Source organism: Pelophylax lessonae (assembly GCF_965119305.1).
Source record: "Pelophylax lessonae genome assembly, chromosome: 2".
Classification (NCBI taxonomy): domain Eukaryota; kingdom Metazoa; phylum Chordata; class Amphibia; order Anura; family Ranidae; genus Pelophylax; species Pelophylax lessonae.
In genome coordinates, this window is record NC_138769.1 from 728070079 (window position 1) to 728142167 (window position 72089).

The following is a 72089-nucleotide window of genomic DNA, read 5'->3' on the forward strand; positions in this document are numbered from 1 at the left end:
GGGGTTCTAGTAATTTTCTAGCAAAAAATTCAGATTTTAACTTGTAAACAACACATGTCAGCAATAGACCTTGTAGGTAATTATTGAATGGACAGGAGAGTTTTACAGAGGAGGATTACAGAGGCCATCTTGCAGATGCAAAAAGCAATGTGATTATGGTAAATCCCCAAATCCTTTTCAATAAAATAAAATAGTTCAGAGATATTGGGGAATGTGTAAGTTATACAAAATCGGTATCGGAGAACATGAACAGACCTTTTTTTTTTCTTTTTTAGCTTAGCTGTGAGTAAAGCATTGCACGATGAGTTTCTTCATAGAATGTTTTACATCTTGGTTCCTTAGGCTGTAAATAAAAGCATTTAACATAGGTGTAATGATGGTGTAGGCCGTGCTAACTATGCGATCATACTGGGAGGAATAGTTTGATGATGGGCGGATGTAAATGAATATTATGGTGCCATAGAACAAGGATATGACCATGAGATGAGAAGAACAGGAGGAAAAGGCTTTGCTTCGGCTACCGCTGGTCCTTATTTTCACTATAGTCCATGCAATTGGCACATAGGAAATAATTACCAAAAAGAACGGAATAGTAATAACCATAGAACCTTCAGTGTATATTAGGAGCTCGGCTAATGTAGTACTGGAGCAGGACAGTTTGATGAGTGATGTCACATCACAGAAGAAGTGGGGGATCAGTCTGTCCTCGCAGTATTTTAATTGTGACAGAGCACAGGTGTGCAATAATGAATGTAGAGATGATGCCATCCAGCAACTGATGTTCATCATAAGCATAACCTTATCATTCATCAATGATACGTAGTGTAAGGGAATACAAATAGCCAAATATCGATCAAATGCCATGACTGACAGGAGAAAACACTCAGTGGTGCCCAGAAGCACAAAGAAGTACATCTGCAGGAAACAGCCAGGGAAGGAGATGGAGGTTTCGCCTCGAAGAATGCAGGACAGAAGCTTGGGAACGGTCACTGTAGAGAAAGAGATGTCCACTGCGGACAGGTTCCCTAAGAAAAAGTACATCGGTGTGTGCAACTGTGAAGAAAGTATAATAGAACTTATTAAAAGTACGTTAGCAGTCCATGTGAGGGTATATATGACCAGAAAGGTGGAGAAGAGAGCAGCATGGTTGTAGTGAAGGTCTGAGAAGGCCAGAAGAATAAAGCTGGAGGTAAGATTTACTGTTTCCATCACTTATGATCTAAAAAAGGTTCTTTGTGATGATACCAAATTCACATAATCCAATATTACTTGTTGATGTATTTGCAGATTTCTCTGTTATGCCATTCCTAACAATGAACATTGGGTACAGTATTTTATATGACTTTTTTTATTTTATTTTACTCCTTAAAAATGCAATAAACACTTTTGAAACAATCTGTCTTATCAGCAAGATGCAGTTTTTATTTGAAAAATGTGCCCACATGTTTATCTACATTTTTACATAACTTCATCTTTGTGCCTTATGCAGTGACATTAAAGGGAACGTGTGCCCCAAAAACAAAGAGTGCACTTCAAGTCATCCAAACTCAAGGTACTTCCAAGTTCTGAAGTCCAAGAAAGTGCCTGGGGACACCTGAACTCCAAGAAGTTCTGTAATGTAACCAGCGCCTGATTCTGTGGTCATTGGCAGTGACCTCCCCCCTTCTGTCTTATTCTTAGATAGCAGTGGCAGCTGGTGCTCCATGGGCGGGGGGGCGGCAGATGGACCCCACCATACCCCCTGGACCACACCAGCTCCAGTCCACACACCATAATCCCCCCCCCCGTCGCCGGCTCACTCACCCTGGACTGACGTGGAGGGCAGGCAGCGGCGGCTTCCTCCGGCAGCGGCGGCTTTCCCTGCGTCTCCCACCTCCTTGGCCAACAGCATGGCTTCTTCTTTTGGCCTATTGGCAAATGGGTCTCAGGACCCACTTCATGATTGGCTGGAAGGAGAATCAGTGTGATAATAGCGAATATTCATTCGCTATTGTCACACAACTGGGTGGGCTCAGGACGCAGTGCTTTGCGCCCCGAGCCCGCCCTTTTGAGAAGCCTAGTAGAGCCTCTGGCTCTAATCACATGCTTAAAAAAAAAAAACATTGGAATCCATGCGTCAGGTGTCCTGTATGTAGATTAGGGGGCCAGACGCGTGGATGGGGGGGCGGCGCCCCTGCTCCCCCAAATGGATGGGCCGCCACTGTTAGATAGTGAGGCCACTAGACACAGTGCATTAGACTTGAGACAATGACCACATAAGCTGGCCTCTGGTTGCATTATAGAGGGACTATAGAGAGTCCCTTTGCCTTGACAGTTGTAAACCCTCACATATACCCAGTGAAGTGGCCAGCCACAGGTGATACACAGAGATGAATCAAATCCTTCTACATAAGTTGTACCTGTTTATCTCCAACCCTCTCTCTTCTACAGCCATTTAAAGGACAGAATTTAGACAGAATTTCTGAACTCCAGAAGGCAGAGATCTGATGTCTCACACTGCACAGCATAGAGCTGGGAGCTGAGTGTAATCTGAAACCTAAGTAGAAGGAATGCCCCCGCCCCCATTCACAGTTTAGCATGGAAACATGCACAGCTGAGGCAGTCAGTTGCCTGCTGTGTGCTGGAGTGGGAGTGGGGCCATCCCCTGGGATTGGTTGCTCTCTGCATAGACTGTCAGAAGTGACTAATGCAGAGGAATTAGCGAGGAGGCAGAAATCACACCAGGAGCTTTGGAAAGAGGCAAGCACACAGTATAGAAGGATATAATTTGTTCATTTTTCATTTCAGAAGTTTGCAAGCACTGAGTGGCAGTTTCATTTTTGTTTTAGGGCCACAGGTTTTACAACTAATGCTATCTCATTCCCTTCTCAAATGCAGTCTTCATGAGTAAGGTGTGGAATATGAAGCTGTACTAATGCTTTGCTTAGGGGAAAATTATTTTTCTTGAACTCATGTGTTTTTTTTTCCCCCGCAATAGATTATCTTGTTAGCTTTTGAAGTTGCAGGTTTGCATTCATAGGTGTGTGCAGCCTATTGCATTATGGCGTGCACCCCAAAGCTCAAACACACACACGCCTTTCTCTGCAGCCTCAGCTGCACAGGACAGTGAATGAATAGGAAGTGCTCTGTGCTGAGCAGCTTCCTGTTCATTCACAAACCGAAGCATAGTTAACAAATTTTACTATGCTTCAGTTATGAATGACCACAAGCAGGGCTGGTACAAGGGGTGGGCAGGAGGGGAGGTTGCCCTGGGCGCAATGGTTTACTGAGTATAGGACCCTCTAAAATTGCAGATCATGAATGGGGAAAGGGGGTGCTGTTTGGCATCTTTGCCCTGGGCGCTGGAGGATCTTGTCCCGGCACTGACCACAAGGATTGAGTGTGTTCACTGTGTTCATTTAGAAAAGGAAGGTGCTGGTAAATGATATACAAATTACTTACTAGCCCCTTTCTCCCGAGCAGCAGCTGGGGGGGAGAGGAGGGAAGCCAGCAGTACTGCGGGGCAGGGGGGCCAACACGGGGGAAGCCCAGGCAGTAGGGGGATTAAGCACCGCACGTAGAGATTAGGGTGTGCCCAGGTACACCTGGCACACCCCCTGCGCACACCTACAGTATGCTTGCATTGAAAACTGTCATTAGGTCGTCCTGCAAATTTTGAATGTCCAGTGTATACAGTATAAATTTACATTCACTCACAGTGAGCACAATTTGCTTTTTTTGTCCCAGTCCGAGCCTGCATAAGTGTACAATTATACTAATCTTAATTACAATCAGCGCAATTATATGTGATTCTCCCCAAAAACAAAAACCTTTTTATATATATATATATATATATATATCAAACTGCCAGCTAAAGCACTCAATAGTGATTCAACAACACTTACCAATATCAATTATAACACAATAGTGCAGCGTAACACTTAGCTGCTAAAATCACCAATCCAACTCAAAAATTGTAATCCCTAAAAATTTTTTAGAAAAATTACATATACTTGAAATAAAACTTTATATAGTGAAATTAATCCAATGTTCCAATGTTCATAAACGTAAAGAAAAAAAAACACCAAGTGATTTCACTACTTCTTCATGCTTCTGTGCGCCTCCACCACCTGGTGAAAAAAAAAACGCTCAACTTAATAAGATAGACAACACGCTTCTCTCGTAATTCTCAATGATGTTGTTCCTCAGAAAACCCCTCTTCGTCCTCCACAGTACGCATACCAGTACAGTAAGCACACCATCCACTCTCCAGTGTGATCACAGAACCCCCATAAACGCATGACATGAAATGTAAAGGCATGGATATAGTGTATTCCACTTTCAAAAATGTATTAAAATCCCCCGCTTAAAATACCATTACAATATTCATATAGCACAGTGCGTTAAAAAAACATCAACTGTCATAAGCTAACTCACTACCGTATGTCAGTTCAATGGTGGCGAGACGTCACATGCTCGGCCCCTCCCTTCCTAGACGCGTTGCGCCCTGTGATGTGGTCTTCTCTGTATTTTTACGTTGGATTGGTGTTATTAGTAGTTAAGTGGTGTGTTATAGATAAGTGTACAATTAGCTAGCAGCGGGACAATTTTAATCAAGGATAATAGGTCTAACTAGTGTATGAACATTTTTTTAAATCCCCCGCCCTAAATACACTTACAAAATTCATATAACACAGTGCATTAAAAACATCAACTGTCATTAGCCAGCTCACTACTGTATGTCAGTTCAATGGTGGCGAGACGTCACAGGCTCGGCCCCTCCCTTCCTAGACGTGTTGCGCCCTGTGATTGGGCTTCCTCAGTATTTTTTAGTTGGATTTGTGTTATTAGTAGTTAGGTGTTGTGCTTATATAGATAAGTGTACAAGTAGCTAGCATCAGGACCATTGTAATCAAAAGATAATAGGCCTAACTGGTGTGTGCCTACCTTTTATTTTACATATGGGGATAGGGAGGTGAGGGAAATGTGAGTGATATAACGAGACATGGTTTAGGTTCACACTGTACTTGCACTTAGTTTTTTCTTTTCAACTGATGCAGCAAATGCTGCAAACAAAAGGCAAGTTCAAGAACGCATGGTCAGTGATAAGTGAATGGGCTTTTTGAGGCACGCCTAAAAAAGCCCTATTAACATAAAATAAAAAAAGGACTCAAAATAAATGAAAGCACTAAAATACCACCTCTGAAAAAAAAGTTATTTTTTAAATCGAAAAACTTGCAGTAAAAAAAAAAAACAGCCCAACGTAAAATAAATCATGCTGTCTAATCAGAAACTTGATATGTCACACCTGTGAGGTGGATGGATTATCTCAGCAAAGAACAAGTGCTCACTAACACAGATTTACACAGATTTGTGAACAATATTTGAGAGAAATAGGCATTGTGTGTACATAGAAAAAGTCTTAGATCTTTAAGTTCAGCTCATGAAAAATGGGGGCAAAATTAAAAGTGTTGCATTTATAATTTTGTTCAGTGTAGATTGACCAGACAAAGGCAGGACAGTAATATTTGTCAGCCATGTATCTCGAGAAATATGTGAGGACTATTCCTGTTTGATTCCGAACATGTTCATTGAAAGCACTAATCACATTGGCTTCTGTTCCATGTCCTTCAATGTCAGAGACAGGCTTTCCCTATTGTTTGCGTATTGAGATAATGTGTATTGTATTGCAGGAGTTCGACGACGGAAAGTCTGCTAGTTAATTGGCTCAGGTTGATTAAATCATTGTCCTCTGTTAGTTGCTGAGTGAAAATAGTATACTGTTTGTGTTGGTTGTTCATTAGATATGTTAATTATATTTCTGTATACCATTTCATCTGCATATGATAATGTAATTAGGCAACCCCTGACCTGTGTGTGGTAATATGATCAGGAGGGGGGGGGGGGTCCATGCTGTATATAAATTCTGTGTGACTGTTCAATATAGAGAGATTCCAGTACAAGCTAAGTTGTTGGCTAGCTTTGTATGGGGGCGGCTAGGATTTGATAGCTATGTTCATGACTGCAAGGAAGCCGTATACTGACGGAAGACCACAAGTACAGTGTTTGTTGAGGTTCCATTACACTTTCTTTCAGGGAACTGCATGTCACCAGGAAATGTTGCTTTTTTCAATTAATTATGTTTTCAGAATTCTCTTGCGTTTTTCTTTTTACCAAGAAAGATGTCGTAAATACTAAAAATGGAAAAATAAAATGAAATATCTGATTTACATATAATATAGTCTAACTTTTATATGATTTACCCGCACTGGGTGCAATTCGAAATAAATGTAATCATGTAATAAATGTAATGAATTTTATTAAGTACATAACTTCCTTAACTGCAATTTTTTTTTTTTTCTTTTACTTGCCTTTCGTTAAGTTGTGACAATCTCACATTGAATAATTTTATTTCCAAAATGGTTTTAAATATCTCAATGTATTACATTTCAAAATGCCAATTATTTCATTTTTTTTGTGTTGCTTGTCTTATATTTTTATGTTCAATTTCTGTCTTTAAATTTACACCATAGAGGTTTTATTGTTAAGCTGGCTATACGCTGCTAAATTTTTCTTCAAAATGTTTCTTTTTAAGAACCTTCCCTTTCCCTTTTCTAATTGATAATGGTGGTAAATCAACCTCTATTTTTGACCACAGTGAGGACAAAATTTGAAGGAGCAGGATGGAATTTTTTTCTTGAACTAATTAACTTCTAACAGCGAATGTGGTTTTTGTTTGGGAAATTACATTCATTCCAAAACTGAATGTTAAAAGCAAACAAAATTTTGAAGTACTTCGTACATTCGGAAACCCATTGAATGCACTGAGAATTTTCATACGAATGTTCATTAGAAAATCTACTAAAGGTTTTTATGAATGGTGCCAGTCACATATATCTAAAGCACCGACATCCCTATATATTAGTATAAAGAACAACGGAAGACAGTGGGACTTTTAAGGTGCTTAAATAAAAATACCAAGTACAAAATTCAAACTTCATATATTAAATACGTATAAATGTATTTGTTGACAAAAATGTAAAAACATTTCATTAAAAGATCTATATGCAGTATCTGCAGAAAATCTACTAGTGTATATCCAGCTTCAGTCTCATGTTTGTTGCCCATCTGAATAAATTGCGTAATGTGTTTTTGATATTTACCTGCTCTATGTGCAACCTTCAGCACTGACAAATTGGATCTCTTAAAGTAGTTTTGTCTTGTTCGCTTTTTTTAATTTCGTATTTTGACAAAACAATCCTGTAATTGCAGCAGACTCTGACCCAACAGAGCATTATTTCATGTCTGGACTTCCATAATTGTGGCATAAAATTGTCCTTCTCTATTTTTATAAATGTTATCAAATTTCGTCCTCTTGGCATATTCTCAGTGCCATTCTACGAGTCTTTTTCGGGAAAGCTCCCATTATACCTACCCAGTTTTTAAACTCATAATAAATTCTCTGTGTCTCCAACCAGATCCTGAAGCAATAGATTACTAGACAAATGTAGATCTCCATTTATACTGTATGTCTTCTTTTCTTTGAGAGAGCTGGGTGTCACCAGAGAATGTTTATTTCCCTAGTTAATGTTTTAAGAATTCTCTTGTGTTTTTGCTTCAGTGTTTACCAAGGACTGTTGGAAATCATGAAAAAATACAGATCTAATTTCGATATAGTATATTGATTGATTTACTGATACAGGATTACTTCAAATTTCCTCACCATTCTTTCTCTATTGTTATTCAGTAATATGGGTAAAAAAGGAAAGTCACGGTCCCTGCCCCCAATCAACAATCCCACTTCATCTGGAATATAGAAGAGCACCCTCCTAGTATCCTAGTATAGGATGATAGTTAAATTTGATTTTTGGCTTGCTCTGTAATCATTGGAGCTGTGATCGGTTGCCATAGGCAGGGCAGAAAATTCAAATACCAGTCTAAATATTTATTATGCCCTGGGGATGAGTGGCTGTGCCTAGAAGGGGGTCTGGGAGGTGGTATATACAGTAGCCTGAAAGAGGAGATTGCCTTTTCCCCCATCAGGGATGGATCTGTGAGCTTCAGGGGGCTTCTTTCTCCTAAAGCACCTCTGGACTTAATGCTGGAATTCTCTATCAAGGGATCAAGTCTGAGGAGCTGGTTGCTTTTGGACTTGTGAGTAGAGAACTTGACTAATGCCCCAGCAGAGACATATCTCACGGTCCCCAGCTATGAGGTTCTAACTATTCTGGAGCTATCTCATGGTTCCCAGCTATGAGACTATAAAGGAGAAGTATAGCCAAAATTAGTTATGCACTCCTGTAACCTGTATTCTGGCGTTATCTCACGGTCCCCAACTATGACCCTAAACTATTCCGGACCTATCATATGGTCCTCAGCTACACAAATCATTGTACATTGTATCTCTTGACAACTGTTGAGATAAGATATCAGCCACACAGGGAGTGAATTGTTTTCAGTGAGTTGGCTGATTCATTAGGGTTGATTTACCAAAGGCAAATAGGCACTTTGCAAGAGAATTGCCCTAGAGCTTAATGAATGTGGTAACGTTTCATTTTGAAAATAATTCCCAAACACATGAAGGGAAAATAAATGAACAGCATTTTTTTTTGCACATTCTTGGATGATGGAAGTCATTCATTGATGGAAATCCTGATTAGAAGATGGAATGAGCTCCACTAAGCTCCGGGACAAATTCTTTTGTAAACAGCCTATTTGCCTTTGGTAAATCAACGCAATAGACTCATATTGCAGGGATGAGTGATAAAGCGCAACCATTGGATAGCAATTCAATGTTGGAAGCAGGGCCTGTGTATGTAATGAATATACACATACTAATAATATTATATTGAATAGGATGATCTTTCTCACATGTTTATTTCCAAAAAAAAGGAAAAGACTATACATTTCTTTTAAATCACTTTCTAAGCCAGAAAATAAATGCCTATTCCAGGCAAAAAAAATAGTGTCTATAGAAAGAGGCCCCATCCCACTAAAACTCACCTTACCCACCCCAATTTCCAGCATTGACTGGGTCAGAAGCTAGGGGACGTGGTGATGCCACATCCTTACTCATGTTACAATGCTCAGGCCTAACAATTGGCTTCCAAAACAAGGCTGTCAAATGAGAGGAGGTTACATCTTCCCCTATACCCAGAAGCGTTAGGTATTTTTACAACTGCAGTGAAGAAAGCAGTTGTTGGGGGGTGCTGGCAAGTGACATCAGTGGTTCTGGAGAGCTCTTTGCAAAGACACTATCATGTTTCCCTGAAGACCTTTCTGTAGATCCAGTGTATCTTCCAGATTGTCTTCAATCGTACTCATTTGCTCTATAGCCATCTTCTGTTTCTTCTGTATACACCACTGTCCATAGTGTGCACCAAGTAAGATCTGGCAGCTCGTCATTTAGGACATAGCTGACTTATGAGTCATGTTCTTAATAATCTTTCCCTTATAACTTGATCATTCGCAGAGTCAACTCCCACAGCCAAAGTGGTGCTTTTCACAGTCTCCATAGATATAATAAAAGTCAGAGTGGGATCAAACCTGTGTTTTATAGAAAAGCTTGGTTGTCTGAGATGAAGGATATCTTGATGGGAAATTTGAGGAAAGATGTCTGAGTCAAATCTAAGATGTCCATTGTGGTTTGAGAACTTTGGTTGGAGATATACATCTGCCTTGGTAGTGTTGTGGAATTTTTCCTCAGGTACAAAATACCTGTTACCTGTTAGTCAGTGATACCAAATCAGACAATATATAGCTATATATATAATGAGATCAGACAAGACTCAAGATGGCTGAATCATAGTGACCTGATTTATTACAACATTGCTGGAGTTTATATATACTCAAATATGGGTTTGTCATTACAATCTGACGTACAGAAATGGGTTGTTATTAACATCTTTTATCCAATCAAAGTTAACAACTAATTATAGTAAGCATTATGTCAATCTAGATCGTGATTCTCTGTCATAAAGGGAAATTTCTTGGTGACACACAATAAAAGTTCCAAAGGGGCTTTTAGAAGATATTATTGGCTTTGTGGTCAGCTGTCCAGATAGAGTTGATATTCTGAGAGATAGGGAATTTCCACTGTTTCGTTCATCTGATATATTCTTAGCCTTTGCAAGCTCAGTGACACATGTAAAGAAATCAAAGTAAAATGAGATTAACTCGAAAGATATTTTGTTTAAGATAACCATTCTAAATGCCAGTCAAGGCATCCTGTAAAGGCCAATAAGGTATCCAGAAAATGCGAGATAGGTATGCCACGACATCTCCCCCCTCTTGAGAATTTATTGATCAGGCTAACTAACTACCTATTCCGCTTATCAGATTCATCCAAGGGAGCAGCCCCTTACGCTTGGAACACTGGCCCAGAGGGCAAACCTCAGTGGGGGGTGTCCGAGTCTTGGTAAGGTTCTGAGGCGGAGATTACTTCATACATGGGGGTTTGAGGTGACAGATTTCTCATTACAGCATACTCAGCATCATCAATCCCTTCTTATTTCCGTATAGAGTTGAAATAGGTTGTCTTCTTGGCCTTGGTAACCTTATCAACCAAACACATAATTATTTTAATTCAACAGATAACTAGAGATCATAATTATCATAAACATCAATATAAATACACCACTTTCATTATTTTAGGAGATAAAGCAAAACCTCCAAAAGACTGTGTTCATTAAGATGGGCAGACACTATTGGAAATAAAGAGGTTGTAGTACCTGTTCCTGTGACAACTGAGAAAGTCAACTATGGGCCTTATTGCCACAGACACAATAGATTCCCAACCCTGAATGTGACCACCCTGGGGTGAAAATGGGTATTAATAACTTTTCTGCATAATACCCCAGTTTCTGTCTGAACAACAGAAACCTGAGGGCTTCCCCTAGGTGAGAAATGTCCATATTGTCATTCAATATGGCTCATATTTTGTTTAACAGTTTCATTTCTGTAATGCATGCATGTTTCATTTCATGGGCTGTTCACAGTCAGCTGTGGGCAGGATATGTTTATCAGTGCTTGTGAACAGTCCACCCTCCCTACATCAGTTTTTTCCATAGAACTCTATACACACTGTAGGATTCTTGAAACCTGCGACTTTTGGGGGAATTAACATGTCCTTTTGTGCACTGGTAATGTTTCTATAGGATTTTGAAAACTCTGTCTGATTTAGATCCTCTAATGCAAGTGGGTTTACTAGCACAGGTATAGTCTGGGACTCTGGGGGTAATTGTGGACATATCTAGCACCCTGAGTACCCTGACTTCCTGGCTACCTGGTATTTAAACTTAACAGTACATTGGGCCTTAGGTTGTCTGTCTCTTTTATTGTCCTGCCCCTTCATTATACCCAACATTTCCATACATATCAAAAATTTAAAGAAAAATCATTGTACCACCTTTTTTCAATGACTGAATCCATGTATCCCTTACTTTATGACTTAGTATCCTCATTTGGATCTGGTAGGGATGAAAACACACTATTATGCATTTTTGTCAATTGCTTTTAAAGCGCTGCAACACATCTAGTGAGATCTGAGTGTGCAGCTTGCAATTTCTGTGGTAAATAGAGACCTGCTTCAGGTACCCACACCTCTCTTGGGAGTGTTCCTGACAAAGGAAAAAACGTAAAACAATCTACTTGTTTCTGCTATTTTACTCAACTTGTTTTTTTTTTTTTTTTTTACCATACAACCTTTTGTACCTTTCCGCTACTCTGTGAATGATATGGAGTGTAAAAGGCTTTCTCAATATTTAGTGCGGATAGGATCTCTTGTAGAACCCTTCCTGTAAAGTGAGTACCCCTGTCACTTTCCATAGGTTCTGGGATTCTATACCTGCACTTTACCTGGGGCAAAGGCCTTTTTCCTGTGGTTTGTACTTTACCCCTAGAGACTGGCCAGGCCTTAGGCCATCCTGAAAAATGTCTATACAAACTAAAACATGTGAATAGGGACCAGACTGTGGGAAATCAATGTAATCTATTGGAACTCCTTGGAAAGGACAGTCTGACTTAGGCGGTGCTTTTATGGGGTGCTTACAGCTCTACCAACATTGTACCTAGCACAGGTAAGACAAGAAGCAGTATATTTTGCAGCTACTCCAGGAAAACCTGGTGCTAACCAGTGTTGTATTACCAAGGTGGTCATTAGAGTCTTTGAGATATGACACGATCCGTGAGCTGCGGCTGCCACCCTCGGGTATAGGGCCTGAGATCAGACAGAAATGCTCCTCCATCCTCCAGCAATCAGTTACATCCTGTGTTGCACTGTTCTTCCTCCACTCCTCACGCTCCTGTGAGGGGGCTTTTTCTGCAATGATATCAAGATTGCCATACTTACAGGAGTTGGTTGCTTTCCTAGGAGTGTCAGTACCCGGATAGGGACCTGTTCCAGTGCAGCCTTCTTCGCTGCTCTGTCGGCCCTTGCGTTTCCTGCAGCTTCTTCTGTGTCCTCTCTTGCATGTGCCTTGGTTTTTTAATAAATGGCCACCTTGGTGAAACACTGGAAGACTAAGAACAGTCTCTATTATATCTGCATGCTTTTTCTTGGCTTATCAGCTAAGGTCAAAAAGCTACAGGCTTTCAAAAATATGACCAAAATCATGTCAATGTGAATGTTAACTCTTTAAAATTCACAGGCCTTTGCCAAAACCATCAGCTGCTTGTGCTTAGAACTTTAGATTTAATGCCTCTGCATTCCTTTTGTTTATTTATTGCTGTTACTACTGCATACCCAGTTACAGGCTTACCCTCCTCTGTTTATAAACATGATCCATCTACATAAAGGGTCTCATCAGGGCTCCAGTGAGGAGCCTTTTTGGCAGGGCTCAACAATTCAGATTCTGCCATCATCAGCTCAAAAACAGTCATGGGGGATATTTAACAAACATTTTTTTCCCCTCCCCCTCTAATGCCTGCTCCTGTACTGGAAGTAAACTGGCTTAAAAACATTGCACCTGTTTTATCCAGAAGCGCTTTTGCAGGCTGTGGCCCGCACACAGCTGAGGATCCTTTTATCACTGGGTCAAGCTGGCAAGAGACATATGCTACATACTGGATTAATGGGCACTTCATCTGAAACTGAACACTGAAATTTTAACTCAACACAAACATTACTTTTTTTTTTTTTTTTAAATGACTTCCCCTTTTCCTTTGAAGCCAGGCAGGAAACCGCTCTCACCCCTGTTACTGTTATTCAGCAAACCTTTGGGACTGCTTCTGATGGGACATGCGGACACAGGTTAGCTGTATACCTTATTTCCTGTCTATCTTCTGGGGGAGAGGGGTTGGTTGCAATTCTTTGCTCTAATGTCCTGTCTTTACACTATTTGTAGTAGGTCACTTTTTATACACCCATAATGACAGGAAGTAATGTACTTTTATCTTTCAAACAAAAAAACCTCTAAGAACTTTGTCCCGAATTTCAAAAAAAATCTTATCAGAGGTTCCTCTTTGGTTACGGAGGGTGCCCCTGAAATACCACTTAATATACCATAATAATATAAAACGTTATTCTATTTTAAAACTTTTGGCTCAGTGCCAATAGGGTTCAATGGTCATGTTAATTGCGGTAACCCTTAATGTCTAAACAAAGATTCCTGGTTTAAAGGGCAACCTATTATTTTTCATCTTAGTTTAATTTAATACAAAATAACCCCAAAAATATCATATGCCGTTCATTTATCATATAAAGAAACAATCTTTTCTCCGTGCTACAAACTCCCAGCTTATAAACTACTTCCCCTTTTTATATCAAAGACACAGAGCCTGTTTTTTTTCCCCCTGTCTTAAAAGTAGCCACGACAGGCTTATGAATTAAAGGGCAATGAGCATCCTTACTTTTTTTCTTATGAATACATGTGTTTTCTCATGAAACAATTCAACACACACCAACTCATTTATAATATATCAATACTCATTCAACTTCATACTCTCCTGCTTCCATATTTCTGCAACTGATTTTAAGTTTGTTCTTGCCAAATCTGTTTCATACACTTTACAAAAATCTGTCATATCCTATCTTATCTTATCCTACAACTAGGATTATTAGCTGTCCAACTACAGAACACTTTAATTGGCTGTGTAGCCCAAAGACTATGCTCCCAGAGCATTTAATCTTCGAATGCAAACTCCCTGGTCTGCCCCATTTATCTGGTAACCCTGTTACCCATACACTATAAGGCCATGGTCCTAATGACCTTTCTCATCGACCCCTGGTCGGTATCTACGGAAACCCAGTTTCCCATTTCACTGTTATCCAAGAAATAGAATAACTACCTATAACTCCCAAGTACCCTGACCTGGACTTCGGCCCTCATAGCCGATACACAATGTCAGATTAACTTCTAACTACCCTGACCTGGACTTCGGCCCTTATAGCCGATACACAATGTCAGGTTAACTCCTTAGTACCCTGACCTGGACTTCGGCCCTCATAGCCGATACACAATGTCAGATTAACTTCTAACTACCCTGACCTGGACTTCGGCCCTCATAGCCGATACACAATGTCAGATTAACTTCTAACTACCCTGACCTGGACTTCGGCCCTCATAGCCGATACACAATGTCAGGATAACTTCTAACTTAAAATCAGCCTATTACCATATGCATATGTTTACATATATACTATAACATAGAGATAGAAACCTTTACATGTATATGAAATGTCAGGCTAAAACAGTCATATACATTCAATGCTTGCTACGTCTCAAATGGACACTCCGAAATGAGACCGCTTTACCAGAACACAACTGGGGGTCACGTTCCTGCGTGTCCAAGACACCCACAGCGGTGAGGGTTGACCCAACCTCACCTTTCGCAACAATATATACACCGACTAAGGGTTTAGGTTCTTTAAGAGGGTATTACGTCAAAAATAAAACAGAGTTACCTGGACGTCATTGGATGGACTGAAAAACATTGTAAGCAGACAATGGGCTTACCTGGCCAGATATTTTCAGTGTATCCAATGCTGTCCAGATGTCTCACTCCGTCCGCAGATGACGTCACCTCTCCTGGGCTCAAGCTCGCCAAATTGTTGTGGAATTTTTCCTCAGGTACAAAATACCTGTTACCTGTTAGTCAGTGATACCAAATCAGACAATATATAGCTATATATATAATGAGATCAGACAAGACTCAAGATGGCTGAATCATAGTGACCTGATTTATTACAACATTGCTGGAGTTTATATATACTCAAATATGGGTTTGTCATTACAATCTGACGTACAGAAATGGGTTGTTATTAACATCTTTTATCCAATCAAAGTTAACAACTAATTATAGTAAGCATTATGTCAATCTAGATCGTGATTCTCTGTCATAAAGGGAAATTTCTTGGTGACACACAATAAAAGTTCCAAAGGGGCTTTTAGAAGATATTATTGGCTTTGTGGTCAGCTGTCCAGACAGAGTTGATATTCTGAGAGATAGGGAATTTCCACTGTTTCGTTCATCTGATATATTCTTAGCCTTTGCAAGCTCAGTGACACATGTAAAGAAATCAAAGTAAAATGAGATTAACTCGAAAGACATTTTGTTTAAGATAACCATTCTAAATGCCAGTCAAGGCATCCTGTAAAGGCCAATAAGGTATCCAGAAAATGCGAGATAGGTATGCCACGACAGTAGCAAATCTAAGATATACACTGTGTAGTGTATTATGATGTTCAGCGATTTGTTGAGATGCTTTGGTCTAGATAATACCTCTAAAATGCTTATTCCAGATCATGTTGTGACGGGAGAATTTTGGTTTGAGGTAGATGTCCAGTTGACAAGTCTTAAACATACATGGTCCAACATTATGTGCAGGGAGAATTTTAACTGCTTGTCCCCCAGGCCACAGTATATTTACTGTTGCAGGGTGACATGGGCAGGCATGATCATGTACATGTACATCATCTTGACTCTCCTGGGTTAGGGGCACCTAGCGCGCCGGGCCGCTTCCGCTACCGCTGTGTCCAGTGGGGATTGGGGATCCCAGTACCTGGTCACTTTGAGTAGCTGGGCGATCATGTGATTGTTATGCGATCACATGATCACATCATCAACAAAGCTGTTATGAATTAATTTCATTTATAACAGCTGTGATTCTTATAGTGATGATGTGATTGGCCCACAGCTATCACATAGTACATGGGCAATTCACAGCACCCTGTACCATGTGATAGCAGTTGGCCAATCACAGAACACATTAGTAAATCACAGCTGTGAAAAATGTAACCCATTTATGAGAGTTCAAAACATTGCTGTTACAGTGATCATCACTGTAGCAGCAATCAAAGTGTAAAAAAAAAAAAAATCCCTGATACCCGCCCAAAGTAGTTCAGTGTCACTATAGTGACTCTGAACTGCTCTGATGAAAATATGTAGAAAAAAAATTGTAAAAAAAAAAGAAATGTTTAAAAAAATGAATATAAATGATTTTATATATTTATTTAACATACTTTCACCAGTCAGTATCCCTAATCACCATCACACTAGTCATATGATGACATTGTACTGCACTGGTAACAGTATGTAAAAAAGATTGTAAGCAAAAAATATTATTTAATTTTTTGTGTTTCCCCAAGAAAATGTGACAAAAAATTATGACTTCTAAAAACTTGCCAACCCTCTTACTAAATGCCTCAGATGGGGGAGTAGTCTGACGGGGGACGTAAGGGTAATTTGGTGGGTACTTGTACCAGTGGCAGAACTACCAGGGTCGCACTTGCTCTCAGGTCCTGGCATTCTGCCACTGTGAGGGGGGGCCCAAGACAGCAGGAACATGTGAAAAGCACACCATGGAACGGCTGTTTAGCGGGAATCGGCAGTGGGACCTCAGTGTGCATGTGGGGGACTTTTAATGCAGCCAGAGGTGCCTCACAAGGAGACGGTAAGCTACAATATTTCAGTGCCTTTTTGCTTGCTATCTGCTACACTTGAGCAAGAATTAGGCAATACTGAACTGTTTTGGATGAGCTTTGAGCTTCAATCAGCCTACTCATGTAAACCAAAGCATGATGAAGAGGGAGTGCAACAACCCATGCCTATTGTTGGTATGATCTTCCAAGACATGAAGCTTGAATATATGTGGCGCCTCCCCTCCTCCATTAGTGGAAAATGCCAATCCACCTGGACAAGCCTTGTAAATGAATTACCTTACCAGATCCTGGTGCCAAAGAGTGACTGTTGTCCCAAACTGTGGTGCTTATGATAAGGGAACCTTGGAGCCCAGCGATATATCCCGCATGCCTCATTGCTGCTTCACTTTAGCTATACCTTCTATCACACAATTTTGAATGAATGTTCCTCAACTTTTTCAGGCCCAACTTTTCAGGCCTGCAAGCTGTAGATTACAATCAATTTTCTACTTTAATTTGCAATGCCTTTCTATTATCCAGTATATTTTGATTTATAAGAGCAGTCATTAAAATGTATCAGGATATAATAAATATTGAGATATCAGGTTATTTATAGAAAAATAAGAAAATTCCTGGACAGCGGGGGATTTTAGACGTCCATCTTTAACACTTAATACAAGCGATTGCTCATGTGACATCTGGTAAGAGTCCATTTACATTTCTTGCACTGGGTGAAGGATTTTGGTCTGAAGATTCCTTGCTGTATCCCATGGGTTCATGACATCTTTCATGCATGCTCAAACTGTCAGTTGGTAAGGGTACCTCTTCCTTCTTCATATTTTGGTGATATGAGAGATCTGTGTATTCAGCATCTGGGCCTTGGTTTATGAGAACTTCAACACTAAGAATATTTATCTGCACCAGTTTTTGGGACTTTATTTGGGAGTCTTGCATTTGCCACTCTCCCTTTTTCACAAGAGACGTTTTATTTATGTCATTGTACATGTCACATCTGGTTATTTATTTGTGTTTATTTTTGTGGATATTTACACATCTTTAGAGTGTACTTTAGTTAGTACACGCTTCATATCAAGCGCACCTTATTCTTTTTCCATTTCACATCACTCCACCCAGGTTGGAGTTTCGGTAGCAGCTGATAACCCCATCGTTTTTGTTTGCGCACCTTTTTCACAATTTAATTTGGTAGTGTGCTACAAATTTTCTGTCCGGACGTTGTTTTTAAGATTGACAACTTGTCACTTTTAAGGTGAAGGGTGGAGGTATTATATGTGGTTATATATATATATATATTGTGACAGGAAGTCAGGTAAATCTGGGAATGTAGTCACTGAGAGGAGACACATTCCCACCTGCTTAGAAAGTCCATTAATTAATTTAGGGTGTTGGCTACAGAGCTAGCCAGCAGGAAGTTGAAAGGCCTTCACCTGTTCAGAATGAGGGAGTTAAGGCTCTATAATTTGTTCAGAGAAAGTCCTATTGTTTGCTGCCTCCAGAAGCTGTGTCCTGAAGCCATGTGGGCTGGGAGCAGGAGGACAGTCAGCGTGTGCCTCCCGACAGGATGTGTGGGCCTGGGAGAAGACCCCCCGGAGTGATGTGTGCCCGGGACGGTAACCAAGGGTGAATACGTCTCAAAGGTGAGAAGACGAAGTGTTTCTGTGTGAAAGAAACAAAAGGACTGTGTTGCCCTGTGAAACTATTATAAAAGGACTATTGAGTGTCCACTGTAGGACAAGGAAGTCTGCCCGACGGTAGGTTGGAGACAGACACTTAGGCAGGTTCCAGTTGTGAGAAGGTAGCCGCCCACAGAGGCAAGGATTTATTTTCTGTTTTATTTTATTTTGGATGTTTTGCTGCATACAGCCTGGTGAAGAAAACACCCTTTAATAAACCACACTGTTTGTTTGCAAGCACTTGTCGGCTACCTCTCTGGGAAAACGCACCCCCCAAGGGGTCATCCACACCCGCCACCGAGCTAATCCCTCACATATGGTGGAGGATGCTGGCATAAGCAGAGATCCCTGCAATGGAGTGCATATGTTTGATGAACTTTGTCTGGTGCATGAGATTGCACAATCTATGTGTGCAGGAGAGAAGATCCTGACAGAAAAAAAAAAAAAAAAGTGTTTTAAAGAGACAGGGGTCTCAAAATTTTTTGATGAACTTTGTTGTGTCTGGTGCAAGTGACTGCACAAACTGTGTGCGCAGGAAAAGAGATCCTGCAAGAGAGAGAAAAACTACATGTGTTGAAGAGACAGTGGTCTGAAAATTGTTTGCTGGACTGTGAAAAATTTGTTTGTGGAGTTATTGAAGATGGGGCGATCCAAACGCCTGAAAAATGCAAAGATAGATGAAATGAGAGACCGGATTCTATGGATGGAGGGGATGTTACCGTCTGAACCAACCCCATCCATGCCTAAAGAGAGTCTACTAAAGAGGAAGGTTGTTGTCCCTAGCAACACTGATGAAACTGCTATGGAGACGCAGTGTGCTCAGATGAAAAGTAAACCCAAAATGGGGGAGATGCTGAAACAACGGAGCTTTGCAGCTCAACAAAAGGCTCATCAAGAGAGCATGGCAGGCTGGAAACAGAGACGCCAGCAGCCAATGGAGGCCATCGGTTTGGAGGAAACCGAGTATGTGTGCAGGGCTGAGTTGGATGCCTTGCAACGGAAAATGGAAGAAAAGGAACAAGCCTTGGAATTGCTTAAAATGGAGCATAGAAACTTGCAGGAAATGAATGAACTACTCAAGTCTCATGTGTCACAGTGGGAAGAATCCACTGCTCTTCTTTTGGTCGAGTTGCAAAAACGCAGAGAGACTATAATGGAGAAAGATACCATCCTCATGGAAAAGGAAAGTGAAATTCAGACTTTGCAGAAGCAAAGTATGGCTGATATGTTGGAGTTGAGTAATCAGCTGGAAAAAAGTCTTCAGTGTTTGGGAGTTACAAAAATAGACCTGCAGGAGTCGCAGGAACAGAATGTCGCTCTGAAAACGACATTGTCTCTCAGCGACAATGAGAAAAGTGAAAGAGAGGCTAAATTACTGAGTACTGTGTATGAGCTCACCACTTTGAGCAATGTGGTAGATGAATTACGTGCAGACTGTGAAAGTTGGAAAGGTGAAGCCCAACGTTTCCAGCAGCAGTTAAAGGAGAAAGAAGCCTGTGTGGCAGAATTACAGTCTCATTCCCAGAAGCTAGCCAATGAGGTGAAAGCTCTTATGCAGGGAAAAGGAGATTGTGAACATAAGAGGGAAAAAGTAGAGGCACGGCTTCTGGAATCGCAAGTCAAGGTGTCAGAAGGTGACCGATTGTGTGCTAAGCTGTCAGAGAAGGCAAACCGACTGCAGGTTGAGTTGGACAATGTTACAAATCAGCTTTCTCAAGCAGACAGCAAATCTAGAGAAATTGCGGAAGATTTTTCTATCTTGGAATCGCAGCTGCAAGACACGCAGGAACTCTTACAGGAAGAGAGGTGTCAAAGGCTGAGTTTTAGCACAAAGCTCAAACAAATGGAAGATGAGAAAAATGGCTTCCTGGAACAATTAAAAGAGGAGGCGGAAGCAAAGAAAAACCTATCAGAGCAAGTCGCAACATTGCAAGCTCAGATAGCGGATATGAAAAAACGCATGGAAGAAAGCGTTGGTTCATTACAGTGTGTTGAAGATGTGAAAAAGAAGTTTGATCAGATGCTTGGTGAAGAGAAGACTGTGTCTGCAAAATATGCAGAAGAACGCGACCGCGCAGAAGCGGAGGCGCGTGATAACGAGAGCAAAGCCCTGTTCTTGGCTCGCTCCTTGGAGGAAGCTCTAGAGTGTAAAGTTGAACTAGAAAGAGTTAACCAACAGCTGTGTACAGAAATGGAAGATTTGGTCCGCTCCAAGGATGATGTTGTGAAAAGCGTTCAGGAGCTAGAAAAGTCTAAGCGAGTCTTAGAACAGCAAGTAGAAGAGATGAAGATTCCGTTGCAGGAACTGGAAGAGGAATTACAGGCAACAGAGGATCTGTCCCAAAGAGGGGATAGTGTGCCTGATGCAGTTTTTAAAAGGATCAGTGTTTTGGGGTCTGTCCTGAGTGAGCCTCAGAAATGTGATGACATGTGGCTTGAATCACCCCTGTGGAATAAACCGTTCCTTCAAAAACTTCAGCAAACAAAGGAGCTGTGTAAGAAATGTGATGTTTTCTCAGTTCAGGCTGAAAACCTAGTGGAGAAAACTAAAGCGGAGAAAACTAAAGCAAGTGATATAAATCTGGGAGAAAAAAGCAAACGCCACCTAGTGGAGAAAACTAAGGCTGTTGATGAAAACGTGAAGCAAATTAAGTTCAAGTGCCTTTCAGGGAATATTTCCAAAATGGAACTGGTGAAAGACAGGTGGCAGAAATTTGATCGTGATCTTGAGATACATTCCATGTGGAATTCAGATAGAGAAAAGGAACTAGGTGACCTTGAGCGGTCAAATAGTTCAGCAGAAAGTGCATTGAAGAAACCTGTAAAAGAATGTGTTGCAGTTCCATGCTTCTTCACTGATGCAGAGAGGAGGTCTATAATGGATACCACCCAGATCGCTGGGTTCAACTGTGTTGTTGCCTTTAACCCCTATGTTGGTGGAAGGAAAGTTGATGATGTTCTGGTTGGCTACTTCTGTGAAGAGTTTGGCAAGAAATATAAACTGAATATCAAATCAAATAGTAGGCCTTTACTGCGACTCGCTCAGGAGGGCGAAAAGTTTAAGAAGTTGATGAGTGCAAATGCTTCAGATCTGCCTATGAATATGAAATGTTTGAATGATATTGATATCTCTGGGAAAAGGAACAGGGGTCACTTTGAAGAAATGTGTGACAGCCTGTTGTCTCAATTGGAAAATCCTCTGCACAGCATCTTAGAGCAAGCAAAGCTCAAGAAGGAAGATCATTCCCTTTTACAACAAAAAGTCAATGATTGTGTACAGCTGTATGGAGAGGCAACTCAAGTCACAGAGGGATGTCAAGAGTCCCTACTTGGAACAAAGCTTAGTGAAGCAAAGGTTCTCAAAGTTTTGTGGAAAACATTTATGGATTGCAGAGAGAGGCGTCTTAAGAATGTTGAAGACCTTAAGACTAGCCCAATTGAGTTGCCTATGGATCACGGTCCTCCATGGTGGATTGGACAGACGGTTATGAGGGACAAGCTGTCTGACATTTATGAGAAAGCTGTCAATGAAGATGACAGAAACGAGAAGGAGCAAAATGATGCCAAAAATGCAGTTGAAGAATGTGTATATGAGATGAGAGACAAACTGTGTGGCATTTATGAGAAATCCGTCAATGAAGATGACAAAACAGTTTCATCCGGAAGCTTGAGGATAATAGGAGGCTTATCAGTGAGTCAGCAGTGCCTGACACATGCGTGCCTGGAAATATGTGTCCCAACCCTAGGGTTGAAACAAGAGGGGGGGGTATGTGACAGGAAGTCAGGTAAATCTGGGAATGTAGTCACTGAGAGGAGACACATTCCCACCTGCTTAGAAAGTCCATTAATTAATTTAGGGTGTTGGCTACAGAGCTAGCCAGCAGGAAGTTGAAAGGCCTTCACCTGTTCAGAATGAGGGAGTTAAGGCTCTATAATTTGTTCAGAGAAAGTCCTATTGTTTGCTGCCTCCAGAAGCTGTGTCCTGAAGCCATGTGGGCTGGGAGCAGGAGGACAGTCAGCGTGTGCCTCCCGACAGGATGTGTGGGCCTGGGAGAAGACCCCCCGGAGTGATGTGTGCCCGGGACGGTAACCAAGGGTGAATACGTCTCAAAGGTGAGAAGACGAAGTGTTTCTGTGTGAAAGAAACAAAAGGACTGTGTTGCCCTGTGAAACTATTATAAAAGGACTATTGAGTGTCCACTGTAGGACAAGGAAGTCTGCCCGACGGTAGGTTGGAGACAGACACTTAGGCAGGTTCCAGTTGTGAGAAGGTAGCCGCCCACAGAGGCAAGGATTTATTTTCTGTTTTATTTTATTTTGGATGTTTTGCTGCATACAGCCTGGTGAAGAAAACACCCTTTAATAAACCACACTGTTTGTTTGCAAGCACTTGTCGGCTACCTCTCTGGGAAAACGCACCCCCCAAGGGGTCATCCACACCCGCCACCGAGCTAATCCCTCACAATATATATATATATATATAATATTGCCATTTGTCATAGTTTTGTAACTTTTTTAATTTTTGTATTATGAATTAATTATGAGAGTATAGAGTCACACTAATTTGGATCTTAGAGAGTACCTACTTTCTCCAACAGTTCTATTCTTGAGTATATTTCTTAACATATGAAAGGGTCTCTAACAATGGGCCCCCAAGACTGGAGTAAAATGCCCTGGTATCAGTGGGAAGGGCTCCGGGACCATAGGGAAGGGCCCCAGTTTTGGAAGGAAGGGAGGAAATTTATCTAAATCATGCTTTTTTTGAAGGGGTCTGGAGGGGAGGGGCCTTATCATTTTTCGCACTAGAGTCCTGAAGGTTCTAGTTATGCTTCTGATTTGTACTGTCCTAGCATATAAAGGATCTCAAGAAATTAAATAGGCAGTCAGTGCATCAGGATTGTTCCATTTTCAAATATATATACGCACACACACACAATTACCAAAAGTATTGGGACACCTACCTTTACAGGCACATGAACTTTGATGGCATCCCAGTCTTATTCTATAGGGTTCAATATTGAGTTGGTCCACCCTTTGCAGCTATAACAGCTTCAACTTTTCTGGGTCAAAGTTGTCCACAAGGTTTAGGAGTGCATCTATGAGAATGTTTGACCATTCTTCCAGAAGCGCACTAATTCATCCCAAAGGTGTTCTGCTAGGTTGAGGTCAGGACTCTGTGCAGGCCAGTCAAGTTTCTCCACCCCAAACTTGCTCATCCATGTCTTTATGGACCTTGCTTTATGCACTAGTCCAAATCATTTGGTGGAGGGGGGATTGTGGTTTGGGGTTGTTTTTCAGGGGCTGGGCTTGGCCCCTTAGTTCCAGTGAAGGGAGCTCTTAAGGCGTCAGCATACCAAGACATTTTGGACAATTTCATGCTCCCAACTTTGTTGAAATAGGTTTGGGGATGGCCCTTTTCTGTTTCAACATGACTGTTCACCAGTGCACAAAACAAGGTCCATAAAGACGTGGACGAGCAAGTTTGGGGTGGAGGAACTTGACTGGCCTGTGTAGAGACCTGACATCAACCCGATAGAACACCTTTGGAATGAATTTGAGCGGAGACTGCGAGTCAGACCTTCACTCCAACATCAGTGCCTGACCTTACAAATGTGCTTCTGGAAGAATGGTCAAACATTCCCATAGACACACTCCTAAACCATTGTAAACAGCCTTCCGAGAATAGTTGAAGCTGTTATAGCTGCAAAGGCTGGGCCAACTCAATATTAAACCCTACGGATTAAGACTGGCATGCCATTAAATTGCATGTGTGTGTGAAACAGCGGGTGTCCCAATACATTTGGTAATATAGTGTATACACTATATATATATATATATTTGTAGACGCTATAACTTTCACACAAACCAATTACTATACACTTGTTGGGATTCTTTTTTTTACCAAAGACATGTAGCAGAATACATTTTGGTCTAAATTTATGAAGAAAATTGATTTTATTGGATAGTTTTACAACAGAAAGTAGAAAAAATTATTTTTTTATAATTTTTAGTCATTTTTTCGTTTACATAGCAAACAATATAAAACCCAGTGGTGATCAAATGCCACCAAAAAAAGCTTTGTTTGTGTGAAGAAAAAAATATATATAAATTTATTTTGGGTACAGTGTTACATGACTGAGCAATTGACAGTTAAAGTAACAAATAATGACCTGGTCATGAAGGGGGTAAAATCTTCCAGAGGTCAAGTGGTAAATAGGCAGGAACGTTTTGGCCTGAGATTACAGGAGACATAAAAAAGAAACACATTCAAAATTCTACTCAGTAGAATAAACTTGTTCAGTGATAATAAGCATGGCCTAAGTACCTACAACTCTTCTTAATATCACAAAACATGAACAGGGCTATTAAATAAGCTATGAAAAGCATTGCATGAAGAGTTTCTTCAGAGCCTGTTTCACATCTTGGTTCCTTAGGCTGTATATAAAAGGATTCAGCATAGGTGTAATGATGGTGTAAGCCATGCTAACAATGCGATCATACTGGGAAGAGTAGTCTGATGGGGGACGGAAGTAAATGAAAATGTCGGTACCATAGAACAGACAAATGACCATGAGATGAGAAGAGCAGGAGGAAAAGGCTTTGCTTCGGCTGCTCCTTGTCTCCATTTTCATTATAGCCCATCCAATGAGCACATAGGAGGTGAGTATGAAAAGGAACGGAATAATGACAACCATAGAACCTTCAGTGAATATTAGGAGCTCAGCTAGTGAAGTACTGGAGCAGGACAGCTTGATGAGGGGTGTCACGTCACAGAAGAAGTGGTGGATCAGTCTGTTCTCACAGTACGTTAAATGTGACAAAATATAAGTGTGCAATAATGAATGTAGAGAAGCTGCCACCCAGCTGGTACCAACCAGAACGACCATAACCGTATCATTCATTAACGATATGTAGTTTAAGGGAATACAAATAGCCAAAAATCGATCAAATGCCATGACTGACAGAAGAAAAATCTCAGTGGTGCCCAGAAACACGAAGAAGTACATCTGCAGAAAACAGCCATGGAAGGAGATGGAAGTTTCTCCATGAAGAATGCTGGAGAGAAGCTTGGGAACCGTCACCGTAGAAAAAGTGATGTCCACTACTGACAAGTTCCCTAAGAAAAAGTACATTGGTGTGTGCAACTTCTGAGAAAGTTTAATAGAACTTAGTAAAAGAAAGTTAGCAGCCCAAGTAAGTGTGTATATTGCTAGAATGGCGGAGAAGAGAACAGTATGGTTGTAGTGAAAGTCTGAGAAGCCAAGAAGAATAAAACTGGAGGTTAGATTTACTTTTTCCATTGAAACTTATCTAGGAGTCAGCAAGGCCAAGTGAATGAATAATAGAGACCACCAAACAATTTTCACCTTTACTGCAGGACACCCAGTTTCCATGTGTTTACAGATAGGCAGCCTTCCCTATTGTGCTATTGCTCACAGTGATTAACAGAAACCCAAAGTATCTTCAATATACTATAATGTAATATCTATCCATGTGATGTCCAAGCTTCACAGGATTGCCAAGTTGTCCAACTTAACACCGTAGCTGTGTTGAATAGTAGTGAATTCCTTATCTGGCTTTGGGAATCTAACAGATCCAAATCTAATGGATCTAAATAAATTTAACCTAGAAGGCAAAACAAATGTGTAAATAACCAGAACCAGAATGGTGGGGAACAGAACAGTGAAGATCAAAGAACCCGAGAAGAACAAAGTTAGAGTTTAGATTAACGCTTTCCTATGAGCTACAATTTAATGTATTTGTTCATTTATATACAATTTTCTGATGATGGGACACTAGGAACAGTATTTAAAATAACTGTTAACATTTTAAAACAACAGAGAAGCAGTTTCTTTAGAAGACTGTACCACATTTTTACTGCATATAGTTACATAGTTACATAGTTAGTGAGGTTGAAAAAAGACACCAGTCCATCCAGTTCAACCTATGATGTGTATGTGTGTTTGCTGTTAACCGTACATTGTATACCCCTGTATGTTGTACATTGTATACCCCTGTATGTTGTACATTGTATACCCCTGTATGTTGTACATTGTATACCCCTGTATGTTGTACATTGTATACCCCTGTATGTGGTACATTGTATATCCCTCTATGTTGTGGTCTTTAAGGTGCCCATCTAATCGTTTTTTGAACCTATCGATGCTCCCTGCTGCTACGACGGTTTGCGGAAGAGAATTCCACATCCTTACTGCTCTTACAGTGAAGAACCCCCTGCGTATTTTAACCGGTTGCCGACCGCCGCACGACTATATACTGCGGCGGTCAGCCCCGGCCAGGCAGAGTGACGTATCGGTACGTCACTCGCCTGTCACTGACTTGCGAGCCTATCGCGGGCGGGGGGGCGCCCGCCGAGGCGCGCGCCCGCCGCGGCTCGTTCACAGACAAGTCAGTGCGTGTGACCGGCGGACTCAATGTCCGACAGTCACACTGCGATCGCTCCTGTGAAGGGAGAAAGACAGAGCGGCTTATGTAAACAAGCTGCCTGTCAGTTCTCCCTGTGTAAAAGTGAAGATCTGTCCGTTCTACTATGTAGAACGTTGATCTTTGCTTTTGCACCAATAGGAATGTCCCTACACAGTTAGAATCACGCCCCTAGGACACACTTAACCCCTCCCTGTCCAATAAAGTTAACCCCTTCCCTGCCAGTGTCATTTTTGCAGTAACAGTGCATATGTATAGCACTGATTACTGCAGTAATGTCACTGGTACCCCCAAAAGTGTCAAAAATGTCAGTCAAGGGTCCGATCTGTCCGCCGCAATGTCGCAGTACCGAAAAAAAAAATCGCAGATCGCCGCCATTACGCGTTAAAAAAAAAACACCAAAAATGACAGAAATCTTTCCCTTTGTTAGTAAACGCGATAACTTTTGCGCAAACCAATCAAAATACGCTTTTTGCAATTTTTTTTACCAAACATAGGTAGCATAAAACAAATTGGCCGAAAAATGTTAAAAAATTTTGATTTTTACTTTTTTTTTTGGGGAATTTCATATAAAAAAATGTGAAAAATATTGTTATTTTTGCAAAATTTACGCTCTTTTTTTGTTTATAGCGCGTGATCAAAAAATCGCACAGGTGATCAAATACCACCAAAAGAAAGCTCTGTTTGTGGGAAAAAAAGGACGTCAAATTCGTTTAGGTACAGCGTCGCACGACCGTGCAATTGTCCGTTAAAGTGACGCAGTAAAAAATCGCAAAAAAAAACCCTGGTCCTTTAGCAGCCAAATCCTCCGGGGCTTAAGTGGTTAAGGTTAAACCGCCTTTCCTCTAGTTTTAGTGAGTGGCCACGTGTCTTATTGTATTCCCTTTCTCTGAATAGTTTGTTCCTTATGCTAGGGTTGCTAGTACAATATTTGTACATTGATATCATATCCCCCCTCAATCGTCTCTTCTCCAGAGAGAATAAGTTCAGTGCTTGTAGTCTTTCCTCATAGCCGATGCCCTCTATTCCCCTAATTATTTTTGTTGCCCTTCTCTGGACTCTCTCCAGTTCCAGCATATCCTTCCTGAGGACCAGTGCCCAGAACTGGACAGCATACTCCAGATGTGGCCGGACCAGAGTCTTGTAGAGTGGAAGAATAATCTCTTTATTTCTGGAGTGAATCCCCTTTTTTATGCATGCCAGTATTCTTTTGGCTTTGCTTGCAGCGGCTTGGCATTGCATGCAACTGTCAAGCCTGTTGTCTACCAGTACCCCCAGGTCCTTTTCCATCCTAGACTCACCCAGAGGTTCCCCCCCCCCCTAGTGCAGGTTTCCAGCTACAAGGTGAGCAAGTGGGCTTGGGCTACCAAAACTGGAGAGTGCAAAATCTTGTGCAGCTCTACAGAGAAACCAATCAGCTTTCAGGTTTTATTGTCAAAGCTTAGTTGAACAAGCTGAAGTTAGAAGCTGATTGTCTAACATGCACAGCTGCACCAGATTTTGAACTCTCCAGTTTTATTAAATCAACCCCTTTGTGTATTTTGCAATAACCGTATGGTCTTTAAAATAAATTGTCAAGTATTCTATATCCATAGACCCCCCCCCCCCCTCCAATTTTCTTCAAATTCAGTGCCGTGTATTAGAGACTCTAGCTCAGAGGTCTCCAAACTTTCTAAATATAGGGCCAGTTTACTGTCCTTTAGACCTTAGGGGGTTGGACTGTGACAAGTGAGAATAGAAAATGCCCCATGTCAGTGAGAGTAAACAATGTCTCAGGCTTGGTGGTGAGTGATAGTAAAAAAAATGTTCATAGTACTAGTGGTCAGTAGGAAGAATAGTGCTCCTATATTGGTGTTGTTGGTACTAGTGGAAGGGGTAATGTTCCATTATTGGTGTCAGTGGGAGGACTAGTAGCCAATTGTTGGTGCCAGTGGACAGGGACGCTGATAGGGGGGGACCACCAGTCCTCCTGTAGGGGGCCCAGGCACACAGGGGGGCCCCAACAGCATGGGGAATCAGTGCGAGTGGCCAAGGGGCAATTACAGAAGGAAGCCCTGTGGGGTACTCTGCAGCAGCTAAAAGCTAGTTTCTCCCCCTCCTGCCAGCTTTCAGCTGCTGCAGGGAGAGACACAGACACAGGGCATCATTCCTGTAATTGCTTCTCCGACACCCATACCCCTTCCCTGTTCTGCCCCCCTTTCACTGTGCCGTTATTCATACATATTCAGGGGGGCCCTGCCAGGTAGGCTGTATGGTGCCCCGTGATTTCTAACAGCAGCCCTGCCAGTGGAAACAATAGTGCCCTATCATTGGTGTCAGTAGAAAGACTAGTACCCCATCATTGGTGTCAGTGGAAAGACTAGTGCCACATCATTGGTGTCAGTGGAAAGACTAGTGCCACATCATTGGTGTCAGTGGAAAGACTAGTGCCCCATCATTGGTGTCAGTAGAAACAATAGTGCCCCACTGTTAATTTCAGTGGGAGTTATTTTGCCCCACAGTAGAAGGAATGGTGCCTTATCATTGGTATCAGTGGGAAGAAGGACAGTGCCTTAAGGGCCGGATAAAGGAAAAGAAAGTGCCCCGAGGCGCAGTTTAAAGAACACTGCTCTAAATGGTCAAACTTTGTTATTTTGTTAAATTGTCTTACTCAATTTAAAACAGAACTTCTCAAAGGATTTGTGTTTCTGTCTAGTTAGTCTCACATCCCGCTAGACCAGCCAACAAAGCTGATAATCTCACTTTCTTCTATTACAGCCAAGCAATGGACACCTCCAGGCCTACAGACCACGAGTGGACAATGAGGCAGCAGCAGACTGATAAGGTCATTGTTCTGTTCTCTACTTATGGGACCAACTACCTCACACCTGAGACCTTGCAACACCAACGAGTCACATGACACCGGGGAGGAAAAATGGCCAACTGGGCCCAAATTGGACATTTTCATGTAGGGGTGTACTCACTTTTGTTGCCAGCGGTTTAGACATTAATGGCTGTGTGTTGAGTTAATTTGAGGGGACAGCAAATTTACACTGTTAGACTCCGTTCACACTATGTCGGATCCGACTTCGGGGCGACCTGTCTATGCAAGTCACTCCAGGTCGCTCCGAAGTAGTACAGGAACCTTTTTCTAAGTCAGAGCAACTTGTGTTGCTCCTATTAGAACCGTTCCTGTACTACACTATGGGATGCGACGAACCGCGACTTGTGAGGCTGACCAAGTCGAGGTCCAAGTCGGATCAGTGTGAATGGGCTGTCATACAAGCTGTACAGTCAATACTTTACATTGTAGCAAAGTATCATTTCTTTAGTGTTGTCACATGAAAAGGTATAATAAAATATTTACAAAAATGTGATGGGTGTACTTACTTTTGTGAGATACTGTATGTGCATGCAGCAGAGTCTGATTGGTTCAGAGTGTTGCTCCTACCCACTTCTGCCAGTCCGGGTGCTGCTGGAGTTAAAGCCAGCCATACATTATACCTTTTTTTTTGCTGCACAATTTTCTTTTAGATTTACCCAAACCATATAATATGAGGTCAAACCTAAACACTTTCCATATATATGCAATCGGGCAGGCCCTTGCACTACATAGTTGAAGGTAAATCTAAAGGAAATTGAACAAGAAAATTGTATAATTGTATGGCCAGCTATGAACTGCAATAAATGTTTTTTGTTACATTTGTCATAGTTTTTGTTTTTAATTCCAGCACCTTATAGAGTTCTTAAATTTCAATTTCAAAGTGCCTAGTTTAACTTTTTGTTCCGAAAAGCCCTTTATCATTACATATTGCTTTTTCTGTATTATTGTGCATTTTTTTTTTTATCTTTTTTTTATTAGCATTTTTAATCTATGATTTGTTGCCCATAAAAATGAGTATGTTTTATAAATATGTTTTTAACAATATCTCCCCTAATCTATGAGCAGCCTTCAACACAAGGAAAGGTAGGCTTTGGATAAGGCATGAAGGTTTTGTTGTTCGAGCATGAACTATTTTTTACATTCTTAGAGAAGACAATTACACAATCACTGATTATAACAAGCATTGCACTTTCTAACAGACCCAGCTAAACATCACTATTTACTATATTGTCAAAAGTATTGGGACACCTGCCTTTACACGCACATGAATGTTAATGGCATCCCAGTCTTAGTCCTTAGGGTTCAATATTGAGTTGGCCCACCCTTTGCAGCTATACCAGCTTCAACTATTCTGGTTAAAGGCTGTCCACAAGGTTTAGGAGTGTGTCTATGGGAATGTTTGACCATTCTTCTAGAAGCGCATTTGTGAGGTCAGGCACTGATGTTGGAGAGAAGGTCTGGCTTCTCTCCAACATGAGTGTTGAGGTCAGATCTCTGTGCAGGCCAGTCAAGTTCCTCCACCCCAAACTCGCTCATCCATGGACCTTGTTTTGTGCACTGCTGTGCAGTCATGTTGAAACAGAAGAGAAGGCCTGGCTCGCAGTATGCTCTAATTCATCCCAAAGATGTTCTATCCGGTTGAGGTCAGGCCATTTAAGTTCCTCCACCCCTCCATCCCAAAGTTGCTCATCCATGTCTTTATGGACCTTGCTTTGTGCACTGGTGTACAGTCATGTTGGAACAGGAAGAGACCACCCCCAAACTGTTCCCACAAAGTTGTGAGCATTAAATTGTCCAAAATGTCTTGGTGTGCTGATGCCTTAAGAGTTCCTTTCACTGGAACTAAGGGGCCAAGTCCAACCCCTGAAAAACAACCCCACGCCATAATCCCCCCTCCACCAAGTGATTTGGACTTGGATGAGCAAGGCCGGGGTGGAGGAACTTGACTGGCCTGCACAGAGTCCTGACCTCAACCCAATAAACACCTTTGGGAAGAATTCGAGCGCAGATTGAGAGCCAGACCTTCTCGTCGACATTAGTGCCTGACCTCACAAATGCGCTTCTGGAAGAATGGTCAAACATTCCCATAAAACACACTCCTAAACCTTGTGGACAGCCTTCCCAGAAGTGTTGAAGCTGCTTTAGCTGCAAAGGGTGGGCCAACCCAATATTGAACCCTATGGACTAAGACTGGGATGCAATTAATGTTCATGTGCGTGTAAAGATAGGATTCCCAATACTTTTGACAATATAGTGTATCCTTGACTTCCATAAATATATGTTTGCCATAAAATTACCAAAAACTTTTTTTATTTTTTATATAGTGTATCCTGGACTTCCATAAATATATGTTAACCATAAAATTACCAATTTTTTTTTTTATACATTTTTCACCCCTTTGACATAGCTGTGGTGTCGTTCCGCTAGCCAATTTGCTCTTTTAGCATATGTAGTGTTGTAAGGAACTGAGCTTCTACCTTCTCATTGGTGGCCTCCACCATCCTCCAGTCATGAAATTGTAATTTTTTAAACTCATATTCATACATCATTGCCTTTTTTTTTTTTTTTTTTGAAGAAGAAAATAAATTTATGAGTGATAGGGAGCTCTCCATATATAACGTATGCCTTTCTTTCTTCAGAGAGCTGGGTGTCACCAGGGGATTTTGTATTTCATAATTAAATATATTTTTGGAATTCTCTTGTGTTTTTGCTCCAGTGTTTAACAAGCAGGGATGTTCTAAACACTAATAATAATGCTGATGTAATTATCCCACAGTTTATTTTTTCTTAAGAAAAAAATTAAATTATTTCTAATACGACAATCTATAAAGGATAAATTGATAGAGATTAAAAAGCATACATCTGAAATTATGGAAAAAAAATCAAAATCAGCCAATGATTCTAATTTAAATTTGTGTGTAACATTTATTGGCAAAAGGTCAACAACCCAGTCAGGTTTGTATAGCTGTGTCCTCATTGGGAAGCTTTATAAAAAAATGTCCCATTCAATACCGGGCACTTTCACCCCCTTCCTGCCCAGGCCAATTTTCAGCTTTCAGCGCTCTCACACATTGAATGACAATTACGCAGTCAAACAACACTACATCCAAACTATTTTTTTTTATCATTTTGTTCACACCACTAGAGCTTTCTTTTGTTGGTATTTAATCATCACTTTTTTTTTTCTTTTTGCTAAATAAACAAAAAAAGAATGAAATTTATAAAAAAAAAAAAGAGTTTCTCTTCATTTCTATTATAAAATGTTACAAATAAATAATTGTTCTTCATAAATTTAGCCTAAAATGTATTCTGCTATTTTTTTGGTAAAAATAACCCAAATCAGTGTATATTATTTCGTTTGTAGGAAAGTTATAGAGTCCACAAACTATGGCGTATATAAAGTATCTGAAAATTGATCAGTCCTGATGTACTGACACCCTCATTTCTTGAGGCCCGAAAATGCCAGGACAGTAAACCTACCCCTTCCCCCCACCCCAAATGACCCCTTTTGAAAAGTAGACACTGGTCCAAGGTATTTAGTAAAAGGCATGGCAGGTTTGTGACGTTGTCAATTTTTGTCATATTTTTTTGGAAAATTAAGAAATCAAAAAAAAAATATTTTTCAATTTTTTTTTCTTTTTTCTTTACATACTAGTGCAGCACAGCATCATTATATAACTGGAGTGGTGGTGATCAGGGACACTGACCGATGACAGTACAAAAATATATATATATATATATATATATATATATATATATATATATGTATATATATATATATATATATATATATATATATATATATATATATATATATATATATTATTTTTTAAAAAATATTTTTCTTTTTTATTCCATTTTTTTTCTTTTTTTTTCTTTTTTTTTTTACATACCCTTGGGCTCTTGGATAGGCTTAGAGAATATGTTTCCCTGTTTCCCACCCTTTTGCACTTCAGAGAAACAGCATCTGATGAGGCAGATGTGCATGGGCATGTAATCTGCAGCAAGGTGTATGGGATTCCAGTTAGTCCCGACATCCAGGCAGCTAGACAGGGGTCCAATAACATGCATGTAGGTGGGGAGTGCACGGTGCGGTGGAAGAGCACACTACCAGTGCAGTGAAAGAACTGTATTGAAATAATGTAGAAATAGTTCACAAATAACCTGATAGGAAGGCAGCCAAACTAGGAGTACTCACAGTTCCAATAGCATGTAGAGAGTAGACTATCCACATCTGTAAGGAGGGGAAGAATGCGGCCTGGCTGTCTTTTGCAAAACAGGCAGGTATCCATGGAGGTTGTGAGCCCTATGCTTTCCTCCTCCTCATAAGAAACCTTTACCTGCCTCTAGTGCTGTCCTAACAAGTGAGGCACTTGCCCCTACTCTACCAGCTTGCCAATGTGCACCAAACCTGGGAGTCAGGGCCTTAAAAAGGCTCTGCCTGACCCAAGATGGCTGCCAGATTCACATGGGGTGGCAGCATCCAATTGAATGCTTCCCCCATGACCCAGGAAACCATAGAGAAGCTGTGTTCCTCTTGACTTCCTCACAAACTGTGGTGCCACTGCAGAGAGCTTCACCTGCAGTGGAGAAAGTAGACTGCACCTGTCTACATCCAGCTTGGATGGCCCAGCCATTGTGGGGAGCATTGCTACAATTGTTACTAGAGTACTACACTTCAAGTGGGGTGGCCCTGCATCTGCTGATGCCCACCTGTGGTACCAGCATTGTGACTCCTCCAACTGCTTGCCTTTGGTGCCATTCCAGATAGCAATCCTGCTGCTTGCCTATGTTCCTGAGACTTCACTGTGAGAGATGCTGTTACAGAGCCTAAAGAGACTAATAGACACTGTGCTGCATTGGTCTCCTTATCCACTTCCTGACCGCCCCATAGCAGATTTACTGCTACAGAATCACATATACACAATACACATATATATGTATATATGTATATATATTTATATATATATACAGTATATATATATATATATATATAAAGTTTCAAAATTATTAGTTAGTGTCAAATTGTCTGCTGCAATATATGGCAGTCCCGCTATAAGTCACTGATCGCTGCCATTATTAGTATAAAGATAAATAAATAAATAGATAAATAAAAATTCCAGTATATATCCTATAGTTGTTAGACGCTATAACTTTTGCGCAAACCAATCAATATACGCTTATTGGGATTTTTTTTACCCAAAATATGTAGCAGAATACATATTGGCCTAAATTTATGAAGAAATATGTTTTATTATATTTTTTTTATTGGATATATGTTTGTTTGTTTTTTCAAATAACAATTTTATTAATTATTGTTTTTTTTTTTTTGGAGAACAGAGAATAAAGCGAAAAACATTGCATGAGTACAATGTTCATAGCGGGTATTTAGTGCACAAAGATATAATATAAAAAATTGAGATAACCATCACAGTGGCAACTATCATACATGAGTATGTGTAGTCTTAACAAAACTCAAAGAAAAATATAAGAGGAAAAGTTGAGACTGGTAAAGAAAGAAGAGAAAAGAAAGAAAAGTGCAAGGGCAATGTTATAACTCGCCAAGAAGGAGGGAGAGAAACGGGGGGAGGGGGTTTCAGGGTGGGTCCTGAAGATGCCATAGTTCCCAAACGCGGTTGTGAGTTTCGATGTTGTCCCGTATCCTGGCAGCTAGTTTCTCCATCAATTATACGTCCTTAACCCTGGTATACAGGGCCTCGGGAGGAGGGGGGGGAGGAGCGTTTTCTCCAGTGCAAAGCTATAAGGCAGCGTGCAGCCATAAGAATATGATGCAGCATCTTGTGGGGTTTAGAGAGTTGAAGGGAGATCAGCCCAAGAAGAAAAATTTTGGTGACCATGGGATAGATAACCCAAATAGGTGACCCAGTAACTGTTGCACTGAATGCCAAAAAGGGGTGATCAACAGGCAGGTCCAATATACTGTATACGGAGGAGAGTACCCCTATCCTTGAGGCAGTGCCAGCAGCGATCAGAGCTAGTGGGATAGATAGCGTGGAGCATGTCCGGTGTCAGGTACCAAAAGTAGAGAATTTTATAGGTATATTCCTTATAAAGAGTGTATAGGGAACTCTGCCAGAGACCAGACCGTCTGCCACGTCTGGAGGGGAATCTCCTCACCTAATACCTTCTCTCATCGGAGTATATATGAGTGTCTCAGATGGGACAAGAGTTCAATATCTGGTATATATTGGAGATTAAGCCTTTCCATGCGATGCCCTCCAGGATCAGACACTCGAAAGGTGAGAGAGGTGAAAATTGTAGAGTTGGGGTTAGGGTTTGAGCATAATGGCGAATCTGCAGAAATCCATAGAACATCTGGCGATGCAGGTCAAATTTACTCTGAAGTTCATCGAATGGTAGCAGTTTACGAGACCTAGGGTCCACCAAGTGTCCAAAATGGAATAGATTCCTCGACGCACAGGGGTGGGACATCGGTAAGGTTAGCCTAACTGGCATCTAGGGATTGTAGAGGAAGGAGGTCAGGAGTGAGGATTCAGACCCAAGGTGGTACCGGCGAGCCAGCACATGCCAGACCGACCTAAGTTGGGACATAGCTCCCAACAGTTGGCCTGGGTGCACCCCCGCGTTCGCACTCCATAAACGATTATTAGGGTGTATAGGTGCTAGCCAAAGTTTTTCATTTTCAGTCCATTTATTATGGGAGCGCTGGGGTTGGGTCGCTTGATAGTATTTAACCAAATTAGGGAATGCTAGTTCACCTTCTGTTCGTGAAGCCATGAGCACCAAGCGGGGTATCCTATGCTGTTTATAGTTCCAGACAAATTGCAGGAGATCTGCTTGCAATTTTTTAAGATGTGCAGCGGGAACAGGTATAGGTAACATTTTGGAAAACATACAGCAGTTTGGGGAGAAGAGACCTTTTAATAGAGGCAATCCGCCCCAGTAAGGAGATACAATATTTCTTCCATTGTTGCAAAGTTGATCTAATCTGCTGATATAGAAAGGGGAAATTTTCTTTATTTAGTGTAGTATAGGTCGGGGTAATGTAAACACCAAAATATTTTAGGGCGGTGGTTTTCCAAGAATAAGGGAAGCAGGATGATAAGTGTTTAGTTTCATCTCTAGAAATATTAACAGGGAACAGATGGAATCTCTCCTTAAAGCTTTTGTCTGGGGATCTAATAGACATAAAATATCCTGGCGCAAACTTAAAAACCCCTCGAACTTAGGAGGTGTAGCCCTCCCTGACTTTAACTTGTATTATTTGGCGTCGCAGTTGTCCCAACTATTCCACATAAATAAGACCGATAGGGAGCGGTTCCTGGCCCTGTTGTGCCCCAGGTGGGCCCAACTATCTGGAGACCCACTACTAGTCATACTTCGAGGTGTGCGGGGATCAGAGGAGAACATGTGCTCCTGATTCCTCCTGTATAACTACAGTCGGATCTGGGAGGTGGTTATGGACAAGCTTCAGAGCCATCCACTACATGACCTCACCCCCCTGTGGCACAATCGGGCCCTTCAAGAGTTCCTTTCGATCCCTGACCCTTCGTTGTGGAGTGGGTGGGGTATTTTTCTGCTGCAACACATATCCACAGAAAACGGGCTGAAATCGTTCGAAGCCTTTTCCCTCCCTGACCCTATGCATTACAGGTACCTACAGCTTGGATATGCATACTGATCTCAGTTCATGGATGGACCGCCCTGACTTGAATCTATCCAGAAACTGGAAATTGTTAAATGCACAGAACCCAAACACCTTATCTCCATATTCTACTCGGAGCTCCACACGTCCCCCTCCACCGCGATTGCATATGCACTCAAGTCTCGCTGGGAGCGGGATGTGGGACCTCTAGAGGACGAGGAGTGGGAGGATGCGCTTGAAACGTGCCAACGGGTCTCCCCGAAACTGTTGGACCGACTGACACCCCTTAGACTAGCAAGATACCGAACTGACTCGGAACCTAACTGCCCAATGTGTGGCGGAGTGGAGGCCACTTTTTTCCATCTGCTCTGGAGCTGTCCTCAGTTGCAGGTCCTTTGGCGACAGATTGTCACTTTCCTCCATGACAAAATGGGGTCCCCCCTACAACTTACCCCTAAAGAGTGCCTTCTGGGTATATATCCAGACGCTGACATGGATAAATGTACTACTGGTTTTCTACAAGAATCGTTGTTTACTGTTAGAAAATTGATAGCTAGAAATTGGATGAGGAGCCACCCCCCTACATTTGGGAATTGGCTCAAAGAGATTAATAATATCCTTCCCTTCCACAGACTGCTATACAAACATAGAGGCTCCCCCCACAAGTTCGACAAAATCTGGGATAGATGGGTACAATGTCCTGACACAAACCTGTAGCATTATTTGAGTCTGCTCCTTACTCACAGGGCGGTATTACCCATTGTCCATGCATGTTACTGCACGTTGTTTGGCTGCTTATTCTTTATACTTGTACAGATACTGTTTGCATTACCTTTTTTGCAGTCTTTAAAAAACTTTTTATTTTTGTATTGTACCAAAACTTTAATAAAACTCACTGTTTTTAAAAAAAAAGAAATGTTAACAGGGAGAACCTCTAATTTAGACGCATTTATTTTATAACCCGAGAGAGCTCCATAGCGGTCTAGTTCAGCGTGCAGGTTAGGTAGGGACGTTCTTGGGTGGCGAAGGGTGAGGATAACGTCATCAGCGAATAGCGAAATTTTGAACTCTTTCCCCCTGACCGGCATGCCCCGAATGTCCTGGTTATTGCGGATAGATGCTGCTAAGGGTTCAACACATAGTGCAAACAGTAAAGAAGAGAGTGGACAGCCTTGCTGGGTGCCACTGGTTGTTTGAAATGAGGAAGAGAGAGCAAAAGAAGTCTTCCCCTGAGAGGTAGGATTGCAATAGAGATGTGCGAGAATACGCAAGAATGCTCCATGAAATCCAATATGGCGTAATGTAGCAAACATAAAGGGCCAGCCTAGGCGATCAAAGGCCTTTTCCGCGTCCAAACTAAGTATTAGAAATGCTGTGCCCTCTCGGTTCACCACATCAATTAGATCAGCCGTCACTAAATGGCGGCCCGCGGTCCATTGGCGGCCCGCACGATGCTTTCACCCGGACCGCGAGGCCGCCTCCTGTATTGATTCGATGGTTTGCTGGGACCGCGGGTGTCCCAGCAACCACTGACGTACTGTGTGTGCGCTGCGGCTCCCGGCCAGTGTCCTGTCGGGCCGCGAGTAGGGGCGTGACGTCACACGCGCGCCCCGCCCCCCGCTCCTGACTGCGGCTCCCATTCAGCCAGGCAGCGAGTTGGGGCGTGACATTATGTGCGCGCCCCGCCCCCCTGCTCGCGGCTTCTGGCTCGGCTCCTGGCTCCAGGTATGTGGAGCACAAGGGGAGAATGTAATGTGGTCATAGCTGCACTTAAAGCGGATGGGAGGTTTTAAAAGTCTGCAGATTGATGGGCATATTTTGTAGTGCTCATTAAAGTGCCGGTGTCAGGTACCAAAAGTAGAGAATTTTATAGGTATATTCCTTATAAAGAGTGTATAGGGAACTCTGCCAGAGACCAGACCGTCTGCCACGTCTGGAGGGGAATCTCCTCACCTAATACCTTCTCTCATCGGAGTATATATGAGTGTCTCAGATGGGACAAGAGTTCAATATCTGGTATATATTGGAGATTAAGCCTTTCCATGCGATGCCCTCCAGGATCAGACACTCGAAAGGTGAGAGAGGTGAAAATTGTAGAGTTGGGGTTAGGGTTTGAGCATAATGGCGAATCTGCAGAAATCCATAGAACATCTGGCGATGCAGGTCAAATTTACTCTGAAGTTCATCGAATGGTAGCAGTTTACGAGACCTAGGGTCCACCAAGTGTCCAAAATGGAATAGATTCCTCGACGCACAGGGGTGGGACATCGGTAAGGTTAGCCTAACTGGCATCTAGGGATTGTAGAGGAAGGAGGTCAGGAGTGAGGATTCAGACCCAAGGTGGTACCGGCGAGCCAGCACATGCCAGACCGACCTAAGTTGGGACATAGCTCCCAACAGTTGGCCTGGGTGCACCCCCGCGTTCGCACTCCATAAACGATTATTAGGGTGTATAGGTGCTAGCCAAAGTTTTTCATTTTCAGTCCATTTATTATGGGAGCGCTGGGTGGACCACGAAGTGACCATACATAGTTGGGTCGCTTGATAGTATTTAACCAAATTAGGGAATGCTAGTTCACCTTCTGTTCGTGAAGCCATGAGCACCAAGCGGGGTATCCTATGCTGTTTATAGTTCCAGACAAATTGCAGGAGATCTGCTTGCAATTTTTTAAGATGTGCAGCGGGAACAGGTATAGGTAACATTTTGGAAAACATACAGCAGTTTGGGGAGAAGAGACCTTTTAATAGAGGCAATCCGCCCCAGTAAGGAGATACAATATTTCTTCCATTGTTGCAAAGTTGATCTAATCTGCTGATATAGAAAGGGGAAATTTTCTTTATTTAGTGTAGTATAGGTCGGGGTAATGTAAACACCAAAATATTTTAGGGCGGTGGTTTTCCAAGAATAAGGGAAGCAGGATGATAAGTGTTTAGTTTCATCTCTAGAAATATTAACAGGGAACAGATGGAATCTCTCCTTAAAGCTTTTGTCTGGGGATCTAATAGACATAAAATATCCTGGCGCAAACTTAAAAACCCCTCGAACTTAGGAGGTGTAGCCCTCCCTGACTTTAACTTGTATTATTTGGCGTCGCAGTTGTCCCAACTATTCCACATAAATAAGACCGATAGGGAGCGGTTCCTGGCCCTGTTGTGCCCCAGGTGGGCCCAACTATCTGGAGACCCACTACTAGTCATACTTCGAGGTGTGCGGGGATCAGAGGAGAACATGTGCTCCTGATTCCTCCTGTATAACTACAGTCGGATCTGGGAGGTGGTTATGGACAAGCTTCAGAGCCATCCACTACATGACCTCACCCCCCTGTGGCACAATCGGGCCCTTCAAGAGTTCCTTTCGATCCCTGACCCTTCGTTGTGGAGTGGGTGGGGTATTTTTCTGCTGCAACACATATCCACAGAAAACGGGCTGAAATTGTTCGAAGCCTTTTCCCTCCCTGACCTTACAGGTACCTACAGCTTGGATATGCATACTGATCTCAGTTCATGGATGGACCACCCTGACTTGAATCTATCCCGAAACTGGAAATTGTTAAATGCACAGAACCCAAACACCTTATCTCCATATTCTACTCGGAGCTCCACACGTCCCCCTCCACCGCGATTGCATATGCACTCAAGTCTCGCTGGGAGCGGGATGTGGGACCTCTAGAGGACGAGGAGTGGGAGGATGCGCTTGAAACGTGCCAACGGGTCTCCCCGAAACTGTTGGACCGACTGACACCCCTTAGACTAGCAAGATACCGAACTGACTCGGAACCTAACTGCCCAATGTGTGGCGGAGTGGAGGCCACTTTTTTCCATCTGCTCTGGAGCTGTCCTCAGTTGCAGGTCCTTTGGCGACAGATTGTCACTTTCCTCCATGACAAAATGGGGTCCCCCCTACAACTTACCCCTAAAGAGTGCCTTCTGGGTATATATCCAGACGCTGACATGGATAAATGTACTACTGGTTTTCTACAAGAATCGTTGTTTACTGTTAGAAAATTGATAGCTAGAAATTGGATGAGGAGCCACCCCCCTACATTTGGGAATTGGCTCAAAGAGATTAATAATATCCTTCCCTTCCACAGACTGCTATACAAACATAGAGGCTCCCCCCACAAGTTCGACAAAATCTGGGATAGATGGGTACAATGTCCTGACACAAACCTGTAGCATTATTTGAGTCTGCTCCTTACTCACAGGGCGGTATTACCCATTGTCCATGCATGTTACTGCACGTTGTTTGGCTGCTTATTCTTTATACTTGTACAGATACTGTTTGCATTACCTTTTTTGCAGTCTTTAAAAAACTTTTTATTTTTGTATTGTACCAAAACTTTAATAAAACTCACTGTTTTTAAAAAAAAAGAAATGTTAACAGGGAGAACCTCTAATTTAGACGCATTTATTTTATAACCCGAGAGAGCTCCATAGCGGTCTAGTTCAGCGTGCAGGTTAGGTAGGGACGTTCTTGGGTGGCGAAGGGTGAGGATAACGTCATCAGCGAATAGCGAAATTTTGAACTCTTTCCCCCTGACCGGCATGCCCCGAATGTCCTGGTTATTGCGGATAGATGCTGCTAAGGGTTCAACACATAGTGCAAACAGTAAAGAAGAGAGTGGACAGCCTTGCTGGGTGCCACTGGTTGTTTGAAATGAGGAAGAGAGAGCAAAAGAAGTCTTCCCCTGAGAGGTAGGATTGCAATAGAGATGTGCGAGAATACGCAAGAATGCTCCATGAAATCCAATATGGCGTAATGTAGCAAACATAAAGGGCCAGCCTAGGCGATCAAAGGCCTTTTCCGCGTCCAAACTAAGTATTAGAAATGCTGTGCCCTCTCGGTTCACCACATCAATTAGATCAGCCGTCACTAAATGGCGGCCCGCGGTCCATTGGCGGCCCGCACGATGCTTTCACCCGGACCGCGAGGCCGCCTCCTGTATTGATTCGATGGTTTGCTGGGACCGCGGGTGTCCCAGCAACCACTGACGTACTGTGTGTGCGCTGCGGCTCCCGGCCAGTGTCCTGTCGGGCCGCGAGTAGGGGCGTGACGTCACACGCGCGCCCCGCCCCCCGCTCCTGACTGCGGCTCCCATTCAGCCAGGCAGCGAGTTGGGGCGTGACATTATGTGCGCGCCCCGCCCCCCTGCTCGCGGCTTCTGGCTCGGCTCCTGGCTCCAGGTATGTGGAGCACAAGGGGAGAATGTAATGTGGTCATAGCTGCACTTAAAGCGGATGGGAGGTTTTAAAAGTCTGCAGATTGATGGGCATATTTTGTAGTGCTCATTAAAGTGCCCCATAAAAAAAAAATGTGCCCATCAGAGTGCCGTCCCTAAACATAAAATGTGCCCATCAGCATGCCCCTTATTTTATGTTAAGGGGCACTCTAATGGGCATATTTAATGTTAAGGGGCACTCTAATGGGCATATTTTATGTTAAGCGCAACGCTGATTTACACGTATTGTTTTGCCCATCAGAGTGCCCCCTAACATAAAATGTGCCCTTCAGAGTGCCCCCTAACATAAAATGTGCCCATCAGAGTGCCCCCTAACATAAAATGTGCCCATCAGAGTGCCCCCTAACATAAAATATGCCCATCAGCGTGCCCCTTATTTTATGTTAAGGGTCACGCTGATGGGCATATTTTATGTTAGGGGGCACGCTGATGGGCACATTTTATGTTAGGGGGCACTCTGATGGACACATTTTATGCTAAGGGGCACTCTGATGGGCATATTTAATTCTAAGGGGCACGCTGAGGAGCATATTTTATGTTAAGGGGCACTCTAATGGCCATATTTTATGTTAAGAGCAACTCTAATTTACACGTTTTGTTTTGCCCATCAGAGTGCAACCTAACATAAAATGTGCCCATCAGAGTGCCCCCTAACATAAAATATGCCCATCAGAGTGCCCCCTAACATAAAATGTGTCCATCTGAGTGCCCCCTAACATAAAATATGCCCATCAGAGTGCCCCCTAACATAAAATGTGCCCATCAGAGTGCCCCCTAACATAAAATGTGTCCATCTGAGTGCCCCCTAACATAAAATATGCCCATCAGCGTGTCCCTTATTTTATGTTAAGGGTCACGCTGATGAGCAAATTTTATGCTAAGGGCATATTTTATGTTAGGGGGCACTCTGATGGGCACATTTTATGTTAGGGGGCACTCTGATGGGCATATTTTATGTTAGGGGGCACTCGGATGGGCATATTTTATGTTAAGAGCAACGCTGATGGACACGTTTTGTTTTGCCAATCTTTCTGAGTCATAGCAAAGACTTCAGATTCGGACCTCGGCCCAAAGAAAATTTTAGCAACCGGACCTCCTTGAATTTTAATTCATTACCCCTGAATTAGATCAATGACTTTCCGAGTGTTGCCTCCAGCCTGGCGAAGGGGGACAGGAAAACAGTGTTTAATCTGAGTGAGAGGATTTTGGTGAGGCTTTTCAAGTCTGAATTTAGCAGGGTTATGGGCCTATAACTAGCAAATAGGGATGGATCCTTATCCCGTTTTGGAATCAAAGTCATAAAAGATCTCTGCATGTCTGTCGGGATAGGGGTGTCCTGAAGAAAAGCATTAAAGAGACTGCACATGTGGGGAAGTAGTACAGGAAGGAAGGCCTTATAGTACTCATAGGGGAGACCGTCAGGAGTCTTGTGGGCAGGTAAAGATTTGATAGTGAGTTCAATTTCTTCTGTCGTAATAGGTGCATTAAGGGACACCAGGTCCGAGGGCTGGAGTCGGGAAACACTATTAAGATATTGGTGCATACGGTCCAGTAGAGTTTGGGAAGGAGGATTATGAGGGATATTAGGATCTGTATAAAGATGTGTGTAAAAGTTCTCAAAAGAGCGGATGATATCTTGGGGGTGAGATAAGCAACCTGAGCTATTTTTGATCTGATGTGGGGTGGTCAAGTAAGTACCTTTCGTGTTCCACCTGCGTTCCACCGACCGGAAATGACGTAGCGGCCCACCCTAGACTCAACGCGTTTCATCAGCAAACATCTGACATCATCAGGAGTCACCTGATGACGTCAGACGTTTGCTGACGAAATGTGTCGAGTCTAGGGTATGCCGCTACGTCATTTCTGGTTGGTGGAACGCGGAAGTGCGTTCCAGTCCTTGCTCGCTGTATTCCACTTTGCTGGTCTGAAACTATGGAAATGTACGTTACTGATTTCTCAATAAATGAAAATATTAAGCCTAATACACTATATAGCCTCCTTCCTTTTCTCTGCATACCTGCCTGGGTTCCGTGTTGGTACTGAGTGGACCGCTGTGATCTACTATACTGGCAATATTTAAGGGACATCTGTTTTTGGTAGGTTGTGGTGATCTAATATTACTACACTGCAAATATTCAAGAGACATCTGGTAACTGGGCTGTGCATGTAATGTTGGTGGAGGAGTGCACAAACCCACGACTGAATTAGTGGCCTTGAGATAAGGGAACTCACCATACTCACTCCGAGGAGTTTTTGGCACATTATTTGTGGACACAGAATTCACCTAATATTCACAACTTTATATATTTTGTTGGACTTATTGTTTGAGCGCGGTCTCGTTACCTTTGTACACATCAATTCAAGCCTTGTTGCTTTTGGACGGGCTGCTCAGCACGATTGTTCTTTCTACACAGATATCTATTTATTTATTGATATTATTTATCTATATATATATTTATATATCCACCTATTTATATACATTTTTCTCACGCATATTCACTTTTCCTATTAAATAATTTATTGAATTATTTAATTATTCAAATTTTATTCAATCACATATTCACACCTGTGCACAATTGCATTGGTGTCTTTATACACCACTTCTTTTATTTATTATTATTATTTTTTTTTTTTTATCTTGTATGATGTAAGTGCAATGAGTGATGTTTTAATACATTTTCTACGATTTTGGAGACATACTACACTAGTGGAGCTTTCCTTTTTTCTCCCCACATATGAGTAATCTAATTCACCACTACAGAGGTGGGAGCACAGTGCTGGATTCAAGTTAGCCATGCATGGTCAAATCGCTTGTTTGCCGAACACGAGAGTGTGAGGCATGAAGTTTCAGTCTATTACTTATGAGGAGAGGTGAATGGAGCACTAACAGTGTGATGTGAAGATCTTCACAAGGCTGAAAGGCTTTATAGTGCATCATAGCACAATTTTTTGCACTTTATTGATGGACTTTTTGATTTCACATTCTTTTTGATCACTTGGGTGACCCTTTTTGTGTCATATATATTTTTTTCTCATTTATTATATTTTTCATTCACCTTTTAGTTATTCATTCATGTATGTTCACATATATATGATATTTTGGTATACACTTGAGCACCACTGTTCACCTATATTTAGTTGAATTTAGGTATGGATTTTTGAAAGTGGCAGCTGGATACTTACTGTATTTAACCACTTAAGCCCCGGAAGGTTTTACCCCCTTCCTGACCAGGGGGTATTTTGCGATTCGGCACTGCGTGACTTTATTGGACAATTGCGCGGTCGTGCGACGCTGTACCTAAACTAATTTGACGTCCTTTTTTCCCCACAAACAGAGCTTTCTTTTGGTGGTATTTGATCACCTGTGCGATTTTTTGATCATGTGCTATAAACAAAAAATGAGCGTAAATTTTGCAAAAATAACAATATTTTTCACATTTTTTTATATGAAATTCCCCAAAAAAAATGTAAAAATCAAAATTTTTTAACATTTTCGGCCAATTTGTTTTATGCTACATATGTGTGTAATGGCGGCGATCTGCGATTTTTTTGCGGTACTGCGACATTGCAGCGGACAGATCAGACCCTTGACTGACATTTTTGACACTTTTGGGGTTACCAGTGACATTACTACAGTAATCAGTGCTATACATATGCACTGTTACTGTAAAATTACACTGGCAGTGAAGGGGTTAACTTTATTTGAGAGGGAGGGGTGATGTGTGTCCCTAGGGGAGTGATTCTAACTGTGATTGGCTGTGGCTTGAGCTGTAGAAACAGTGATCAATGGTCCTACATAGTAAAACCGTATGATCACTGTTTCTACCTGGGCAAGCCGCGGAAGGCGGCAGGAGGGGGGGACGTCCCCTCCCGCTCCTTGTAATGAAAGACGAGCGGCTTCTCAGCCACATCGGTTGTCATTACAAGACAGCCGAGCCGACCGTTGGCTATGGACTCTGGTACCGGCGGTGATGCCTCTAGCTGCTACAAACCAACCGGCCCTTAGTTTGCTATACTTACCCACCAGTCTGCTAATAAACCAAATAAACCTGTCTAACATAATAGGTTAAAAACAGGGGTTTGGTTAACACACATTTGCAAACGCATGTATAAGCTGCAGGCCACTGCACGGCACCCTGTGTATCCTGCAGTCCTAACACTACTCAACCTGAGTGTCTCCAACATGGAAGTACATGAATGCTGATGGATGGGTGGGAAACAGGTGAGCTTGGAGATGGCCCAATCCTCCCCCAATCTGCTCCCATCCATGACTAGTATTGAAAAACTAATGGCTATATATCACTCCGGTACAAGCACTTTCCCAAAATATTGGTAATATTGGCCAACTTGGCAGCTGATTCCGAAATATCGAGGAAAAGTGCATATCGTCTCTCGATATATTGGCTTTGCCGATAATCGGTCAATCCCTAATGTATAGTACAATAAGTGCCGAACAGTCCCATGAAATAAATAGTAATGATAACAATGGTGGGAAAATAGACCCAGAGTGCAGATCTCTCCCTTCAGTTGATCACTCAAAGTTTTCCACCATTCCCCCATCATGTGTGTTACACTCACTGGAAAACGTTGCCTCACATATAAATGATCTGCAAGATTTTCTTGTATTAAATCACACGTTCAGATATTCCATCCAGCACATTGGTGTTTCTTCGTATTCTAAAAATGTCCCATTCAATGGTCCATCAAATTTCAGATAAGAAGAAATCCAGTAATTCATTACCGTACAAATATAATTAAAATGTATTGTTCAAAATGCTACTCGCAAAAGTATTAAAAACATCATGTGTTATGACAATACAATGGTCCTCAATGCCCGACCCTCCCCGTGTTTCCCTCCGTGTACCGCTTTTACGGGGTCTCAGCCAACTCCTCCTCCAGTTTGGGACTCAGCGTCACTTCTGGGATGGAGTGTGACTTCCCAAGGGCGCAGCTGCACAATGCCCAGAAGGGACATTGAGTCCTAAACTTGCGGAGGAGTCGGGTGAGACTCCGAAACACACAGAGACAGGGAATTGCATCAAAACCATGTTATTAAACTAGGAAGAACATTTATATTATGCAAGAATTTAAGGTGATGCTGACATCTAGTTGCAGACATCGTAATCGCGTATGAGAATGGTTGTTGCACCTATGTCTGTACATACGGCATGCTAACATAAACCATCACCTTCCATCAGAATTCCTCTGTTTCCTTCCAACATGGCCTTATCTCTGTCTTTTAAATCAGTTAATGACCTTTCAGTTCTTCCAAAAAAGCTCTCACATGCAACTTATGGTCATCCAAACTGCCATAAAAGGAATTACTTGTATTTGAAATGGTTTCCTTGTTATCGGTTGAGCACAATGAGCAATTGAGCTGGTGAGACTATGGAATCAGCAGTTGCATGTGTGTTCCAGAATGGTAATGTAACATCTAGCTGGAAAAAATGGCTTACAAACCCCACATTTTACAGTATAACATGACATTTTACAGTGTCCAGTTGGTCAGGCCTCATCAGGCCTTAGGAGAGATCTGTGTATAAAGCCTAAAATGGTAACATTTGGTTGTCTCAGATGTCCATTATGGCATGCATTTTGATCTGAGGACATAGGTTGAAGAGATTTGCCCCTAGAGTCGCCCAGGTATTAAATTTGAGGTGTACAATATGTAGCATATGCTTACGTGAGACATTTAGATCGAAAGGAGATCTTTTGGTCTAAATGTCCCTTCCAGCACAAATTGGGATAGAAGAGCTTTGGCAAACGTCCAACTGGAAAGTCTGACATGAACATCGTCCAGCAAACTGTGATGGAACAAGTGTAGCCAAAGATGACATTTTTAGTCAATAGTTACAGGTGATTCAAAAAGGAATGCAATTGATGTAAATTAAAAATCTGTCTGAAATAAACTTGCTCAGCGATGATGCACAATTTGTAAGTGCCACAAAGTAACCTCAGTATCAAAGAAACATAAAAATTTTAGCTTGGAGAAAACCATTCAATGATTAGTTTGTTTAGAGCCTCTCTCACGTCTTGGTTCCTCAGGCTGTAAATAAAAGGATTTAAGATAGGTGTTATGATGGTATAAGACATGCTAACAAGGCGATCATACTGGGAGGAGTAGTCTGATGGTGGGCGAATATAAATGAAAATGATGGTGCCAAAAAAGAGGGAAATCACGATGAGATGAGAAGAGCAAGAGGAAAAGGCTTTGCTGCGGCTGCTCCTAGTTTTCATTTTGACTATAGCCTGAATAATAAGCGTGTAGGAGATGAGTATGGAAAGGAATGGAACAATCGTAACCATAGAACCTTCAGTGTATATTAGGAGCTCAGCTAGTGTAGTACTGGAGCAGGACAGTTTGATGAGTGATGTCACATCACAGAAGAAATGGTGGATCAATCTGTCCTCACAGTAGGTTAACTGTGATACAATACAAGTGTGCAACAATGAATGTAGACAACCTACCACCCAACAACTATTAGCCAACATGATTATAACTTTTTTATTCATTAACAAAGTGTATCGCAAGGAGATACAAATAGCCAAATATCGATCAAAAGCCATAACTGACAGAAGAAAAACCTCAGTTGTACCTACAAACACAAATAAGAACATTTGCAGGAAACAATTAAAGAAGGAGATTGAAGATCTTTCGTAAAGAATGCTAGACAGTAGTTTTGGAATTGTTACTGTAGGGCAAAAGATGTCCACTACTGACAGGTTCCCTAGAAAAAAGTACATTGGTGTGTGCAACTGGTAAGAAAGTTTAATAGAACTTAATAAAAGTAAGTTAGCAGTCCATGTGAGCGTGTATATAGCCAGAATGGTGAAGAAGAGAGCAGCATGGTTGTAGTGAAGGTCTGAGAAGCCCAAAAGAATAAAGCCACAGGTTAGATTTACTGTTTCCATTATCTAGAAGGCAGCAAGGCCAGGTTAAAGATCAATACCACCAAATACCGACAAGATATCAATGAACAAACTGAGTTTTTCCTATTGTGAGATTACGTACAATGATCCACAGTAACACAAAGTATCTTCAAAATTTTACATTTAATAGCTATTCTTGTAATATCCAAACTTTGGGGGATCCACAATCTGTGTATGACTAGACCATGACTGAAAGAGAGCAATAGATTATTTATATGAAATATGGAATCTGATCAATTCAATAGGTAACAGTTTTTTGCTGCTATAGGGTAGGATTTTCCCTCTGACAAAAAGTTTACCAGACTGGAAGTAACATACTGAATCCCATTGGTTATGCAGCTGTCCAATCATCATGACATCTTGGTCGGCGTGTGAGTTTGAACTTGCAAGTTCTGAATTCCAATACATAGCTTTGTGTCACCTGCAAATAGAGAGGTTTGCAAGCTTTACACCATAACCACCACCATAAACTTCACCACCAATTTGTAAACCATAAAACTATTAAAACTTCCAAATAGTCTTAAAGGATAAGTCCACCCTAAAACTAAAATCCCTGCATCTATAGATCTCCATGTTCTAACACTAACCTATGTAGCCCTGTGAAGAAGACAGGGCCGGTGCTTCCACTAGGCAAACTAGGCAGCCGCCTAGGGCACATTGTCACCTAGGGGCGCAGCCACGAGTCAGCACTCACGCTCCATCATGAATGATCCTTGTGAGCTGAGGAAAGGGGCGGCAGTAGGGGAGGAAGAAGGGACAGAGGAAGATGTCAGGTGTCTGGGGTAGTGGCAGAATTACCAGGCCCTGGCTTTCCACCATTGTTGGGAGAGCCCCAAGGGGCAGGAAAGGAGCCCACCGGAGTGCTAGCTGCATAATTATCCTCTTCGTCTGGAGCTGAGCGGCCTAATCCCTGGGCAGGAAGTGACTCTCTAATCTGAGCTGGTGGGCAGCCGTTCATTTCCCTGGGTCGGTATTAAGCAGCAGGTGGAGGAGAGCTGAACCTGAGCCGGAGCTCGACACTGGAGGGCGGCACCTTTACTGGAGCAGAAGCGACGAGGCAACGGAATGGTCTGAGGATGTTGGTGATGAAGGAGGTGCGGAGCTCTCCGACTGCTGCTTCTCCCTCCACCAGGAGCGGGTTGGAGCTGTGGTGAGCACTGTGGTCCAGGAGAGGAGCGTCCTGGGAGAAGGAATAAGCAGGATCATGGTGAAGGAGGGCAGAGTGCAGGCCACTCTCTTCATACTGCCCAGTAAGTGTCCCCAGAAAAGGGAATCAGGGTCCCTGGGTGTGACATGGAGTATCCCTGGAGTGAAAGAGAATTGCGGTCACCAGGTATGCCATGGGTAATCTGAGTCACCAGGTGTGACATGGGGGAGAGGGGTCACAAGTGTAACAGGGGTTTGGGGTCACCAGGTGTTCCATGAGGAATTGGGATCCCTGGGTGTGCCATGGGGGATTGAGGTCCCCCAGGTGTGACATGGAGGAACATCAGGGTCCCCAGGTGTGACATGGAAAAACATCAGGGTCTCCGGGTATGACATGGAGAAACATCAGGGACCCCTGATGTGACATAGAGGAACATTGGGATCACTGGGTATGACAGCATTACATGGAGAACCATCAGATCAGGGTCACTGGATATGACATAGAGCAGTTTTTAACCCCTTCCCTTTTTATTTTATTTTTTTTGGGGGGGGCACAAGTAGCTGATCTTGCCTAGGGTGTAAAACAGTCTAGCACCGGCCCTGGAAGAAGAAATCAGTATACTTACCTTTTTTGAAGCCGATCCGACCCGATCTCCAGCGGCGAAAGCTCTACAGAGGACATGGTCGTCAACGGCTGTGAAATGAATGGGAAGTGACGTCACCCATAGAGTTACTATGGGGCCTCCTTTGTCGGCTGTGTCCTCTGCACCTGCCTCCACAGCGAAGCCGCGGCTGACAGCTCAGCCTGGGATCGGGTCAGGTCGGCTTCAAAAAAGGTAAGTATACTGATTTCTTCTTTACAGGGCTAGATAGGTTAGTGTTAGATCGTGGAGGTCTATAGATGCAGTGATTTTAGTGTTAGGTTGGACATATCCTTTAACTCCATAGATATGGGCTTTCAGATACTTTCCTTTAATGTAACCATTGTATTTTCTAACAAAAAAAAGTCTCATTTACAATTTAGGTGTTTGTGATGATCAAAGTCAAACACACATGGTTGATATATACTACATCTGTAGCTCCACCATGCAGTTTCCAGCCTACTGCTTCGCTGAAACAGAGAATTTTTAGTTTTTTGTTTTATGAAATGTGCAAATCCGTATATTATAAATCTGTTCTACCTGCCATGGATGGTAACATTAATCTGTATATGCTCCCTTAACAACCCCTAAAATATACTATAAAGGTACAGGTTTGTAAGCACTTGACCATTACACCTATATGGGTATATATTTGGACTTGTCCCCTCCCTCTTTGCAGCTTTAACAATCTTCACAAGATTTTGGGCTATTTCTGTGTCAATTTAGCCAACAAGTCAGGTGCTGATGTTTGATGAGAGGACCTTGTTCACAATTAGCGTTGGGCGAACGGTTTGGCCCGAGCATAAGTTCGGGCTGAACATTTGCCTTTTCGACTGCCTGTCGAACGCCCGAATTTGCAGGGTGTTCGCCCTGCCAAACATCCTGCACAGTGCATTCCGCGCCCTGATTGGGTAAGCTTTTTATTAAGGCGTAGGGCCGGGAAGCCAGCCGTGGCATTCTTAAACAACTGATGAGTCATCACCTGTCAACAGGCTTCACCACTGACAGCTGAATAAAAAAAAAAAAAGTGCGGGCAGAAAAAAGGCACAGGGTCCCCCCCAAAATCCACACCAGACCCTTATTTGGGCATGCACCCTGGTAGTTCAGGAAAAGGGGGGGGGGTGAGCCACCCCCCACCCCAAAGCACCTTGTCCCCAACAAAAATAAAAAAAAAAATGTCCCTCGATGTAAATCTATCGTCAATCACGCCGCTGGCTAGCCCAAAAGAAAAATGTTCACCTGGTGGCCCCGCCCCCTTGTACTCCATACCCATTCATATGGGGGAGCAGGATCTGGGCCCCCCATTGGTAAAGGGGGCTTCCAGATTCTGATAAAAACCCTTCACTGGAAATACCTGAACCCAAAATTTTGGAGGGGTATCCATGTACTTTTAGCTATACGTTAGTGTGGTGGTCAAATGTCCTCATAGTGTGTTTATGTTTTGCTATAAGAGCACAAAAGAGCATGCCAGTTAGAAAAGACTAAAAACTAAAAGAAAGTGTCTCATAAATAACTAATCTTAGTGCTTCAAGTACTCCTGGGTGCAAACCTTAGTAGACTTAGAAGTGTTATTTTCATTTGTTTGTCTTTTTGCCTTTGGATCATATTGACATTAAAGTGGAGTTCCACCCTATTTTTATACTTACCTCCATCTTCTCGCTCCGGGTCACCTGAAAAAGAAATGGATAATCGCATATTTTTTTTTTTTTTACTTACCTCGTAGCGAAGAAAATATACTTACCTTACTTCCTTCTTCCTCCTTCCTCGGCCGCGGCCCGTCGTCACTTCCTGGCTCTGCAATGATTCCTGGGAGCTGGACGTCATAGCTCCCAGGAATCATTGCGCCTGCTCCGGCCCCGACGACAGTTCCGGGTCGCGCGCGTCATCCCCTTCTAAACAGCTTCTGGGCATGCCCAGAAGCTGTGGAGGGATGACGCGCGCGACCCGGAAGTGACGTCGGGGCCGGCGCAGAGCATCGTGGGACCAAAGAAGGCGGAAGAAGACGCCGAAGAGGACGCGCTGGCTTCAAGCTGCCCACATCTGAGATGGCAGCGCTGGACAAGACGTTTGCAAGGTAAGTATTTGTCCTAACAGGTAAGTGCAACCCGGGACAGATCAGAGGCTAGCCATTGTGGAATGCACTAGCCCTGACTGTCCCGGGGGTATTAGAAAAAAAAAAAAAAAAATCCAGGGTGGAACTCCGCTTTAAGTTAATATGGTGTAATGGTAAAACTGCAATAACATTGTATAGTAGCACCATCATGTTCCTTTGTATAAACAGAGCTAAAAAAAATGTATTATGTTTGTTGTTTCCTTGTACCTGCTGATGAACTCTGGGGGCTTCATTCTTTTTTTATGATGTTTTACACTGTTTAAAGTCCATACCTGCCAAAGAATTTTGCAGTCCTGCACAGATGAAGGAACCTATTTAGATATTTGGTGGTCTTGGCCGGCGGCTTAACGTTTTTGGACTGAGGTCTTTACTATAGCATCTACGCTGTTTGATTACCCTATCCTCCCGGACCCCACTGCAGCTCTTCTCAAAAAGAAGCCCTGGAAACTAACACACCAGCAGCATAAGCTTCTAAGATCCTAATGAAGTCTTGGAAAACCCCTAACCTTTGCGTATTTGCAATAAAACACAAGATAACGCAAGCTATGATTCATGCCAAAATTGAGGCTGTACTCACAAACAAAGTTACCAAATTCGAAGCTCTCTGGAGTCCCTGGGTGACTTACTACCTTCCAATGGATTTTGACAAGTCTTTATTGCTCCACTAAATATGCAATACACTTTATTCAAGGAGTTAAGGCGTTGGAGCCCCTCTTCCTTCCAGCAGTCTCCCGTAGTTCCCCGCTCCCACTTTCCTCTTTTACCCCATCACCTTGTACCTCCTCCCTTTTTACCACCCTCCGCTCTTCCTTCCTCTACTTTGTTTTCATTTTCAAACTTTTTCTCATTCTTCTTTTTTTCTTGCTTAAAGTGGAGTTCCACCCTATTTTTATACTTACCTCCATCTTCTAGCTCCGGGTCACCTGAAAAAGAAATGGATAATCGCATATTTTTTTTTTTTTTACTTACCTCGTAGCGAAGAAAATATACTTACCTTACTTCCTTCTTCCTCCTTCCTCGGCCGCGGCCCGTCGTCACTTCCTGGCTCTGCAATGATTCCTGGGAGCTGGACGTCATAGCTCCCAGGAATCATTGCGCCTGCACCGGCCCCGACGTCAGTTCCGGGTCGCGCGCGTCATCCCCTTCTAAACAGCTTCTGGGCATGCCCAGAAGCTGTGGAGGGGTGACGCGCGCGACCCGGAAGTGACGTCGGGGCCGGCGCAGAGCATCGTGGGACCACAGAAGAAGACGCCGAAGAGGACGCGCTGGCTTCAAGCTGCCCACATCTGAGATGGCAGCGCTGGACAAGACGTTTGCAAGGTAAGTATTTCGTCTTGCAGGTAAGTGCAACCCGGGACAGATCAGAGGCTAGCCATTGTGGAATGCACTAGCCCTGACTGTCCCGGGGGTATTAAAAAAAAAAAAAAAAATCCAGGGTGGAACTCCGCTTTAAAGGGCCACCAGGGTCAATGATCCTTCTCATGCACAGGCATGCTACCATAATACTTGAATTTCTAACACTGTAACATCCACACCAGCTGGTTTCACCTATTTATTGTATGTTTGTCTCTTGTGGCTCATCTTACATCCATGAGACAATATCTTTTCTACCCATCCATGCCTTGCATCTACGAACTTCATTTCACTGTACCTTGATGGCTGTGTTTGTACTTTACTGAAGAGTGTTGTATTGTGATGTGCTGTTTACATTATTCTGTACCTCGTTCTTATCCCAATAAACAAATTGAACAAGAAAACTATTTTGTAGCCCTGTCCTGAAATTTTTAGATCTTGCCAGTCAGCACAGCAAGCTTAGCAGGCCTCATTTTGTTTTTTAGGTTTTTGACTGTAGCCAAGCAATATAGCTTGGTCTACCCAACCTTGATATCGGACAATGAAGGCCCAAAGACTGATGGGGTCATCTCACTGCTTTCGCTTTCTCTGACTGTGTCAGCGCGTGTGTGTACTGAATAGCCTGATTGGCTTAGGGGGTTTCTTTGGTGTGGGTGTGTCCTTGCTTCTCCTAGTCCAAATGCTGCTGAGACTGAAATTCAAACAGATTATGACGTTTGTAATAGTTTAAGGTAAATATTCATATAATGATTATTTATGAACATATAATTATGTATGTTAAATTATGTTTTGTACATGAGCCTGGAGTTTATCTTTAACAATTCCAGTTAGACATTTTTTTTATTATTTTTTTCCGTGTGTTATTAGCAGCGCTTACATTATTAATTAATAATTAATATTATGTGTTGATGTACGGAAGGACATTCCAGCAGACAGGATGGCTCTTCTAGACAGCATCCTGTGCAACTCAGAGATACATGTAGACCACAAGCTTGCAGTGTTTATTTTTACACTATGTTGTCCTTTGGTTTATCCCTTTATATTCACCTGTGAGTGGGATTCCCTGGTTAACCAATTGGAGTAATCTGCGGATATTACACCTTGGCTCATCCTGAGATCCAGAAACGCTGTGGAATTCCCTACATTCAGTGTTGAGGACATTTTTACATTCAGCCTGTATGACCCACTTACTGTACAGTAATTTGGGTCCATACCCTCTGGTGAGCACATTCGATTGTCTGTGGTCTTGGATTTCCTCTTCAAGTCACTATTATTTCCGTGTGGAGTTAATTTGGACTGTTGTTTACCAGCACCTTTGGACTTTTCTTTTATATTCTTTTTAAGAGTTTTCACATATTCTTATAATTATAATTTTCTTCACTTTATTTATTTATAAACACTGTGTTTTTAGTATACATATATATTTTGACATTTTTCTAGTGTCTCAGATAGCGCTGCACTATTTATTTATTTTTATCTAGTTCAACCATTAACCTCCCTGGCGGTATGATTCTTTCGAATTTTAGGTGCTGAAAGCGGTACCATTATTTTGCATGTAATTCTTAAGAATGAGCAGCCCAAACCAACTATTTACATATGATTTTTTTTTACTGAGCATTCTTCTTTATAACATCTCGGGTATGATAAAGTTTGAAACACAAAATCATAAATTATAATATAATAAAAAAAACTATAAATAAGGTAAAGCATGTATGTACTGTATGTATACATATATACAGTATATATATATATATATATATATATATATATATATATATATATATACATATACATATTATGTATATATATATATATATATATATATATATATATATATATATATATATATATATATATATATATATATATATATCATATATATATATATATCACACATATATATATATATGTATATGTGTGTATACACACGTATGTATTTATGTATATATATATATAAATATATATATACGTGTATATATATATATATATATATATATATATATATATATATATATATACATACATAAAAAGTACAGTAAAACTGCAGGAAAGGGCACTGGGGGAGCAAACTAATGTGACTATATTTTATTTTGCATTGTATCAGTGTGTTTGGTGTGTTTTACACAGAGGATCTGGAGGAAGATCCGCCACCACACACCGCCAGGATACATCGCTGGATCCCGGTGACAAGGTAAGTAACCCCTCTACTAGGATCCAGGGATCTTCCTGGCGGTACCCCGAGTGTGGCTCGGGGTTACCACTTTTGGCACTGAAATTTAACCCCGAGCCACACTCGGGAACATCGCTAGGAAGGTTAAAAAAAAAAAAACCAAACAAAAAAAACATAGAATCCCATATACACAATCCTATATCCGCAGTTGATCCAGAGGAAGGCGAAAAACACCAGCAAAGCATGATCCAGTTTGCTCCAGCAGGGGAAAAAAATTACCCCCCCCCCCCCCGAGAGGCAATCGGATATTCCCTGGATCAATTTTGCCTATAAATGTTAGTATCCAGTTATATTATATTTATCTAGGAAACAAGCCAGGCCTTTTTAACTTCTTCCGGCCCGCGCTATAGCCGAAAGACGGCTACATCGCGGGCTCTAATTTCCGGGAGGCTGTCTTTATACGGCCTCCCAGTAACAGGCTCCCCACGAGCTCCCGCGAGCGCGCATCGGGGAAAATCTGTGTCGGCCGTGTCCCTTGGACACAGCCAATCACAGATCGTGGTAAATGGCCAATCACAGCGGCCATTTACCACGTGATCGGCCCATGCAATGAGAGATGATCTCATATGTAAACATATGAGATCATCTCTCATCGCCAGCTCTCCTTCCTCACACAGAGACTGCGTGTGAGGAAGGAGCAGAGCCGATCAGCCGTTCGGGGACACAGAAAAATGTAATCAGGGCACTGATCACCAGTGCCCTGATTACAACAGAGGTAAATAAAATACAATGTGCCCACCATCAGTGCCCGCAGTGCCCTCCAACAGTGCCCCCCCATCAGTGCCCACAATCAGTGCCCATAGAGCTGCCAGTCAGTGCCCATCAGTGACTGCTCATCTAGGCACTGATGAGCACTGACTGGCAGCACTATGGGCACTGAGTGTGGGCACTGATGGTGCTGCCCATCAGTGCTCATCGATGCCGCCCATCAGTGCTCATCAGTGCCATCCGTCAGTGTCCATCAGTGCCACCCATCAGTGTCCAGCAGTGCCGCCTCTCAGTGCCCAGCAGTGCCACCTCTCAGTGCCCAGCAGTGCCACCAATCAGTGCTCATCAGTGCCACCTATCAGTGCTCATCAGTGCCGCCTATCAGTGCCGCCTATCAGTTCTCATCAGTGTGGCATATTAGTACCTCCTTATGAGTGCCACCTCATCAGTGCCCGTACGTGCCACCTCATCAGTGCCCATAAGTGCCACCTCATTAGTGCCCATCAGTGCAGCCTATCAGTGCCCATCAGTGCCGCCTCATCAGCGCACATCAGTGAAGGAGAAACATTTATTTATTTTCAAAATTTACTCGCAGAAAATAAGAAAAACTTTTTTTTTTCAAAATTTTCTGTCTTTTTTCTTTTTTTTTTGTAAGAAATAAAAAACCCAGAGATGATTAAATACCACCAGAAGAAAGCTCTATTTGTGTGAAAAAAATGATAAAAATGTAATATGGATACAGTGTAGCATGACCGCGCAATTGTCATTCAAAGCGTGAGAGCACTGAAAGCTGAAAATTGGCCTGGGCAGGAAGGGGGTGAAAGTGCCCGGTAGGCAAGTGGTTAAAGCAATCTACTGAGTTGGCCAGAACCACCTCTGGAGGGAGTCTATTCCACATTTTCACAACTCTAAAGGCCCGTACACACGATAAGAAAATCTGTAGGGAAAATTCGTCCGACGACCGATCTGCCGATTTTCGGATTGTTAGTATGGTGCTTTTGACAGCCAACTCCGACTTTTCGGCTGACAAAATCCTGATGTGCAGGCTATAAAATTGTTGTCGTCCGTAATACAACGTCCGATTTTCATCTCATTAGTACAGATTTCAACGGAAAAAAATCTTAAGAGCAAGACTAGGCATGCTCAGAGAAGAAAGAACACATACAAAGCAATCCAACACATGACATCACTTCTGAAGTAGAATTCTGTCGTACGGGAAAATTCGTATGAAAATAACCTCTTTACTTTCCACATCAGACTAGCATGCCACAAAAAAACGGACGATAATCTGATCGTGTGTACGGGGCTTTACTCTCAAGAAACCTTTTCCGTGTTTGGAGAAAAAATCTGTTTTCCTCTAGACGTAAAGAGTGCCCCCTTGTCCTCTGTGTTGACCTTAAAGTGAACAACTCAACTCCAAGTTCACTATACGGACCCCTTATGTATTTATACATGGTGATCATATCCCCCCTTAATCTCCTCTTCTCAAGAGAGAATAAATTCAGTTCCTCTAATCTTTTCTCATAGCTGAGCTCCTCCATGCCTCTTATCAGTTTGGTTGCCCTTCTCTGCACTTCCCCAGTACCCCGAAATCTCCAGTTCCCTGAAATCCTCAGGCTCTAATGATGTGCTTCAAAAAAAAAAAAAAAAAAAGCTTGTAGAAATCTATGCGTCCAGTGCCCCACATGGAGATTAGGGGCAGGCGCATGGAGATTACGGGGGCGGCTCCCCTGCACCCCTTATGGACTGGCTGCCGCTAACCATCCAACAGCTTCAGTATCATCTCAAATTGGGGTTTCCAGAAATGCGCCATAAAATTGTCTTGCAATAGGTTTATACATTTTCATCCTATGTCCTCCCATTCATTTTCTGACCCATGCAATCCTTTCTATTGGTGTAAGGAGCCTCTACCTCCTCATTAATACCTCTGATGTTTTCCAAGAAATTAATTTGTTAGTTTTTAAAGCCAGATTGGTTTCTGCATGTCACTGAAGTTATCCAGACAGAAGAAAAAGCTTTATCAGACAAATGCAGATCTCCATATATACAGTAATGTTAATGTATGACTACCTCATACCTCTCTTTCAGAGAACTGGGTGTCACCAAGGAATGGTGTATTTCCTAATGAATTATGCTTTCAGAATTCTCTTGAGCTTTTTGTTTCAGTGTTTAGGAATTATGTTGAATGCCAAACATAATAATTACCGTATATAATTTTCTATAACATTTTCTTCTTGTGTTTTTTTTTTTTTAATGCATACAAGGTATCACAGTTTGCTTTTGGTTGATGAAAGTTTAATTGTACAATAATTTATATAGTATAAAATAGATAAATAAATACAGTGCTTTGAAAAAGTATTCATACCCCTTGCAGTTTTCCACATTTTGTCATGTTGCAAATAAAAACGTATTTTATTTTTTATTATTTTATTTTATTATTTTTTTATTTTTAAAGTATTTTATTGCGATTTTATGTGATAGACCAACACAAAGTGGCACATAATTGTGAAGTGGAAGGAAAATGATAAATGGTTTTTAATTTTTTTTACAAATAAATATGTGAAAAGCGTGGCATGGATTTGTATTCATCCCCCTTTACTCTGATACCCCTAACTAAAATCTAGTGGAACCAATTGCCTTTAGGAGTCACCTAATTAGTAAATAGAGTTCACCTGTGTGTAATTGAATTTCAGTATAAATGTTCCATGAAGCCCTCAGAGGTTCGTTAGAGAACCTTAGTGAACAAACAGCGTCATGAAGGCCAAGAAACACACCAGACTGGTCAAGGATAAAGTTAATTGAAAAGTTTAAAGCAGAGTTAAATTATAAAAAAATATCCCAAGCTTTGAAACATCTCACAGAGCACTGTTCAATCCATCATGGGAAAATAGAAAGAGTATGGCACAACGGCAAACCTACCAAGACATGCCCGTCCACCTAAACTGACAGGCTGGGCAAGGTGAGCATTCATCAGAGAAGCAGCCAAGAGGTCCATGGTAACTCTGGAGGAGCTGCAGAGATCCACATCTCAGGTGAGAGAATCTGTCCACAGGACAACTATTAGTCGTGCATTCCACAGATCTGCCCTTTATGGAATTGTTGTTGAAAGAAAGCCATAAGAAGTCCCAAGAAGCCATGTAGGCGACAAAATAAATGTGTGGAAGAAGGTGCTCTGATCAGATGATAACAAAATGTAACTTTTTGACCTAAAAGTGTGGCGGAAATCTAACACTGTACATCACCCTGGAAACACCATCCCTTCTGTGAAACATGGTGGTGGCAGCATGATTTTGTGGGGATGATTTTCTTCAGAAAGGACAGGGAAGCTGGTCAGAGTTGATGGAAAGAGGGATGGAGCCAAATACAGGGCAATCTTAGAAGAAAACCTGTTAGAGTCTTCAAAATACTTGAGACTGGGGCGGAGGTTCACCTTCCAACAAGACAACGGCCCTAAACATACAGCCAGAGCTACAATGGAATGGTTTCGATCAAAGCATATTCAAGTGGTAGAATGGCCCAGTCAAAATCCAAAACTATAGCCTTCGAGTTTGGGTCTTGGAACATAGAGATGATTGGAGCCATTCTCGTCTCCAATCAGCTCTATGGTTAGATAATTAAACCACCGGCTGCACTCTCGGGTTAACCGGTGGAACAGGAGAGCCAGAGAAAAACCGCAAAGTCCCCTCCCACTGCTTGTAAAAGCAGTCTAGCGGCTAATTATCCACTCGCTAGGATTGCTTTTACATGTAAGCCGACCGCTGGCTGTAAAAAACAATACTAAGATCATGCCTAAATCTGCAGGCATCATCCTGGTATAACCACTCAAAGTCCAGCAACGTACCAGTACATTGCTGGTCCTTGTTTGGTTTATAGTTTTTTAGTAGGAAGAGTAGAAGTAGAAGAGCAGAGTAAGAACAGAAAAATAACTCAAACAACAACTATGTTTGGCTTTTTTATTTTATATTTTGTTTGCAATTTTTTTTGTAACTTTTTTTGTAATTTTTTTTGTAACTTTTTTTTTCTTCAACTGCAGCATTCTAGCTTAGGGTCTCTCAAAATGACGATAGCCATCGAAAATCTTTCGAGACCCTATGTAAGTGTGCCCTAGACTGTGTCGTGCTGTACCCTACACTAATACTCCCCTAGTGTGTGGTAGCGTTGGAAACAGTCCCCGATGCAGAGACCAGGTTGGCCAGGACAGAAGGGACAATAAGTGTGGGTGTCACGATTAAATCCACGCTTACGACAGACACAACATCTTCTTTGGGGGTATCTTTGGGTAGGGGTACTTGGGAGGACATGTGTAAAATGCCTCTCATGCAGCCGGCTCACTGCATCTGGTAGGGAAAGTGGGGCAGGAGCACCTCCTGGATACAGGTAGGCACTGTTGACCTCTTGGAATTCTAGGAAGGATCCAGTTAGTCCTGATGCTTTGTATAGCACAAAAGCGATCAGCAAAGCCAATAGGAATAAATAAACAGACACTTTTTTGTACAAGCGTCTGGCTTTACGGGCAACTAAGTACGATGCCAAAAGCTGGTCATTGAGGTCCACCCCTCCCATATTAAGGTTATATTCGTGGACACAGAGGGGTTTCTCCATAACACCAGTTGTCGTAGTAATTTGGAATGTCGTGTCTGCGTGAAGGGAGGACAGAACGAAAACATTACGTGTATCCTTCCACTTCACTGCAAGCAATTTGTCAGTTTTCAAGCAGGCTCTCGCCCCACGACTAAGTTGGGAATCTACAAGCCATTGGAGGAAGCCCTGGCGATTAGGTCGCACACAGGTGCCACATGTAATTTGAGCAAGTGACTAAAAAGTGGCACGCTTGAATAAAAATTGTCCACTTACAAATGGTACCCCTTTTCTGAATAAGGGTGACACCAAGTCCCACACAACCTTGCCGCTGCTCCCTATGTAGTCTGGGCATTCGGGGGGCTCCACAGTGCTGTCTTTACCCTCGTAAACACGGAAGCTAACTGTATAGCCTGTGGCCCTGTCACACAGCTTATACAGCTTGACCCCGTATCTGGCACGCTTGCTGGGGAGATACTGCTTGATAGCAAGCCAGCCAGTAAGCTTAATCAGGGACTCATCAACGCAGACAACATGTTGGGGGGTAAACAAGGCTGCAAACTGCTTATTGAAGTGGTTCACAAGGAGCCAAATTTTGTGGAGCCGGTCATATTCAGGGTCTCCCAGAGGACGACAGATTTCATTGTCACTGAAGTGCATGAACCGCAGAATTTTCTTGTATCTCACCCCGGACATGCCAGCAGAGAACACGGGCATATGGTGAATTGGGTTAGTGGACCAATATAACCGCAACTCACTCCTTTTAGTTATACTCATGTTGAGGTAAAGGCCCAGCAAAGACTTAAACTTGGAAACCGTTATAGATTTCCAGCCGAATAGTCTGGCAAGGGACGAATTTGGATTGGCGGGGATGAATTGACCAGCATATAAATTGCTTTGGTCCACAATAGATCTGTAAAGATCTTCTGTGAAAAACAGCTCAAAAAAATTCAGGGGAGTAAAATTGGCTGTTTCCACGTGAATTCCGGGTTGGGCAGTAAATGGGGAAAGTACGGGCGCTGTAGATTCTGTGGGCTGCCAATTAGGATATGCCAGCGCTTTAGGTAGGGCACTATGGGCTCTACGGGCCTGTCTTTGAATTCTCGGTGGCTGTGGGCCACTACATGTGCTAGCCACCGCACCAGGTTTAACTGCACTTATGGGACTCGCCACGTCACCGAGTGTTACTGCATTGCTGGTTTGTCTACGACCAGGGTGTACTAGGCCGCTGACGCTTGCCAGTTCACCAGAAGTGTGAGCGGCACTAGTACCAACTCTCTGCTCCATACGAGCACCCTGTGATCTCTGCACCTCAGCAACTCCAGAATGGGGTCGGGTATGCCTAACCTTAGCAGGGTCCCCTCCGTCATCGGAGCTATCTGTCAGGGAGCCACTGCTGTCTACAGGCTCATATACTGACCCTGATTCTGCCAGTGAGGCTTCCCCATCGCTCTCATCTGACATGGTCAGTATTACATAGTTACATAGTTAGTGAGGTTGAAAAAAGACATCAGTCCATCCAGTTCAACCTATGATGTGTGTGTGTGTGTCTACTGTTAACCGCACATTGCATACCCCTGTATGTTGTGGTCTTTAAGGTGCCCATCTAATAGTTTTTTGAAACTATCAATGCTCCCTGCTGAAACGACTGTTTGCGGAAGAGAATTCCACATCCTTACTGCTCTTACAGTGAAGAACCCCTGCGTATTTTAAGGTTAAACCGCCTTTCCTCTAGTTTTAGTGAGCGGCCACATGTCTTATTGTATTTCCATTCTCTGAATAGGTTTTTCCATATGCTAGGGTTGCCAGTACAATATATGTACATTGATATCATATCCCCCCTCAATTGTCTCTTCTCCAGAGAGAATAAGTTCAGTGCTTGCAGACAGTCTTTCCTCATAGCTGATGTCATCCATTCCCCTAATTATTCTTGTTGCCCTTCTCTGGACTTTCTCCAGTTCCAGCACATCCTTCCTGAGGACCGGTGCTCAAAACTGGACAGCATACTCCAGATGTGGCCGGACCAGAGTCTTTTAGAGTGGAAGAATAATCTCTTTATTTCTGGAGTGAATCCCCTTTTTTTATACATCCCAGTATTCTGTTGGCTTTGCTTGCAGCGGCTTGGCATTGCATGCCACTGCCAAGCCTGTTGTCTACCAGTACCCCCCAGGTCCTTTTCCATCCTAGACTCACCCAGAGGTTCCCCCCCCCCCCCAGTGAGTAGCTTGCTTTCTGGTTTCTGGCACCCAGGTGCATTACTTTACATTTTTCAACATTAAACCTCATCTGCCATGTAGTTGCCCATCCCGTAATTTTGTTCAGGTCCGCTTGTAAGGTTTCCATATCCTGCCCAGAAGATATTGGCATGCTTAGTTTAGTATCATCCGCAAATACTGAGATTTTGCTCGATATCCCCTCCTCTAGATCATTTATGAATAAATTAAACAGGATTGGCCCCAGGACAGAACCCTGGGGGACCCCACTTTCCACACCCGCCCAATCTGAGTACTCCCCATTAATCACCAGATTCACCACCCTTTGCAACCTCCCCTGGAGCCAGTTCTCTATCCAGGTACTCACCTTATGGTCCATACCTACCTTCCTTAGTTTGAACAGTAAGCGTTTGTGGGGAACAGTGTCAAAGGCCTTTGTGAAGTCCAGATACACCACATCCACAGGCTTACCTTTATCTAGGTGGCAGCTCACTTCATCATAGAAGGTTAATAGATTGGTTTGGCAAGAACGATTTTTCATGAATCCATGCTGATTACTACTAATAATACAGTTTTCATTACTGAAGTCTTGTATGTAGTCCCTTAACATCCCCTCCAAAATCTTGCAGACTACTGATGTTAGGCTGACCGGCCTATAGTTACCGGGATATATCTCGGCCCCTTTTTAAATATTGGTACCACGTTGGCTTTTTTCCAATCAGCTGGCACCATACCCGTCTGTAAACTATCCTTAAAGATCAAGAATAATGGTCTGGCAATCACCTGGCTGAGCTCTTTAAGAACCCTCGGGTGCAAGCCATCCGGTCCCGGTGATTTATTTATGTTAAGTTTCTCTAGTTTAGTTCTAAGTCTATCTTCTGTTAGCCATGGCGGTATTTCCTGAGGTGTGTTGTTTAGTTTGGCCTTACAAGCTGGGTTAGTGTAGCCCCCCAATTCTTTTGTGAAGACTGAAGAGAAGAAATTAATTAACACTACCGCCTTTTACCTGTCCTCTGTGGCCAAAACTCCCTTATCGTCTTTTATGGGGCCAATGTGTTCTGGCCTCACTTTCTTACTGTTTATATACTTAAAGAATTTCTTGGGGTTTTTTTTACTCTCTTCCGCTATATGTCTCTCGTGTTCTATTTTAGCCGCCCTGATTTCGTCTTTACATTTCTTATTACACTCCTTGTAATGCTTGAATGCTGCCAATGACCCCTCAGCCTTATATTTTTTGAAGGCCTTTTCCTTAGCATTAATATGCATTTTTATGTTGGAGTTTAGCCACCCAGGGTTTAGTTTTGCTCTTTTAAATTTATTTCCCTTTGGAATGCACTGGTCAATCCCTTTGTTAAGTATGCTTTTGAAGCACTCCCATTTTTCCTCCGTGCTCTTTGTTCCCAGGGTTCTATCCCATTTGATATTTTCTAGCAGAGAGCGCAGTTTTGGGAAATTGGCTCTTTTGAAATTCACTGTCCTTATAATGCCCTTGTGTTTCCTATTACTGTAATTAATACTGAAACTAATTGACCTATGGTCACTGTTTCCTAAGTTGTCCCGTATTTCTATATCCGTGAGCAGTTCTGTATTGTTGGTAATCAGTAGGTCAAGAACTGCATTGTTTCTTGTCGGTGCATTCACCATCTGACCCATGAAATTGCCCTGCAAAACATTTAGGAACTGCCGAGCCTTGGCTGAATGCGCGGTTCCTTCTGCCCAGTCTATATCTGGATAATTAAAGTCCCCCATTATAATGACATTTCCCATCCTTGCTGCCAATCCTATTTGTAAAAGGAGGTCCGCCTCCCCCTCCTCCCTCTGGTTTGGGGGCCTATAGCATATGCCCAATATTACTTTCCCCACAGTGCCTTCCCTTTGAAGTTCTACCCATAGGGATTTTGCCTCGTCCATAGCTCCATTATTAATATCATCCCTCATATTTACCTGTACACTGTTCTTAATATACAGACATACCCCTCCCCCTTTTTTACCTTCTCTATCTCTGCGATAAAGGGAATACCCCTGAATGGTTGCCATCCAGTCGTGAGAGCTGTCAAACCAAGTCTCTATTATCCCCACAAAATCTAAGTCCTCCTCAAACATCAGCAGCTCCAGCTCTCCCATCTTGTTGGCCAGGCTTCTGGCATTGTTATACAAGCCTGGTAATCTTGATTGGTTACAAATATCCTCATTTGATGTTTTTAGGCTGCTCTTGTGATTTTTCCCCATACCCCCCCCCCCCCCCCTGGGTTTAGGAGCTCTGAACACCCTACCGCTAATGCCCCCATTTCTGCCTCTGGATCTTGCTTTCCACTGGCTAATTCTACATCTGTATCCTCCCCCCATCACCTAGTTTAAAGGCCCCTCTAACTTTTCGGCCATCTTCTCACCCAGTACGGTGGCACCCTCCCCATTTAGGTGCAATCCGTCCCTACCATAGAGCTGGTGGCCGACAGAGATGTCGGCCCAGTTCTCCAGGAACCCGAAACCCTCCTTACTACACCAGCTTCTCAGCCACTTGTTAACTTCCCTAATCTCCCGCTGCCTCTCTGGTGTGGCTCGAGGTACAGGTAGTATTTCTGAAAATACTACCTTGGAGGTCCTAGTCCTCAACTTAGCTCCTAAGTCCCTGAAATCGTTTAGGACTCTCCATCTTCCTCTGCCTATGTCATTGGTACCCACGTGGGTCTTCCCCAGCCCCACCCAGTAATCTGTCCACCCGATCCGCGATGTGCCGAACCCGAGCACCCGGTAAACAACAGATTGTTCGGCGCACACGGTCTTTGTGGCAGATTGCACTGTCTGTCCTTCTAATAATTGAGTCCCCTACCACCAGCACCTGTCTTTCCTTTCCCTTTCTCCCAGCCTCACTGGAGGTATCCTGTAGGTCTCTTCACTACTGTACCACCGTTTGGACATTTTAGCCACTAAATTTACAGGTACACTAGTGTGACTCACAGGTAAAAAAGCACCTGGTTGTCGAGGACTATTTCAACCGCTACAAAAAAAACTGCTAGTGCTATCAGGGATCAGGCCTGACTCTAACGTGGCGGTTTTGTGTGATGTGTTTTTGGAAGTGACAGTAATCTATTGATTACTGCACTTGCCTGGGTGGGGTGGGGTGGGGTTGGGGGGGACAGGTGGGTTGGGGGGGATGTGTTGGGCAGAGGGGCTAAATGCAGTTGCTGGCTGGTGTCGTGACCAATCCTGCTAATGCTGCGTTTTGGGAACCCTAAACTATTGGGGACGCTAGTATAGTTCTGATCAGATCAAAGATTTTGATCCATTCAGATATTATACTAGTAATGGAGGTATTTGGTGTGTGTATGTGTGTGTATGTGTTACTGGCAATCAAAGGGTTAAATTGTATTTCTAACTATGCAGCAGGGATCTGCGCTGTCCCTAGACTGATGCTAACTAACGTTAACGCTAACTAATGTCACCTGTGACACTAATAATAGTGATCAGAAAAAAAACTGTACACTATAAAAGTGACACTGTGACAGGGCAATGAAGTGGTTAACTGGGGGTGATCAGGGGGGGTTACATCTTTATTGGGGGGGGTGGCGGGTATCCTAAACCTACTTGGGACAGAAACTAACTCACTAGCGCTAAATAAAGTCACAATCACACTATTACAGAAATACAGAAAACTACTGTATATAGTGTGCGATGCGACAGGGGGTAAAGGGGTTAACTGGGGATGATCAGGGGGGATCAGGGGGTTAAATCTTTATTGGGGGGTGGTGGGTATCCTAAGCCTAAAAGTAACGGTCTCTAGCGCTAAACCAAGTCACAAGTCACACTATTACAAAAATATAGAAAACTGCTATATACTGTCTATAGTGTGCAATGTGACAGGGGGTGTAGGGGTTAACTGGTGATGAGGGGGTGATTAGGGGGTTAAATCTTAATTTGGGGGGGTGGCGGGGACCCTAAACCTACTAGGGACAGAAACTAACTCGCTAGTGCTAACTGAAGTCACAATCACACTATTACAGATACACAGAAAACCGCTATATACCTGTATCTAGTGTGCAATGAAACAGGGGGTGAAGGGGTTAACTGGGGGGATCAGGGGGTTAAATCTTAATTGGGGGGTTGGCGGAGACCCTAAACCTACTTGGGACAGAAACGAACTCGCGTGTTTGGGGAGCATTTTTGACTCGTCATTAACGCTTGTAAAATGCCAGTCTAACGCCTATATTAGAAAAATGGGTGTGGGAGCTGGTTATGTGGAGAGGAGAAATAGGAGTTGGGTGACCCTCGTCCCTTTACTGAAAAGTAGACATACAAGAGGAAAACCCCCCTAATGGGATTATAGCGGATGCCAACTCATATAAGTATGAGTTGGCATGCGCTATAGTCCCATTAGGGGGGTTTTCCTCTTGTATGTAACGCCTATATTAAAGCTCATTAAAGCAAGTCTAACACCCATACTAACGCTATAGGAGCATTTGTTAAGCATTAGAAATTTAGTCAAGTGTGACCAAGCCCTTAGTATCAGAAAGACTGAGCAGATGACTTTATTTGTTCAGCTGTTAAAAAATAATTTTATAATGAGTTTTTTCAGACTCGTTTTCACATCTTGGTTCCTTAGGCTGTAAATAAAAGAATTCAGCATAGGCGTAATGATGGTGTATATTATACTAACAATGCGATCATGCTGGGAGGAGTGGTCTGATGGAGGGCGGAAGTAAATGAAGATGATGGTACCATAGAAGAGGGAAATAACCATGAGATGAGAAGAACAGGAAGAAAATGCTTTGCTGCGGCTACTGCTGCTTTTCATTTTTACTACAGCCCGTCCAATGAGCACATAGGAGATGAAAATTAGAAGGAATGGAATGTTACCAGCCAAAGGAGCTTCGGTGTATATTAGGAGCTCAGCTAGTTTAGTACTGGAGCAAGACAGCTTGATAAGGGGTATCACATCACAGATGAAGTGGGGGATCAGTCTGTTCTCACAGTACTTTAAATGTGAGAGAATATACGTGTACAAAATTGAATGTAGAGAAGCTGCAATCCAACAGATACTAGTCAACATGACCATGACCTTATCACTCATTAATAACGTGTAGCGTAAGGGTTTGCATATAGCTAAATAACGATCAATTGCCATGACTGACAGAAGAAAACTCTCAGTGGTGCCCATTAATATGAGGAAGAACAACTGCAGGAAACAGCCAAGGAAGGAGATGGAGGTTCCTCCATGAAGAATGCAGGACAGAAGCTTAGGAGCGGTCACGGTAGAGAAAGCGATGTCCACTGCGGATAGGTTCCCTAAGAAAAAGTACATTGGTGTGTGCAACTGTGGAGAAAGTTTAATAGAACTTAACAAAAGTATATTAGAAGTCCATGTGAGGGTGTAGATGACCAGCATGGCAGAGAAGAAAGCAGCGTGGTTGTAGTGGAAGTCTGAGAAGCCCAGAAGGACAAAGCCAGAGGTTAGATTTACTGTTTTCATCATCAAGGAGTCAGCAAGGTCAGGTGAAAGAACAATACCAACAATCAACGGCAGAACACTAGATGTCACCTTTACTGTAGAGTTATAGAAATGAAACCCAATCTTCAATGCATTATCTAGAAATAAACAAGGTTTGTAACATTTTCTTTATCTTCCTTCATGACGATGTAAAGTAGATAAAGTCTCCTTTTCCTTTTGTTTATGTACAGTATATTACAGGCATACCCCACTTTTAAGTACACAATGGGACCAGAGCATGTATGTAAAACGAAAATGTACTTAAAGTGAAGCAATACCTTTTTTAATTTCTCAATGCATGTCAATACACTAGCTCCATAGGAAATCTTGGTCAGCTTGACATGGCATTGCTCCCAAACCATGTGACAAGGACACCAAGCTTGGGGAGCATGTTAAGGGGATCAAGGACTATGACATAGTAGATTACCTAGGCAAGCTGGCCAGCCACAAACAGGATATGTTGTAGTCCTGGGTCCCCTCTCAGTGCTCCCTAAGTTTGGTATCCCTGTCACTTATTGTTTGGGAGCAGTGCCATGTCAAGCTGACCAAGATTTCCTATAGACGCCAATGTTAAAAACCGGGAGTAGTGTCATGCCAAGCTGAACAAGCTGTGTCCTTACTCGCGAGTGTACTTAAAGCGGGGTATGCCTGTAATCATTTTTAGTTAAATCTTTCCTGACAATGATTAGTGAGGAACAGTTTACTTACATGGCTGTTTTTAGTTTTGGAAAAGTCATCAAACTCTTTTCTGAAAGAATCCAAAACCAGCCATAAACGGTATGAATCTTAGCTGGTTCAGCACAGGGACTGGCCGAGATTCAAACCATATATGGGCAGGCTGATTGTACCCAAGGCAGTCCGATAATGCCATAGCAATAGTCACTGCGTTCTCCTGGCAGGGACAGCTGTCAGGGAAGAAGAAGTAAGAGCAGGCACATAGTTATGAGAGGACGGAGAGTGTTTGTTAACCAACGGAGAAAGCCTATTTAGCCAAACCTATGGACTTTGGATTCCTGTTCACTTTCCACGCCCGCCACTAAGTGGCGCCAAATGGGCTATATAAACACCTCTGCTGCACTAGGACCTTGCCTTATGGTCTACAGCTTCCTGCTTCCTGTTCCCGGTGTTTTACTCTGTTGCTGTCCTGATCCGTCTGACCACGCTTGAACTGACCCCTGGCTTGCTCTTCGACAACGTCTCTGCTTTATCCTGCTGTCTGCCTGTCTGCCGTTACCAACTCCAGCCTGAACCTGACTACTCTGATCTGCCAGCCTGCTAAGCATCTGCTGCCTGTGATCAGTCAGTCTGCCAAGTACCCGCTGTCTGCGTCATGATCCAGCCTGCATCCAAGTACGCACAGACCTCAAATCTGCAGCCTTCACCATCTGAACTTCTAGGCACTCGTGCCACTCCAGGCTTCTGTGCCTCCTGTTTGCATTATCAGGAGGACTAGGCCGGAGGTGTAAGAGATCGCCTTCCTCTCCACGTCAGGCTCCATCTCCAGGTACGTGAAAACAGCTCCCTGCCCCCACCCCCCACCTCCCCACCAGGATAACACTATAGCTGTACTGAAGAGATTTCCCCTTCAACACTGGCTGTGTTGATGAGATAATCGGGCCGTTTTAGTTCCCACTACCCGTGTTTGCAGGAAAGAAAATCGTATCATCTATAGCCTGCTTTGCTCAGTGTTCCCCAAAAGGGTTAATATTGGGTTTCAGGGATTTAAGAAGACTAACCAAGTGGTTGATAAAAATTGCTAGGAGTTAAAACAGAGCTAGTAAATGTCTTGGGTCAATACTGTAGGTGCTTTATTATGAGTGGGGACAAGAATGGGGTCAAATAATCTTTTAATTTGAGGTTTTTTTTTAGAGCTTCACGCCAGTCCCTTGTCCTGAAGGTGAGTGATTAGTGAAGAGATAGTGTTATCCTGGGTTAGATGGCCAGAAAGAGTGGCCTTGAGTTTCTCTCCCAGCTGTGTGTTATAAGTG

At 42.6% G+C, this 72089-nt stretch overlaps 4 protein-coding genes across 4 annotated transcripts; all 4 read right to left on the minus strand.

Annotated features, from left to right (window-relative positions):
* Positions 1 to 276: 276 nt before the first annotated feature.
* On the minus strand, positions 277 to 1209 carry LOC309546167 (olfactory receptor 1G1-like; the record flags this gene model as incomplete). Its single annotated transcript, XM_082245706.1, has 1 exon — positions 277 to 1209. One exon carries the CDS (start codon positions 1207 to 1209, stop codon positions 277 to 279), a length of 933 nt encoding a protein of 310 aa, XP_082101832.1.
* Positions 1210 to 24903: 23694 nt separating this feature from the next.
* On the minus strand, positions 24904 to 25830 carry LOC309547558 (olfactory receptor 1f45-like; the record flags this gene model as incomplete). The annotated part of the gene is made up of 1 exon (XM_082247435.1): positions 24904 to 25830. One exon carries the CDS (start codon positions 25828 to 25830, stop codon positions 24904 to 24906), a length of 927 nt encoding a protein of 308 aa, XP_082103561.1.
* A 22853-nt stretch (positions 25831 to 48683) lies between these two features.
* LOC309548311 (olfactory receptor 1G1-like) lies at positions 48684 to 49616 on the minus strand (the record flags this gene model as incomplete). The annotated part of the gene is made up of 1 exon (XM_082248250.1): positions 48684 to 49616. The coding sequence occupies one exon, from the start codon at positions 49614 to 49616 to the stop codon at positions 48684 to 48686; it is 933 nt and encodes a 310-aa protein (XP_082104376.1).
* Positions 49617 to 69150: 19534 nt separating this feature from the next.
* LOC309548312 (olfactory receptor 1G1-like) lies at positions 69151 to 70083 on the minus strand (the record flags this gene model as incomplete). The annotated part of the gene is made up of 1 exon (XM_082248251.1): positions 69151 to 70083. The coding sequence occupies one exon, from the start codon at positions 70081 to 70083 to the stop codon at positions 69151 to 69153; it is 933 nt and encodes a 310-aa protein (XP_082104377.1).
* Between the last annotated feature and the right edge of the window lie 2006 nt (positions 70084 to 72089).